Source organism: Pelobates fuscus, chromosome 6 (assembly GCF_036172605.1).
Source record: "Pelobates fuscus isolate aPelFus1 chromosome 6, aPelFus1.pri, whole genome shotgun sequence".
In the NCBI taxonomy this organism is placed as follows: domain Eukaryota; kingdom Metazoa; phylum Chordata; class Amphibia; order Anura; family Pelobatidae; genus Pelobates; species Pelobates fuscus.
Window position 1 is genome coordinate 277,804,661 of NC_086322.1, and position 71,813 is coordinate 277,876,473.

General features: G+C 40.1%; 5 protein-coding genes and 1 long non-coding RNA gene across 6 annotated transcripts; all 6 read right to left on the reverse strand.

Annotated features, from left to right (window-relative positions):
* Nucleotides 1–7,896: 7,896 nt before the first annotated feature.
* LOC134565845 (keratin, type I cytoskeletal 42-like) lies at nt 7,897–14,112 on the reverse strand. Its single transcript, XM_063425513.1, has 8 exons — nt 13,838–14,112; nt 13,022–13,104; nt 11,977–12,133; nt 11,378–11,539; nt 11,126–11,251; nt 10,111–10,331; nt 9,079–9,104; nt 7,897–8,533 (listed from the first exon to the last, which is right to left on the reverse strand). The coding sequence occupies exons 1-8, from the start codon at nt 14,006–14,008 to the stop codon at nt 8,508–8,510; spliced, it is 972 nt and encodes a 323-aa protein (XP_063281583.1). The 5' UTR covers nt 14,009–14,112; the 3' UTR covers nt 7,897–8,507.
* A 9,101-nt stretch (nt 14,113–23,213) lies between these two features.
* LOC134565846 (uncharacterized) lies at nt 23,214–26,873 on the reverse strand. The gene is made up of 3 exons (XR_010083976.1): nt 26,658–26,873; nt 23,886–23,911; nt 23,214–23,340 (listed from the first exon to the last, which is right to left on the reverse strand). It is a non-coding gene; the product is annotated as an uncharacterized LOC134565846 (long non-coding RNA).
* Nucleotides 26,874–29,238: 2,365 nt separating this feature from the next.
* On the reverse strand, nt 29,239–29,694 carry LOC134566174 (keratin, type I cytoskeletal 13-like). Its single transcript, XM_063425878.1, has 2 exons — nt 29,542–29,694; nt 29,239–29,415 (listed from the first exon to the last, which is right to left on the reverse strand). The coding sequence occupies exons 1-2, from the start codon at nt 29,653–29,655 to the stop codon at nt 29,239–29,241; spliced, it is 291 nt and encodes a 96-aa protein (XP_063281948.1). The 5' UTR covers nt 29,656–29,694.
* A 409-nt stretch (nt 29,695–30,103) lies between these two features.
* Nucleotides 30,104–32,495, reverse strand: LOC134566175 (keratin, type I cytoskeletal 42-like). The gene is made up of 3 exons (XM_063425879.1): nt 32,007–32,495; nt 31,182–31,264; nt 30,104–30,296 (listed from the first exon to the last, which is right to left on the reverse strand). Exons 1-3 carry the CDS (start codon nt 32,493–32,495, stop codon nt 30,104–30,106), a joined length of 765 nt encoding a protein of 254 aa, XP_063281949.1.
* Nucleotides 32,496–38,529: 6,034 nt separating this feature from the next.
* LOC134614938 (keratin, type I cytoskeletal 19-like) lies at nt 38,530–45,018 on the reverse strand. Its single transcript, XM_063459221.1, has 8 exons — nt 44,447–45,018; nt 43,628–43,710; nt 42,580–42,736; nt 41,998–42,159; nt 41,776–41,901; nt 40,242–40,462; nt 39,251–39,276; nt 38,530–38,697 (listed from the first exon to the last, which is right to left on the reverse strand). Exons 1-8 carry the CDS (start codon nt 44,933–44,935, stop codon nt 38,672–38,674), a joined length of 1,290 nt encoding a protein of 429 aa, XP_063315291.1. The 5' UTR covers nt 44,936–45,018; the 3' UTR covers nt 38,530–38,671.
* A 17,057-nt stretch (nt 45,019–62,075) lies between these two features.
* On the reverse strand, nt 62,076–68,595 carry LOC134566176 (keratin, type I cytoskeletal 19-like). The gene is made up of 8 exons (XM_063425880.1): nt 68,107–68,595; nt 67,667–67,749; nt 66,071–66,227; nt 65,526–65,687; nt 65,088–65,213; nt 64,081–64,301; nt 63,047–63,072; nt 62,076–62,554 (listed from the first exon to the last, which is right to left on the reverse strand). Exons 1-8 carry the CDS (start codon nt 68,593–68,595, stop codon nt 62,529–62,531), a joined length of 1,290 nt encoding a protein of 429 aa, XP_063281950.1. The 3' UTR covers nt 62,076–62,528.
* Nucleotides 68,596–71,813: the final 3,218 nt, after the last annotated feature.

A 71,813-nucleotide genomic window follows, 5' to 3' on the forward strand; every position in this document is an offset into this window, starting at 1 on the left:
TTAAGGACATGTTTGAGCGTAAGAAGCCAATGTCAGAATGTCACCCCCTTGCCCAGCGTCTGACAGCTGGCTTGTCCGAACTATTAGCCAGCCAGCTTTTACCTTACAAGCTGGTGGAGTCTAAAGCGTTCAAAAAATTTGTAGCTATTGGGACACCGCAGTGGAAGGTACCCGGACGAAATTTCTTTTCACAAAAGGCAATCCCCAACCTGTACTCGATTGTGCAAAAGGAAGTAATGGCATGTCTGGCACACAGTGTTGGGGCAAGGGTCCATCTGACCACTGATACCTGGTCTGCAAAGCATGGTCAGGGCAGGTATATCACCTACACTGCGCATTGGGTAAACCTGCTGACGGCTGCCAAGCATGGAATGCGTGGCTCTGCAGAGGAGTTGGTGACATCGCCACGACTTGCAGGCAGGCCTGCTGCCACCTCCTCTACTCCTCCTACTCCATCCTCTTCCATAACCTCCTTGGCTGAGTCCTCTTCTGCTGCTGCGTCTTGCTCCACATCAACGGCACCCCCCCAGCTCCCCAGGTACTATTCCACATCACGGATACGGCAGTGTCACGCCATCTTGGGTTTGACTTGCTTGAAAGCAGAGAGTCACACCGGACAAGCACTCCTGTCCGCCCTGAACGCACAAGTGGAAAAGTGGCTGACTCCGCAGCAACTGGATATCGGCAAAGTGGTTTGTGACAACGGAACAAATTTTTTGGCGGCATTGAAGTTGGGCAAGTTGACACATGTGCCGTGCATGGCACATGTGTGTTATCGGATCGTACAACGCTTTGTGCATAAGTACACAGGCTTACAGGACGTCCTGAAGCAGGCCAGGAAGGTGTGTGGCCATTTCAGGCGTTCCTACATGGCCATGGTGCACTTTGGAGATATCCAGCGGCAAAACAACATGCCAGTGAGGCGCTTGATTTGCGACAGCCCGACACGTTGGAATTCAATACTCCTAATGTTCGACCGCCTGCTCCAACAAGAAAAAGCCATTAAGGAATCTTTGTATGACCGGGGTGCTAGGACAGCCTCTGGGGAGCTGGGAATTTTTTTGCCACGTTACTGGATGCTCATGCGCAATGCCTGTAGGCTCATGAGTCCTTTTGAGGAGGTGACAAACCTAGTCAGTCGCACCAAAGGCACCATCAGCGACATCATACCATTTGTTTTCTTCCTGGAGCGTGCCCTGCGAAGAGTGCTGGATCAGCATCGCTTGCTGGACCTGCGGCAACGCTGGAAGAGGATTGTGAGGAAGAGGAGTCAGAGGAGGAATGTGGCTTTGAGGAGGAGGAGGAAAACCAACCACAACAGGCATCCCAGGGTGCTCGTTGTCACCTATCTGGTACCCGTGGTGTTGTACGTCGCTGGGGGGAAGAACATACCTTCATTGAGATCACTGAGGAGGAGGAACGGGAAATGAGTAGCTCGGCATCGAACCTTGTGCAAATGCTATCAGGCCTGTTGAGGGACCCTCGTATAAAAAGGCTGAAGGAGAACGACCTGTACTGGGTGTCCACGCTACTAGACCCCCGGTATAAGCAGAAAGTGGCGGAAATGTTACCGATTTACGACAGGTAGCAGACTACCTCGCCTTAACTGCAGATATCGACACTCTGAGGAGCGATGAACCCCTTGACTACTGGGTGTGCAGGCTTGACCTGTGGCCTGAGCTATCCCAATTTGCGATAGAACTTCTGGCCTGCCCCGCTTCAAGTGTCCTGTCAGAAAGGACCTTCAGTGCAGCAGGAGGTATTGTCACTGAGAAGAGAAGTCGCCTAGGTCAAAAAAGTCTAGATTACCTCACCTTTATTAAGATGAATGAGGGATGGATCCCAAACGGACTGACAGTGGCCGATACATTCAACTAAAAAAGGCCTGATGAGATGAGCTGCCTTGGGCTAAAAATGGTCCACACGCTGCTGTATTTTAGCTCTGAATGCTGGTTGACTTGCGTGTCTTATCTGCCACAAACTAGGGTTCAAGCCGCAATGTTTTAGGGCACTTTATGTCTGGGAAACAAACATCAATTTTTGTGGCCGCTGCTACAGCAGCGGCTGCAACAATACCTAATTTTTCAGGCATGTGTACATGCCTAATTTTTCGGCCCTCTGGTGCTGCACTGTGGCTTCAAAAACCAAACAAAAAAAAGGCACATAACAGGGATTAAACTGATAGGAATAGTACTACTTAACACACCACTCCTATCTGGTGGCACATTAGATTGCACGCGCAGTGCCCCAAATTTGAAGTAGGAGGACCGACCAAGCATCTTTTTCCATCTCCCGGTTCCTAAAATAGATGCTATATACACGTCCCCTGATAGGGCGCCAGCTCGTTATTCTCTTGGGCGCCGGCTCGTTATTCTCTTTTTCACTTCTCTTTTTCACTTCACTAGGGACACTTTACTGCACTATGGGCACTTAGACCCACTCTTTGTCTTGCACACTGTTATTCCTAGCCAGCATCTGTGATGGGAAATCAGGCAGTCATCTAAACGTTTAGATTGAGCTTTAGCTTAGAACACCCTTGAAGGTGTTTAAGGAGATTAGGGGTACTTTAGGGGATTCTTCTTAGACCTCTCTGGGTCTTTATAGCCCTTCTACCTATCCAGCATTTCTGGAAACTAGCTAAGAGAAAGGGTGTCTGTGTGTCTGTGATACATTTAACTTTATATCACCTAATTGACACTTTATCACTCCGGTCTCCATACTCTCTGCCTATACCCATCTATTTAGAGGGAATTTCCTTGCCCCTGCCAATATTATATAATAGGTAATAGTATTACCATTATTATACAATTAGGTCTCTGAGGACAGGTGTCAATCCATATCTGCCAAGTGAACCTATGTAGGGGGAACAGTCCCTATTCTGCTCTGTGTCAGTGTGTATCAGGGACCATAAGGATAGGTGTCAATCCATATCTGCCAAGTGACCATATGTAGGGGGAACAGTCTCTATTCTGCTCTGTGTCAGTGTGTATCATGGTCTCTGAGGACAGGTGTCAATCCATATCTGCCAAGTGACCCTATGTAGAGGGAACAGTCTCTATTCTGCTCTGTGCCAGTGTGTATCATGGTCTCTGAGGACAGGTGTCAATCCATATCTACCAAGTGACCTTATGTAAGGGGAACAGTCTCTATTCTGCTCTGTGTCAGTGTGTATCAGGGGCTCTGAGGACAGGTGTCAATCCATATCTGCAAAGTGACCCTATGTAGGGGGAACAGTCTCTATTCTGCTCCGTGTCAGTGTGTATCATGGTCTCTGAGGACAGGTGTCAATCCATATCTGCCAAGTGACCCTATGTGGGGGGAACAGTCTCTATTCTGCTCTGTGTCACTGTGTATCATGGTCTCTGAGGACAGGTGTCAATCCATATCTGCCAAGTGACCCTATGTAGGGGGAACAGTCTCTATTCTGCTCTGTGTCAGTGTGTATCAGGGATCCTTAGGAAAGGTGTCAATCCATATCCGCCAAGTGACCCTATGTAGGGGGAACAGTCCCTATTCTGCTCTGTGTCAGTGTGTATCAGGATCTCTGAGGACAGGTGTCAATCCATATCTGCCAAGTGACCCTATGTAGGGGGAACAGTCTCTATTCTGCTCTGTGTCAGTGTGTATCATGGTCTCTGAGGACAGGTGTCAATCATTATCTGCCAAGTGACCCTATGTAGGGGGAACAGTCTCTATTCTGCTCTGTGTCAGTGTGTATCATGGTCTCTGAGGACAGGTGTTAATCCATATCTGCCAAGTGACCCTATGTAGGGGGAACAGTCTCTATTCTGCTCTGTTTCAGTGTGTATCAGGGGCTCTGAGGACAGGTGTCAATCCATATCTGCCAAGTGACCCTATGTAGGGGGAACAGTCTCTATTCTGCTCTGTGTCAGTGGGTATCATGGTCTCTGAGGACAGGTGTCAATCATTATCTGCCAAGTGACCCTATGTAGGGGGAACAGTCTCTATTCTGCTCTGTGTCAGTGTGTATCATGGTCTCTGAGGACAGGTGTTAATCCATATCTGCCAAGTGACCCTATGTAGGGGGAACAGTCTCTATTCTGCTCTGTTTCAGTGTGTATCAGGGGCTCTGAGGACAGGTGTTAATCCATATCTGCCAAGTGACCCTATGTAGGGGGAACAGTCTATATTCTGCTCTGTTTCAGTGTGTATCAGGGGCTCTGAGGACAGGTGTCAATCCATATCTGCCAAGTGACCCTATGTAGGGGGAACAGTCTCTATTCTGCTCTGTGTCAGTGGGTATCATGGTCTCTGAGGACAGGTGTCAATCCATGTCTGCCAAGTGACCCTATGTAGGGGGAACAGTCTCTATTCTGCTCTGTGTCAGTGTGTATCAGGGGCTCTGAGGACAGGTGTCAATCCATATCTGCCAAGTGACCCTATGTAGGGGGAACAGTCTCTATTCTGCTCTGTGTCAGTGTGTATCAGGGGCTCTGAGGACAGGTGTCAATCAATATCTGCCAAGTGATCCTATGTAGGGGGAACAGTCCCTATTCTGCTCTGTGTCAGTGTGTATCAGGGGCTCTGAGGACAGGTGTCAATCCATATGTCAAGGTGTCAATATGTCATATGTCAGGTGTAAATCCATATCCATTGTGATTTAGGAATGTTAGGTGATTTCTGCCCTTTATGGATCAACTGTGTAATTTTCCATGGGAGTTTTGCCATGGATCCCCCTCCGGCATGCCACAGTCCAGGTGTTAGTCCCCTTGAAACAACTTTTCCATCACTTTTGTGGCCAGAAAGAGTCCCTGTGGGTTTTAAAATTCGCCTGCCAATTGAAGTCAATGGCGGTTCGCCCGGTTCGCCGGTTCGCCAATGTTTGCGGAAGTTCCCGTTCGCTGTTCGCGAACCGAAAATTTTGTGTTCACGACATAACTACACAGAATCAGTCCCTGTATTATATGAAGGGGGAGTAAGAAAACCCTTTATTTAATCGCTGTGGCGATAGGGTTTTTGACCTATAGATCCAGATCGCCTCTCTCTGACGAAGTTAAATTTACCAACCCCCTTTGATTGACAGGTGTCAATCATTATCTGCCAAGTGACCTTATGTAGGGGGAACAGTCTCTATTCTGCTCTGTGTCAGTGTGTATCATGGTCTCTGAGGACAGGTGTTAATCCATATCTGCCAAGTGACCCTATGTAGGGGGAACAGTCTCTATTCTGCTCTGTTTCAGTGTGTATCAGGGGCTCTGAGGACAGGTGTTAATCCATATCTGCCAAGTGAGCCTATGTAGGGGGAACAGTCTATATTCTGCTCTGTTTCAGTGTGTATCAGGGGCTCTGAGGACAGGTGTCAATCCATATCTGCCAAGTGACCCTATGTAGGGGGAACAGTCTCTATTCTGCTCTGTGTCAGTGGGTATCATGGTCTCTGAGGACAGGTGTCAATCCATGTCTGCCAAGTGACCCTATGTAGGGGGAACAGTCTCTATTCTGCTCTGTGTCAGTGTGTATCAGGGGCTCTGAGGACAGGTGTCAATCCATATCTGCCAAGTGACCCTATGTAGGGGGAACAGTCTCTATTCTGCTCTGTGTCAGTGGGTATCATGGTCTCTGAGGACAGGTGTCAATCCATATCTGCCAAGTGACCCTATGTAGGGGGAACAGTCTCTATTCTGCTCTGTGTCAGTGTGTATCAGGGGCTCTGAGGACAGGTGTCAATCAATATCTGCCAAGTGATCCTATGTAGGGGGAACAGTCCCTATTCTGCTCTGTGTCAGTGTGTATCAGGGGCTCTGAGGACAGGTGTCAATCCATTTGTCAAGGTGTCAATATGTCATATGTCAGGTGTAAATCCATATCCATTGTGATTTAGGAATGTTAGGTGATTTCTGCCCTTTATGGATCAACTGTGTAATTTTCCATGGGAGTTTTGCCATGGATCCCCCTCCGGCATGCCACAGTCCAGGTGTTAGTCCCCTTGAAACAACTTTTCCATCACTTTTGTGGCCAGAAAGAGTCCCTGTGGGTTTTAAAATTCGCCTGCCAATTGAAGTCAATGGCGGTTCGCCCGGTTCGCCGGTTCGCCAATGTTTGCGGAAGTTCCCGTTCGCTGTTCGCGAACCGAAAATTTTGTGTTCACGACATAACTACACAGAATCAGTCCCTGTATTATATGAAGGGGGAGTAAGAAAACCCTTTATTTAATCGCTGTGGCGATAGGGTTTTTGACCTATAGATCCAGATCGCCTCTCTCTGACGAAGTTAAATTTACCAACCCCCTTTACGTGTTCCTTGAGGTACCTGTTCCAGACCCATAAATCTTACCCCAGCTGAGGAGTGGTCATGATGGTGATGTAGATGCCTGGAGATTGGGGTTTCCAGATGTCTCCATATTGAATTAACGTGTTCCTGGATTCTGTATTTAAATAGGCGAAATATCTTACCCACATACATCAGGCCACAAGAACAGGTGAGTAGATAGACTATTCCAACGGTGCAACAATTAAAGAAAGAGTGTGAACTAAACATTTCCGTATTGGTTCTTTTGGAGTAGGTCTTAGAATGTCTCTTGATAAAGGGACATGCACTACAATGACCACATTGATAGGTGCCCACTGGTAAGTAGTTTTTAGGGTGACCTGAGGTGGCACTAGCGGGGAGATGACTGGGTAACAAAAGGTCTCTCAAATTTCTCCCTCTGAGTGCCGTAATAGATGGATGAGGTGTCACGACATCCTTAAGGTGTTTATCTGATGCTAGTATGGGCCAAAACGTTTTGAAGATACCCATCTTCGTTTCCCAACCTGCATCAAAGCTGCCAACGCACCATATGATGCTACCTTTGGATTTTTGTTGTTTTCATTGATTAGAAGTTGGCGATAATATTCTTTTTAGTTTCCATCATTCATGCAGTCCAATGTGTGACTGACTTATTTTCCACGTTGTCAGCACATATATTTGCTGTAAGCTGTTAGAGCAATTAGAGAGAGCCATGTGGCTTCTTCACACTGATAAAGACATTTGTCCCTTTATTCACAAAACATAATAAAGGAATAACAATTTTATGTGACCCTCAAATACTAAGTAGCGTAGGGATAGACATCCTTCGGCACTTCGTATGTTGCGGACAAAATCGCCCCTGATGCTTTGCCAGCATCATGGCTGTAGGAGCCTTTTGGAATATGTAGTGCACATCCTCAGGAATGCCGAAGGGTTCCTATCCCTGAAGTAGGGGCTTGATGATAGGTCTAACCTATTTCTATTAGGTGATCCACAGCAGAGACCAAAACAATGTGCTGCTCTCCCATGTGACACTAAAACACAAAAATAAAACTATACACGCCAAGTATGTTATTCTCAAATTATATATATTTTTTATATGTTTTTATATTTATCATCACAGATTAATTTTATATATGGAGGTGGACTTTAGCCTTAAATTCTAAATTCACTTTGAATTCTCACTTTTGTGAATGCCCATGCTAGCTGTTCTCAATAATATCAAACCAATAAACTATTTTTTACAATGTTTCCAAGACATTGTACAATTCATAGTCTACATTGCCTGTTGTGGAGGTACATTTCATATGTTTAGTTTTTTTGTTGTTGTTGGTTTTTTGTTTTGTACACTATAACTATTCTTAACATTTAAACTTGATCTATCTAAATTGTAATTATTATCACAGTAAATATATTTTCAGAAACTGCCTGAGGGTGTGGGTTTTAGTTTTTTTTTTTTATTCATTAAACTCCAAACAGTAGTGAAAACAAATATTACTAGCTAAATTTAGGAAATTCAATTCTAAAATATTTGAAAAGCTGAGAATCCAACATTAGCTTTCGTAATAAAAAATACAAATACACCACCGGGTTTGCAGAAGACAAAGAAAAATTATTTATTTTAAAAGAATTGTATATTCAGTTACAATAAAGTTGTAATTACAATACAGTCCAAAAGTTCCCACAAAACTTAAATCCAAACAATAAATATATCATTATTAATTCATTATTCTTTTTGGCATTTATATAGCGCCCACGTAATCCGCAGCGCTTTACAATATCAGTAAAATACTAGTTTACAAAAAATATGCAGCAGATCCACATTGTCTTATCATTATAATTTGATGAAACAGTTACAAAAATGCTTTCAGAACTTGGAAATTAAAATGTTCTTTCATATAATATTTGCTAGGCAAACCACTCAACACCATCCTTCGATAAAGCTGCATATAGTCATTGTAAATATTGTATTGATATACAAGCTGTAGATGAGTTCTAATTTTTTCAGGAACAATATGACACAAACAGTCTCCAATAATTCAGAACAATATCAGTTTTACTTGTACACATAGCTAATATATTTTGTGTTGGATTTTCACTTGCATTTAATCAGTATCAGTTTAGGAATGGAAAGGGAATTAAAGAAAGACAAAAAAAGGCAGATTGCTAATTCCAGAGAAGTTGATTTCATAATGATTCAATTCATGTTATTCTTTATCTAGAGAGGCATCAAGAGCTTATTGAGAAGCACATGGCCATTACTTGCACTTGTTGTCATGGGATGCTAGAACAGAGCAGACGTGGAAAAATTAGATTGGCACACGGACTTTATTACATCTTTTATTTTTGAGTTGATTAAATCTTAAGAAAGTAATAGAAACATAGAAACATAGAATGTGACGGCAGATAAGAACCATTCGGCCCATCTAGTCTGCCCAATTTTCTAAATACTTTCATTAGTCCCTGGCCTTATCTTATAGCTAGGATAGCCTTATGCCTATCCCACGCATGCTTAAACTCCTTCACTGTGTTAACCTCTACCACTTCAGCTGGAAGGCTATTCCATGCATCCACTACCCTCTCAGTAAAGTAATACTTCCGGATATTATTTTTAAACCTTTGCCCCTCTAATTTAAGACTATGTCATTTTGTTGTGGTAGTTTGTCTTCTTTTAAATATAGCCTCCTCCTTTACTGTGTTGATTCCCTTTATACTGTATAACAGTTGGATCAATAAGCAAGGTTGAGAAATATCAAATATCATTGCGATACATAGCTAAGCATTTTCGTTGCAAATGTAATTTTTTTTATTGTGATGTATATTACTCACCTCCAGAACTGGTATGATTGGAAATACTGCGAAAAGAATTAGAGATGTTTAGAAGAACTGATATGAAAGAGGTGTGTATTATATTTGTTATCAAAAATATGCAATTATCTTAGGTGAAATTAACTGTAATTGTATATAGAGCATCACATATTGTTTTGCCTTAACATCAACATTCTTCGGTACTTAGTACTTCATACTTCGTAATATGCGTTCAGGATTACTAATAAACTAATTAATAACGCTTTAACTAGTAAAAAAAAATCCCTCTAAAAAAGGTGCATCCAGAAACTGGATGCCCAGCTATGGCAGACACATAATCCCAATGACGCACTGTCAACCTTACAATTAGTAAAGCAACATGTGATCTGTGGTTATGTAACAGGTGGGGATCTCTGTTTTGGCCACTTCTGATTTAGTATGTTGCACTTCCCTACGTCTTCTTACTAATCTACTATGTAAACTACACTCATCATCTCTGCTTTATTTACATCCTTACCACCGACTTCCGGGATTCTTCCCAGTTGCACATCTTCTTCCTTCTAAACCCTTATATTAAAACAAACTATCTATTCAGCCACCTCATTTATAATTTTATATACCCCAAAACCCATCTATGCACATATACCTTGTGTGAAACCCCATTTTGTAATTTCTTTACGACCAATAATTATCTCCTCCTTAGTTTTCTCCCTCAGTCACCTATCTCATCCATTCAAATAATATATACATTTAACTGTCCACCTCAGTTACTAATATTATATTTTACGATATGTTCTATAAGCTAATTCATTTAAAATATTCTAGTGTTTATTATGCTCACTTGTGACTGTATACTCATTAATGTAGGTAAGTGCCCCATATATTGGTGTTAGACATGAATATTAAGAGATATCAATAGCCAGGTTTTGTCAACTTTTCCATCATAGACTGTAAAATGATGACTACACTCAAACCAGCATTATTTTGTTTTTCTTCTCCTTTTTTGATCTGAATACTTAACAACTAAATTTGACAAAAAATTGTAATACGCACTGAATGTCATGTCCATCCAGCAGATGTCTATAGGTGTTGATTTCCATCTCTAGATGGGTCTTCTGGTCCATGAGAACTTGGTATTCATGATTCTGTTGTTCTAGGTCAGATCGGATCTGTGTCAGCTGACCTTCAATGTTATCAATCATGCATTGTAACTGGGAAAGCTGGGAACCAAACGTTGCCTCCGTCTCTGATAAGGTGCCCTCCAGAGCTGATTTCTGCCAATGATGACATAGCAATATTACGTAACTAAGTAGGTATATGATCCCTTATTCAGGGATTTATTTTTTCCATCATATTATTGTACTATTGTTTAATATATTTAAAGGTTCGAAACATTCCCACATTCCATCATGATGATATTAGTTAAAATAGCTGGCTTTGCTTCTTTGTGTTGTGTGTCAATGGTTGGATGTATTGCAGTGAACGCAAAATACATTTTCAACAAATGTTGAAAGTAAAGGTTGACGAGTACCACCACTACACATTGATACATTTTTGCATAGTATAATAAAATGCTCGCCCAGAAAGATTGGGAGATCCAGTGCAAATACATTAAGTAACTCTTAACATTGAGAGTTAACATTCATATATATATATATATTTATTTATTTATTTATGTATTTATTTATTTTTTTATTTTTTTTCTACACAGCAATGGAAACATTTCTCGGGAAAGCATCCAGCATACACTAGAAGGTCATCATCAAAAACACAATCAAACCAAGCTGTATGAAGTCAACCTCCAAAAATAGCAACACATGTTAAATATCCTATTATAAAAGAATTCTCCAGAATTATTATTAATATAAGATGCACGTGATGAAAAAGACATAAATGCTATTAATGGCATCCAAAAATGGATGATGGTAAACTTTCTTAAACTAAAGACTGACACAATTGACTTTGTAGTCAATAAAGCATTATTAGAACCAATAAAACCAGCAAGTGTGGAATATAGTCATGGTTTTGCTTTAAATATGTTTACATATTTTAATGCATGCTGACATACCATACTCAGCTGGCTCTGCAACTCAATCTCCAGGGTCTGTAAAGACCGCTTTGAATCAATGATATCATTATTAACTGACTGCAATTGTACGGCTCCTAAAGACATCTCACGGTCCAGTTCTGCACTCTACAAGAAAAAAAATATTTCATGTAAAAATATAATACTGTTCTTACCAATCTGGTATGCGTCTATAGTTTTAGTGTTATAGTTTACTGTCAGCTAGTTGCTCCATGATATTATGGTTAGAATTACCCTTGCCAAGAACATGCCCTCGACTTCCCTGAGGTTCCTCTCCATCATGTTTTCATATTCTTCTCTGAGCTCAGATAGAGCTCTGTTCAGGTCGATGGATGGAGCAGCATTCATTTCTACGTTGACTCTGGTTCCAAGCTGAGCACGCAGACCATCCACTTCCTTTGAAAAAGACAAAGGACTAGGGTAAGACGTGAAAGGAAAATTTTAAAGTAATTTATAAAGAAAAGTTGTATATATGTATGCCCATAGTAACCTCTCAACATTTTCTCTTTTTTATTAACCCTTATGTTTGAATGTGTAAACAAGCATCCACGATGTATGTAAGAAAGAGATCCCCAAAACTGTTCACTTTTATTAATTAATGGAAAAAATGTAACTGGACATTTGTAGTAAAAATGTAGCCCTGTATCGTACAAAGTAACCACTGGTAAAAGTACCAAGGATTCTCTAGGCTGCAGTGGCAAGAAACATTTGAGGCCTGGCTAGTAGCTTACGACTTGACATTTAAAGTCCTGTAATTATTCCAAATGCATCTTTGTTCTCAGTAGTGTTTTAATAAATTATAATAATAAGCCATCTACATCTTTCCATTTTACCCCTGAATGGTTGTTCTTCATCTGGAAAAGTTCTTGCTGGAGACTTTGGACTCCTCCGGATAAGGTTTGCACTTCATTGTTAATTTGTTGTAAGACTCTTCTCAAGGAACCAGTATCTCCATCCACATTGTTCCTTGTGTTTATCTCCATCTCACACCTAAATTGATAATAATAATAAAAGAGCACATCATATTATATAATCAATTCTGAGAATAGGCATGGAAATTAACTCTTTATCACTTTTCAATTTAACGCTGGTTGAAAATATTTTTTGTGTATGGAATAACATGACAAAAACGCAGCTTGATGATAACTACGGCAATGCTATGTGCAGTTAGTAAAGGATTGTGTAAAGGTATTTACAATATATTTTATTATGATTACACGGAATGCAGCAATATACAGAAATAGTTATGGATAAATTATAATGCCTTGATAATCCTAAATTAGCCAATAGTCTACCATAAAGGTCAGCACTATCTTCTAACCTATGGTCGTAACTCGGTCTGTTTTACAAAGTGGATATTTATTAAAAACAAAGACACAGACATCAACATAAAATACACCAAAGAAGTTATGGCTTCTAACAGTTAAAACGATACTAGACAAAACTAATGCTTACAATCAAACATAATAGACACCTTAATAGAACACATAAGAAAGTTTACAGCTACTGCACTAACTTTCCTCAACCGAAAACTTGGTAAGAACATTACTAAAGCAGTTACTTCAGTGCTAGTAGACCTCATCGTTGACTCAAGAGAATTTTCATTAAACTGAAGTTATGTACAATTCTATGCTGAATGTTTTGCTGTAACAATATAAAAATAGGTTTATTTGTGAGAAATTAGAGCTTTTTAGATTTTTTTTTTTAATATTGTGTTTTTTAATTATTAATTTAATACCAACCACCATACTTGATGAATATATGTTTATATTAATATTTGGCCACACAAAGTCACCTTTACAAATATATATGCTGCTACAGTTGTATAAAGCAAAGTCTTCACTTGTCTCTTTAAATCTCATAACTTCATGGACTTACCTGTTTCTGAAGTCATCTGAAGCTTGTTGAGCGCTATCTATCTGTAGGACAATCCTTCCACTGTTAATTGTCGCCGAAGAAATCTGGTAAGCAAAGTCATTCTCAATTAATTTCTAAAAATAATTTATATTACTTATTTTGCTTAAACATTCTGGTCTCCGTGAACTATATTTGACTATAACTAAAGTTATGAGAAAATGCTCTGTTGATTATACACACTGATGTTTTATTTTCTATTTGAGAAAAGCTGAACCACATGCGATTTTTATAGCCCTGTGTTCAGTTTGAAATGCTGAATTCTTGAATGTAACAACATCATACTATTTATAAGTGTATAATAACATATTTTATTATATAAGTTATATAAAACAGTTTTAAACATCTCTGTATCTTTATTATACAGTCAGTTCTACACAAGCTTTTAGGACTAGAATTATTTTACGGAATGGTACGTTTATTAAGAAGGTAAGTCATTAAAACATACATTGCAAGTAGGATCACCCAACACATAACCACATTAGAAGAAATCTTTAATGGCATATATATTGGATTAGTTCAAGTCAGAATGAAATGTATGCAGTGTATAGAATATATTTTCTCATGTAATGTATATAAAATATTGTAGAATATTTAACAATTCAATATCTCTATTATACAGTCATGTCTACAGTGGTATTTTCAGGGTTTGCAGACACTTTGGTCTGGATATTTTATTGTAATGACAAGTTTACTTTAAGTCATTAAAACATGCATTGTAGGTAAGATCATTCTACAACTAACCACATTGGAGATAAACTCATACATGTCTTGTTTTACCTGGTTCTGTAGCTCCTGAATAGTCCTATAGTACTCACTGGAGTCAGGGAGTGAGCTTGGGGCATTGTTTGCATACCATTCACATATCTTCCTTTCCAGCTCAGCATTCTCCTGCTCCAGCGAATGGACCTTGTCTAAATAGGAGGCAAGACGCTCATTCAGAGCCCTCATTGTATCTTTCTCATTAATACGAAGTAGGTTATGAGTGTGGTTGTTAGAACTCTTGAGATGACTTATAAGGCCACCATGGCCACTTCCACCTCCATTTGCAAGACGAGAAGATGAACTGATAGATAGTTTTGAGTTTCCTCCAAGGTGGCTGGATGATTTATAGGAACCACCAGTATTAGAGCAGCTGAAGCTCTTATGGTGAAGTGTATTGGAGCTTCCATGATGAAGTGAAGAGATGCTACCAGAGGAACAATGGCCTCTAGAGCTGTGGCCTACCATGAGGGATCCAGAAGAAGAGTAGCTGCCTTGATGCTTCATGTTGATCTCTGATTGAGTTATACAAAGAATTGGAAATGTTTCTTCTTAAGAAAGTAAACTGCAAGTGTCTCTTTGACTTCAACCTTCTTATATATGAAGCAAGTTAGGTAGAATAAAGTTACTTTTATGGGTATTTTATAGGCATCACATTCCTTTATGCAATGTTTTGTATCTGCCTTAAATGTGATTCAGGTATAAATAATTTGTGGATTAATGAGAACGCTTACAGGTGGTGAATACAATTATTAATATACTAATTTATATTATAAATGTACATCAAAGGTATAGTACATCACACCTTGTAAAGGTCATACCGAGCTTTTGTAGCTTGGCTCTTGGAACAACATAGTTGATATCCGCTGCACGCAGACTATGCCAGACACAGACTTGAATTAACTGATCAAAGGGATTATATATTTGTTGAGATAGTGACAGATGGACAACAATAAAACAAATAAAAAGTGGCTGAATTAAATAGTTCTTCACTTGAAGCACAAGAATAAGGAACTTGAAAGTTGACAGCCAAATGAATACAAAAATACATATATATTTTTTTTTCATGAGGAACACATGGATATACTAGACTTGTCACAGAAAAGCAGTGATTCATGCAGCAAAATACACCATAAATGCAATTTGGACTGTTAAATGTTGGTCTCTTAGAGTGGTCCATGTACATGGTTCATAGAAAACATAGACAAACAACTAATAATGAAAACATATTGCCAGGTTTACACAAGGGTCATAAAGGGCTGAACAACAAAATAGACTTTTGGAAAACTATTTAAGAAGTATGGTCAAGGAAAGTAAGTAGTGGTGGTAAACACTTACGATGGTTGGAAAATAGTGACAATGTATCATTGACAATCTAACACATGACACGGAAATACATCTGTCTTAGGCTGTACAAACAAAGTGATTTAACTCGTAAATAATAGTGTACTGAGCAGTTAAACTGCAGGGTCATGATCTATAGATAAAAACAACGTCATTAAGCTAGAGCTGTTTTGGTGCATAGTGTATCCCTTTAACTTTTATTTTCCTATTTGGGAGTTTTAATGACTTTAAATTTATCTAAAACCAAAATGGACTGTACTCCTTTTTTTCCTTTCGCCATTCTTACTACTTACTAGGTCCCCGCAATCCTCTATGGTCGCGATCCTGGGGACTGCCTGCGAGCCCAGGCAGTCCCCCTCCGTCTGATCCAGCCTTCTTGGGCAATGTGATCGTGGGGTCCTTGCGATCACATGGCCGGAATGGCTGTACGCAGGTCTGCCTGCAGAGGGACTGCCTGAACTCTCAGGCAGTCCCCCTACTGCCTGAAAAAAGTTTTTTAAAGTTAACATATAGGAAGGCCATGGCATATTTAAACGCAAGGCTCCTACTCACCTATGTCGATCTCGCTGGTTGACCTGTTACCATAGCAACCAGCACTTCCGCCAAAACTTCAACTCCAGCGTCCCTCTGCTCCGACCTCTGGCCTAACACTCTGGCTCCCCTGTGGGCATCCACCCGCCTTCCAGACACGAGACCCAGCACGCACACGTAAGTTCATGTAGGGAATAATAATCGATTATTCCTACGTTCCAGCCTAAAAACGCAGGGATAGGCTCCCTTTTTGTGTTCACATCTTTATTTGTTTTCTCGTTCACGTAATCATCCGTTCAAATATTTTTTGGTGGCTTTCAGTAAGTTCGTACAAAGCTTCCAATACAATTTCGTATCAGCTATACCTATTCGTGCATACGAACGATCTGTTCTTCGAACATGTAGTCAGTTCACTCAATCAAATTTCCTTCACTTATTTCAGTTGTACATATTTTTGAACGGTTTTTGTTAGATATTGGTTCAATTTATCCATTAGTTTACAAGGCACTTTGTTTAAAAATCTATTCGCAAAAGTAACATGACAAGATTACATCAGCTAAACGCGATATTGCTTATTCAGCAACCAACAACATGTATTTCTGTAACCAGAGGTTAAAAGGTTATTTCTTTGATGGTCTGCAACAGGTTTTACTTTTAAGCTGACATTTAACAATTGTTATTTCTAATAATATAGTCTTGTCCATTTACAGTAGTCACGTACTTAATTTTTAACCCTTTCAAGTTTCTTATCCATGTCATTATTTGTTTCTGTCATGACTAACAGTTTTTTTATTTTGTAAGCAAGCTCTCGGCTAGGTTCTCAATACTCTGTCAGTTTAATAGGAGGCCTAACTAGGTCACATATCTGTTTAAATTATACTTGGCTACCTTTCATACATCCTATTCAGAGGGTTCATTTTCCCTTTACAGCATTCACACTCTATTAAACCTCATGCATCTTTTAATTCTCTCATATACGTTGTACTTAGCGCTTTCACTATGTCACGATTTTAGGCACATCGAATTACCACGTTTAAAAATATGGATTGTAGACCTTGTTCCTGACATACAGTATCAGGTACTGAAATCTTACTCATTACGATTACCTCAATTTCACAAGGCCTCACTCAGCCTTCTGTCATTACGTTCAGTCCCCCGTACAATTAGGGGCTTGTCTCTGTCTTTATATTGTATTCTCAATTATTTATATATTTTAAATAGAGGAACTCTTACAAACTATATAATATTATGGCTACGATATCTGTATGGTTAGCCCTGCTAAATTCTATGCTTCAAGACATTATAGTGGTAAATAGAGGAACCGGCTGTGGTTACCTATGTTTCTTTGCAATTTTGTGATTTGTGATTTTTTACAAGCTGCCCTCATGTGAAAGGATTACTAGACCAGTGGCTCCCAAGTAATTTGAATTTAGACCTAAAATAGTATAGTAGTAAAACCAAAATAAATTGAATTAAAAACCTTTATTAAGGCTATAACATAGAGCCACTATATCTAACTAGGTGTCCTAAATAGGAAAGACAGTGTCTGAATGCCAGGTAGAGGGTAGCCCTATAGGACAGATGAGAGGCACAAAAGTAACTCCACTCTGGTTAGATATCCTGCTAATATACAGTTACTGTCAAAGGGTACATGGGGACACAAGGGAATTGTCTGCATTTTACTCAGAAGCAATGAAATTGCTCATCCAGCTGTAATTGTAGATAAAAAGCTAAATATACGAAGAGCAAAATTACTCCAATACAAATATTGAAATAAAAGCAAAAAGAAAAAATGCTAGAAAATCAATAATAGGAACACATCATACCCTACAAAAATACTCTGTCCCTAATACTTCGGCACCGCACTAGGCTAGTGCCTACCTAAACCATAGACCCTGCAGAGATAACAAAAAGGTGAAGTGCTACCTAACGTGAAAACAAGTGCATAATTAAAAATAGTAAAAGGGGGGCGGGGCCTGACTGCCATGGAGGGAAGACGTGCCTAACTGATGCTCCTGACTAAACTGCGAAAAACAGCTAAAAAGGCACCTCCAAACCTCATGAACCGGCACACACTGACCCTGTTCTCAGTCCACACGGTGAACCGGTGATGCGGACCGTGAACGGACAACAGGCACCAGGATTGACCCGCGGAAGCATGCGGCCGGGAGCGCAATGGCGGGGAGCAGCGGCGAGTTCCCAGTCCGGAGCGGCCCGAGAGCTGAGCGCCATCCGCGAGTACCCCGCAACCCCCCTCTATGGACCGGCGGGGGTGATCCCGGTCCACTACTAGGAGTCCCCTCAGCCACGGTGGGCACAAAAACACCCATCGGAGGGCCAAGAGACTCGTCAAAGATGGCGGCGACCACGCGGCTTATCAGCAGCCAGGACGAACCTGGATGTGCGGCCAGACTGGAGAAGATCTTTAACGACTTCTGGCGAAAACTGATGGAAAAGATACAACATCCAACCCAGACCCACTCGACTGCTAAACTGCCACAGTAGCGACAGCCTGACCCACGCCACATGAACACTCGACCCGCGCAAAAACAAGCTCCGAAATGGCGGCTATACAATCCATACCCGACTACTGCAGCAAGAAAGAGGGATCAGAGGCGCTTTACTCCTGGCGCAGCAACCATCCCCACGCTAGCCATACAGGCACGTGGCCCGCCCGGGCTGAGGGTCATGGGGAGTTTGCCTCCGCGACAGCAACCACCCTGCAGGAAGAAAGCCCGCCACAGGCGGCGACAGAACACCAGCATTCTCCGCTGCACCAGTTATAGGAAAGCTTTGAACACACGGCGCCCTCCGGTCGGCGGTCCGAAGTTGCTGCCCTCTACACAGGTCTGGGGACAGAGGGGACCCCCGGCATGGGAGCAACGCTCCGATGTCTGCTGCCTTTCTACCCCTGGAGACAACTTGCCACGAACCGGCATGGGTTAAAAGGGACTGGTTTGTGGACTCATAACTAACTTTCTTTTTTTTTCCCCACTTTACTATTATTTGAATCTGTCTACACTGTTGGAACGTATGCTTTTAATTATCTCTAAGCAGCTCACACTAGCAACTGTCGATCACTATTGCCCCCACTGTATGTGAGACTTAAAGTTTGACTAGCTTGTATACCCATACCACTGCTACAAAGCTTAAACGCACCAGCCAGAACCTGTGCCTAGCATTATATACCTATATAACTCATGTTGACACTAGACTAACATAAGCACTGTCCCCTTGTAACCAGAATCGAGGTCTGCATGTTGAATTAGGATACTAGTGTTGCCAGGTGATTTTATTTACACTTTTAAAATCAGTTCTTTTACTTTAACCCCTTAAGGACACATGACATGTGTGACATGTCATGATTCCCTTTTATTCCAGAAGTCTGGTCCTTAAGGGGTTAAGGTTCACACAGTTACTAGCCAGAACCGTATTTACTTAGCGTGCACACCTATCTTAAAAAGCGCAGATTACACTTTTGAATCTCACCGTAACATTTGCCAAGCGCAGTCGAGCCAGGAAAATACAGCACATTGATACCAAACGTATGGGTTTCGCTTTTAAAGCTCTAGCACGTTGTTATAACTACTGATGCGTAGGAGTTAAGCGCAATTTTAGCCTAGCATTTTATACACTAATGCGACACTTATCAGCTTGTTATCTATGTAACATCTATGTCATATCAAAAAAAAAAAAGTGCATTGTCCATCTACTACCCAGTGTAACTTATGTTTCAAACTCAGCGTATGGAATGCCGTTGGGGTACCATATGTATGCCTGTAACCATCAAAAGCACTGCAAAAATAAAGAATAAAAAAACAAAATAGTAAAAGAGCCTGACGCGCGTTTTGGCGGGATACAACACCCTCGTCAGGGGCAAAGTAGTCTGTCTCATCCAGAAGTCTGTTTGAATACCATATAAACAATTAGCCATAACAGAATCAGCTGGTCAGGGGGCGGTGTACAAAGATGTCTCATCCAATCCCCTTATTTGGAGTGTAGTCAGACCTCGCAGGGAGGTGTATAATCATTGGGGTTGGGAAGACCGCCAATAGGCAGTCACCACCTGTGACTAGCATGGCTGTATGCCAATTAGGCGATATCTGTTCACATTACCCGTTATAGGAAAGCAGCATCCATACATCCATATCGAACTGCCTGCACAGGAGACGTCAGTATGCAGCGTCATAGGTCCGACCCAACATGGGACGTGGGCAGCATCCGTGATGTGCGCAGAGTGGGTGTGTTCAGTAGTACTGGGATGGGACATCCCATCCTCAAGCACCGCCCACACGCGATCGCTGCTAACCAACATACATAGCAGACAGTTACCATTAAATATCATACTCTTGTGTATACTACGACGAAAATTAAGTTATATTATGCCCTGGTTAGCTGTAAAGAAGGGTTAATACTATTATTTGAAAAGTCCTGCAGTAAATGGCCTTTCTGCCATGTCATAATTATAAGGCAGGCATAAGACGATGGGTGAATGCATTATGGATGAATAGTACCAACGTGGGTTGACCCATTCGAAGGTACCTCCCACATGTAATCATAAGTATAGCTGTAATTTGAGTATCTATAATAAATGGATATCTTCTTGCTATATTCCCTTGGTAGTTACAGGACAGGGGTAATGTTACATTGTATCATCAGTTGGTTACACAAGTAAATGCTTTGACTTAAATCATGCTACAATCAAGCTCACTACTGTGTGACCGTAATCCAAAGAATATCACATCAAAAAGAAAAGTTGCATATGGCTAATGAATCAAGAAATCAGTGATAACATTAAAAGTAATGAAATGATAAGGTCCCTTGGTAGTCAAGTGTCAGGTCTGCAGCAACAAGCACATAACTAATGCCCAGTGTGTCCGATCCAATGTTTATAATTCATATATTCAACCAGGCACGTGTCTCACAATTGGTTTACCATAAGTAGAAGTCTAAATTAAAGTGGTATAAAGAGCCATTGAAGAATACATGAACTACTATAATGGCACAAGTAGTCAGTCATCATTATACATATTTAGATGAGAGCAAAATTAGTGATTAAAGACACTAATTAAAAAGTGCAAGTAACTAAAAAGGTTAAACAAGGTTTAGACAACATTGTTGTACAGCATACTAGCTTACAATAAAAAGCCTCATAGTCACAGAATCAGTCCCTGTATTATATGAAGAGGGAGTAAGAAAACCCTTTATTTAATCGCTGTGGTGATAGGGTTTTTGACCTATAGATCCAAAACGCCTCTCTCTGACAAAGTTTAATGTACCAACCCCCTTTACGCGTTGGTTGAGGTACATGTTCCAGACCCATAAATCTTATCCCAGCTGAGGAGTGGTCATGATGGTGATGTAGATGCCTGGAGATTGGGGTTTCCAGACGTCTCCATATTGAATTAACGTGTTCCTGGATTCTGTAGTTAAATAGGTGAAATGTCTTACCCACATACATCAGGCCACAAGAACAGGTGAGTAGATAGACTATTCCAATGGTGCAACAATTAAAGTAAGAGTGTGATCTAAACATTTCCGTATTGGTTCTACTGGAGTAGGTCTTATAATGTTTGTTGATAAAGGGACGTGCACTACAAGGACCACATTGGTAGGTGCCTGCTGGTAAGTAGTTTTTAGGGTGACCTGAGGTGGCACTAGTGGGGAGATGACTGGGTAACAAAAGGTCTCTCAAATTTCTCCCTCTGCGTGCCGTAATAGATGGATGAAGTGTCACGACATCCTTAAGGTGTTTATCTGATGCTAGTATGGGCCAAAACGTTTTGAAGATACCCATCATCGTTTCCCAACCTGCATCAAAGGTGCCAATGCACCATATGATGCTACCTTTGGATTTTTGTTGTTTTCATCGATTAGAAGTTGGCGATAATATTCTTTTTAATTTCCATTATTCATGCAGTCCAATGTGTGACTGACTTATTTTCCACGTTGTCAGTACATATATTTATTGTAAGCTGTTAGAGCAATTAGAGAGAGCCATGTGGCTTCTTCACACTGACAAAGACATTTGTCCCTTTATTAACAAAACATAATAAAGGAATAAAATTTTTATGTGACCCTAAAATACTAAGTAGCGTAGGGATAGACATCCTTCGGCACTTCGTATGTTGCGGACGAAATCGCCCCTAATGCTTTGCCAGCATCATGGCTGTAGGAGCCTTTTGGGATATGTAGTGCACATCCTCTGGAATGCCGAAGGGTTCCTATCCCTGAAGTAGGGGCTTGATGATAGGTCTCAACCTATTTCTATTAGGTGATCCACAGCAGAGACCAAAACAATGTGCTGCTCTCCCATGTGACACTAAAACACAAAAATAAAACTATACACGCCAAGTATGTTATTCTCAAATTATATATATGTTTTATATATTTTTATATTTATCATCACAGATGAATTTTATATATTGGTAATATAAACAGACTGCTTTTCTCTTAGAATTAAATGTTTACAAAATTAAAATATGCTTTGTTTGTATATCTGCAATTCATGAATTCCCTACGTGTTATTTAGTTACTCTTACAGGGTTATTCCCAAATGTGAGAATTCAAAGTGAATGGATTCCAAATGTAAGGCCAAAGTAACCAAACTGGATTCACAGCTAGCGTCCACTTGGGGGACAATTCATAGTCTACATTGCCTGTTGTGGAGGTACATTTCATATGTTTTGTTTTTTTTGTTGTTGTTGGTTTGTTTGTTTTGTACACTATAACTATTCTTAACATTTAAAGTTGATCTATCTTAATTGTAATTATTATCATAGTAAATATATTTTCAGAAACTGCATGAGGGTGTGGGTTTTAGGGTTTTTTATTCATTAAACTCCAATCAGTAGTGAAAACAAATATTACTAGCTAAATTTAGGAAATTCAATTTGAAAAGCTGAGAATCCAACATTAGCTTTCGTAATACAAAATACAAATACACCACCGGGTTTGCAGAAGACAAAGAAAAATGATTTATTTTCAAAGAATTGTAGATTCAGTTACAATAAAGTTGTAATTACAATACAGTCCAAAAGTTCCCACAAAACTTAAATCCAAACAATAAATATATAATTATTAATTAATTATTCTTTTTGGCATTTATATAGCGCCCACGTAATCCACAGCGCTTTACAATATCAGTAAAATACTAGCTTACAAAAAATATGCAGCAGATCCACATTGTCTTATCATTATAATTTGATGAAACAGTTACAAAAATGCTTTCAATACTTGGAAATTAAAATGTTCTTTCATATAATATTTGCTAGGCAAACCACTCAACACCATCCTTCGATAAAGCTGCATATAGTCATTGTAAATATTGTATTGATATACAAGCTGTAGATGAGTTCTAATTTTTTTCAGGAACAATATGACACAAACAGTGTCCAATAATTCAGAACAATATCAGTTTTACTTGTACACATAGCTAATATATTTTGTGTTGGATTTTCACTTGCATTAGTCAGTATCAGTTTAGGAATGGAAAGGGAATTAAAGAAAGACAAAAAAAGGCAGGTTGCTAATTCCAGAGAAGTTGATTTCATAATGATTCAATTCATGTTATTCTTTATCTAGAGAGGCATCAAGAGCTTATTGAGAAGCACATGGCCATTACTTGCACTTGTTGTCATGGGATGCTAGAACAGAGCAGACGTGGAAAAATTAGATTGGCACACGGACTTTATTACATCTTTTATTTTTGAGTTGATTAAATCTTAAGAAAGTAATAGAAACATAGAAACATAGATTGTGACGGCAGATAAGAACCATTCAGACCATCTAGTCTGCCCAATTCTCTAAATACTTTCATTAGTCCCTGGCCTTATCTTATAGCTAGGATAGCCTTATGCCTATCCCACACATGCTTAAACTCCTTCACTGTGTTAACCTCTACCACTTCAGCTGGAAGGCTATTCCATGCATCCACTACCCTCTCAGCAAAGTAATACTTCCGGATATTATTTTTAAACCTTTGCCCCTCTAATTTAAGACTATGTCCTTTTGTTGTGGTAGTTTGTCTTCTTTTAAATATAGTCTCCTCCTTTACTGTGTTGATTCCCTTTATACTGTATAACAGTCGGATCAATAAGCAAGGTTTAGAAATATCAAATATCATTGCGATACGTAGCTAAGCATTTTCATTGCAAATGTAATTTTTTTTATTGTGATGTATATTACTCACCTCCAGAACTGGTATGATTGGAAATACTGCGAAAAGAATTAGAGATGTTTAGAAGAACTGATATGAAAGAGGTGTGTATTATATTTGTTATCAAAAATATGCAAATAGGGGGCGGGGCCGGATCTCGGAGCGAAGCAGTCGCACGTTACCGCTGCTCCTGCTCTGGGTGGCGGTTTCCTTACTTATTCTCGACTAAAACAAGCACTTACTGACCTGAAACCGGCACCGGACACCAGGGGACATTGCAAGCTACCCGTTAATGCCAAACAAAATGCTTTTCGGATCAGCCTCAAACGCGCGACATCTGCGGCCTGCAAGCCTGGCTAGAGTGGGAGAGACGGCCGCTCTCCCGCCGCGGCAACCAACAGGGACGCCCGAGAAATGTACCCGTTTCCCCCCCCACAGACCGGCGGGGGTTATCCCGGTCCACCATGTGACAAGCAAAACTCACCTAACGACAACAGACCCCACGAGGCTCAAGATGGCCGCTGAAAATCTCACTCTGAGTGGTGAGGGGTCGGCTACCCGTGACTGGGAAACCAAATTCCTAAAGGCATTTGATGAGATCTGTCAGCGGTTCTGGAGGAGAGTGGAGGCAAGGAGTCGACGTCTGACTACACCCGCTCCCAAGACGCAACCTCTGAACAGTAAGCTGGCTCGGCGACCCACTATCTGGCATAGATCTAAGAAGCTAAGTGCACCAACTCACAGACCCAACAGGAGGAGGTCCCACCGCCGCCCGAGATCCCGAAAATCACGTCTCACAGCGACACGACGGCGGGGAGACAGTCCAGGGGAGACAAAGGCCCCCGCTGCGACCCAGGCGGGAGACGGTGAGAGGGGCTGGAGCATTCAATGGCCTAACGGAAAAACCCCTTCCTACAGCCCCAACAACTTGCAGCACTCACCAGATTCGCGGGACTGTGCCCATCCCATGGAGGGCATCGGCTGAGCTGAGCCTGAGGGACACCCAGATCATACCCTGCACTCAGTGGGGAAAAGGGACATAGCATACAGGATCCACATTTCAGGGACGCTATCCTGCCTTCTATGCTTCAGTGATAGCTACTGTTATGCTTGCTTAACTAAAGCATATGGCTGCCCACGGTTTCATAAGGCCTAGACAGACCTGACATACAAGCACCCTACTCCCCATAAATTCTGGAATGTGTAGCCTGGGTGTCATGCCAGACTACTAGTGTATTAAGTAGTTTATTGCATTTTCGATCCACAACCTAGCCCACAATTCTTAATCTGACAAGCACTTTCCTAGAACCTTTTGGTCGCTGTTTATGTTGTTTTTGAGTTAACCTGAATCTAGCATGTCACACTAAACAGGCTTGCTGCAAACCTAATGTATAAAAATGCTACCTAGTAGTTATCTTACCTTATAATCACACATGACTGTGCAAAATGTCAGCCATCACCGGCTACTCGATATACCTTGCTCTTAGTGTGTCCCACTTTATTATTTACCAGGCTGTCTCCCTCCTGATGCCCACAGCAATGTTTAGCAAGCCTACTGTCTACAAATGCATAGTATCAGCTACTATATTGTACTTATCATTTAACGGAGCTCCACGTTAACATTTTATGTTGCTCACCCTTATTTTATGCCTAGCGGAACTCTCCAGTTGCAACTAAATGGTTCAAACCTGTTATATATATATATAAAAAATGTGCATGATCCTCAAAAGTCACTTTACGTTTTAAACATATTGTACTGAAGCTTGTTCATGATGCTGTGACTTATGGAAAGCTTGTTTGTAATTCTCATATATGCACGACCAAAATAAAGAATTAAAAAAAAAAAAAAATATGCAAATACCTTAGGTGAAATTAACTGTAATTGTATATAGAGCAGCACATATTGTATTGCCTTAACATCAACATTCTTCGGTACTTAGTACTTCATACTTCGTAATATGCGTTCAGGATTACTAATAAACTAATTAAGAACGCTTTAACTAGTAAAAAAAAAATCCCTCTAAAAAAGGTGCATCTAGAAAATGGATGCCCAGCTATGGCAGACATATAATCCCAATGACGCACTGTCAACCTTACAATTAGTAAAGCAACATGTGATCTGTGGTTATGTAACAGATGGGGATCTCTGTTTTGGCCACTTCTGATTTAGTATGTTGCACTTCCCTACGTCTTCTTACTAATCTACTATGTAAACTACACTCATCATCTCTGCTTTATTTACATCCTTACCACCGACTTCCGGGATTCTTCCCAGTTGCACATCTTCTTCCTTCTAAACCCTAATATTAAAACAAACTATCTAATCAACCACCTCATTTATAATTTTATGTACCCCAAAACCCATCTATGCACATATTCCTTGTGTGAAACCCCATTTTGTAATTTCTTTACGACCAATAATTATCTCCTCCTTAGTTTTCTCCCTCAGTCACCTATCTCATCCATTCAATTAATATATACATTTAACTGTCCACCTCAGTTACTAATATTATATTTTACAATATGTTCTATAAGCTAATTCATTTAAAATATTCTAGTGTTTATTATGCTCACTTGTGACTGTATACTCATTAATGTAGGTAAGTGCCCCATATATTGGTATAATGTAGGTAAGTGCCCCATATACATGAATATTAAGAGATATCAATAGCCAGGTTTTGTCAACTTTTCCATCATAGACTGTAAAATGATGACTACACTTAAACCAGCATTATTTTGTTTTTCTTCTCCTTTTTTGATCTGAATACTTAACAACTAAATTTGACAAAAAATTGTAATACGCACTGAATGTCATGTCCATCCAGCAGATGTCTATAGGTGTTGATTTCCATCTCTAGATGGGTCTTCTGGTCCATGAGAACTTGGTATTCATGATTCTGTTGTTCTAGGTCAGATCGGATCTGTGTCAGCTGACCTTCAATGTTATCAATCATGCATTGTAACTGGGAAAGCTGGGAACCAAACGTTGCCTCCGTCTCTGATAAGGTGCCCTCCAGAGCTGATTTCTGCCAATGATGACATAGCAATATTACTTAACTAAGTAGGTATATGATCCCTTATTCAGGGATTTATTTTTTCCATCATATTATTGTACTATTGTTTAATATATTTAAAGGTTCGAAACATTCCCATATTCCATCATGATGATATTAGTTAAAATAGCTGGCTTTGCTTCTTTGTGTTGTGTGTCAATGGTTGGATGTATTGCAGTGAACGCAAAATACATTTTCAACAAATGTTGAAAGTAAAGTTTGACGAGTACCACCACTACACATTGATACATTTTTGCATAGTCTAATAAAATACTCGCCCAGAAAGATTGGGAGATTCAGTGCAAATACATTAAGTATCTCTTAACATTGAGAGTTAACATTCATATATATATATTTATTTTATTTATTTATTTATTTATTTTTTCTACACAGCAATGGAAACATTTCTCGGGAAAGCATACACTAGAAGGTCATCATCAAAAACACAATCAAACCAAACTGTATGAAGTCAACCTCCAAAAATAGCAAGACATGCTAAATATCCTATTATAAAAGAATTCTCCAGAATTATTATTAATATAAGATGCACGCAGGGGCGTATTAGCCGCGAGGCAAACAAGGCATTTGCCTTGGGCGGCATTTTCCAGGGGGCGGCAAAAAAAGCCGCCCCCAAATGCCCAAGGCAAATGTCTTGTTAGCCTTGCGGCTAACAGACATGCCGGCGGGCTGCTGGGCTGGGTGGGCGGCATTGGCAGGTGGCTGGCGAGGGAGCACTTCCTCTGAGCTGTCTGCTCAGCTCCCTCGCGCGCCGCACAGTGAGGCTGGGAGCCGGAATATGACGTCATATTCCGGCTCCGCCTTCCAACCTCACTCTGCGGCGCCCCAGGGAGCTGAGCAGACAGCTCAGAGGAAGTAGTCCCTCGCCAGCCGCCTGCCAATGCCGCCCACCCAGCCCAGCAGCCACTGGACCCACTGGACCACCAGGGAGGAAGAGACCCCCCACTTCCACTTCACTGCATAAAAAGTAGATAAAATAATTTCTGAACAATTTTAAGGTTATTTTTGGTTTAAGACATTCTAATTCCTATACTGTGCATGGAATGTTGATACCTCTGTAACTTTATTTATTTATTATTTTTTGCAGACTTCTGTTTTCTCGAAAAAAAACATTTTCACCCTATGTGCCATTTTGTCTCAAATGTGGCTATTATTTTACAAATTTAAATTTGACTTACTGATCCTCATAGATAATGCTGTATAACCAACCATGGTGTTCTACTTACTGTTATTTGATGTCCTACCCCTATATTTATATAAGTATTTCACTAAAATTTTTATTGGGTTGGTAATCTACAAGAAATGAGTAGGGCGTTTTCTTCACTTCATTGTAGGTCCAGTGGATGCTGGGCTGGGTGGGCGGCATTGGCAGGCGGCTGGCGAGGGAGCACTTCCTCTGAGCTGTCTGCTCAGCTCCCTCGCCAGCCGCCTGCCAATGCCGCCCACCCAGCCCAGCAGCCACTGGACCAATGGACCACCAGGGAGGAAGAGACCCCCCCCACCCCAGCATTCCCAAAGGCTGGGGGGTGTTTATATAAATGTTAAAAACATTGTTAATGTGTGTGTGTTAGTGTGTTCGTGTGTGTGTGTGTGTGTGTGTTAGTGTGTGTGTGTGTGTGTGTGTGTTAGTTAGTGTGTGTTAGTTAGTGTGTGTGTGTGTGTGTGTGTCTGTTAGTGTGTGTCTGTTAGTGTGTGTCTGTGAGTGTGTGTGTCTGACTGTGTGTGTCTGTTAGTGTGTGTATGTTAGTGTGTTTGCCTGTGAGTGTGTGTGTCTGTTAGTGTGTTTGCCTGTGAGTGTGTGTGTCTGACTGTGTGTGTCTGTGAGTGTGTGTGTCTGACTGTGAGTGAGTGTGTGTGTATGTTAGTGAGTGTGTGTCTGCTAGTTTGTGTCTGCTAGTGAGTGAGTGTGTGTCTGTTAGTGTGTGTCTGTTAGTGAGTGTGTTTGTCTGTTACTGAGTGTGAGTGTGTCTGTTAGTGTGTGTGTGTTTCTGTTAGCGAGTGTGTGTTTCTGTTAGCTAGTGTATGCGTATCTGTCAGTGAATGTGTGTGTATTTAGAATGCGGAGCGGGGGGAAGGGTTGGGTGGGGGTGGCGGGGGGGGGGGGGCTGAGTTTTGTCCTGCCTCGGGCAGCACAAAAGCAGGATACACCACTGGATGCACGTCATGAAAAAGACATAAATGCTATTAATGGCACGTCTTGAAGACATCCAAAAATGGATGATGGTAAACTTTCTTGAACTAAAGACTGACACAATTGACTTTGTAGTCAATAAAGCATTATTAGAACCAATAAAAACAACAAGTGCAGAATATAGTCATGGTTTTGCTTTAAAAATGTTTAAATATTTTAATTCATGCTGACATACCATACTCAGCTGGCTCTGCAACTCAATCTCCAGGGTCTGTAAAGACCGCTTTGAATCAATGATATCATTATTAACTGACTGCAATTGTACGGCTCCTAAAGACATCTCACGGTCCAGTTCTGCACTCTACAAGAAAAAAAATATTTCATGTAAAAATATAATACTGTTCTTACCAATCTGGTATGGGTCTATAGTTTTAGTGTTATAGTTTACTGTCAGCTAGTTGCTCCATGATATCATGGTTAGAATTACCCTTGCCAAGAACATGCCCTCGACTTCCCTGAGGTTCCTCTCCATCATGTTTTCATATTCTTCTCTGAGCTCAGATAGAGCTCTGTTCAGGTCGATGGATGGAGCAGCATTCATTTCTACGTTGACTCTGGTTCCAAGCTGAGCATGCAGACCATCCACTTCCTTTGAAAAAGACAAAGGACTAGGGTAAGACGTGAAAGGAAAATTTTAAAGTAATTTATAAAGAAAAGTTGTATATATGTATGCCCATAGTAACCTCTCAACATTTTCTCTTTTTAAATAACCCTTAGGTTTGAATGTGTAAAAAGCATCCACGATGTATGTAAGAAAGAGATCCCCCAAACTGTTCACGTTTATTAATTAATGGAAATAATGTAACTGGACATTTGTAGTAAAAATGTAGCCCTGTATCGTACAAACTAACCACTGGTAAAAGTGCCAAGGATTCTCTAGGCTGCAGTGGCAAAAAACTTTCGAGGCCTGGCTAGTAGCTTACGACTTGACATTTAAAGTCCTGTAATTATTCCAAATGCATCTTTGTTCTCAGTAGTGTTTTAATAAATTATAATAATAAGCCATCTACATCTTTCCATTTTACCCCTGAATGGTTGTTCTTCATCTGGAAAAGTTCTTGCTGGAGACTTTGGACTCCTCCGGATAAGGTTTGCACTTCATTGTTAATTTGTTGTAAGACTCTTCTCAAGGAACCAGTATCTCCATCCACATTGTTCCTTGTGTTTATCTCCATCTCACACCTAAATTGATAATAATAATAAAAGAGCACATCATAATATATAATCAATTCTGAGAATAGGCATGGAAATTAACTCTTTATCACTTTTCAATTTAACGCTGGTTGAAAGTATTTTCTCTGTATGGAATAACATGACAAAAACGCAGCTTGATGATAACTACGGCAATGCTATGTGCAGTTAGTAAAGGATTGTGTAAAGGTATTTACAATATATTTTATTATGATTACACGGAATGCAGCAATATACAGAAATAGTTATGGATACATTATAATGCCTTGATAATCCTAAATTAGCCAATAGTCTACCATAAAGGTCAGCACTATCTTCTAACCTATGGTCGTAACTCGGTCTGTTTTACAAAGTGGACATTTAATAAAAACAAAGACACAGACATCAACAGAAAATCCACCAAATAAGTTATGGCTTCTAACAGTTAAAACCATACTAGACGAAACTAATGCTTACAATCAAACATAATAGACACCTTAATAGAACACATAAGAAAGTTTACAGCTACTGCACTAACTTTCCTTAACCGAAAACTTAGTAAGAACATTACTAAAGCAGTTACTTCAGTGCTGGTAGACCTCATCGTTGACTCGAGAGAATTTTCATTAAACTGAAGTTATGTACAATTCTATGCTGAATGTTTTGCTGTAACAATATAAAAATAGGTTTCTTTGTGAGAAATTAGAGCTTTTTAGATTTTTTTTAATATTGTGTTTTTTAATTATTAATTTAATACCAACCACCATACTTGATGAATATATGTTTATATTAATATTTGGCCACAAAAACTCATCTTTACAAATATATATGCTGCTACAGTTGTATAAAGCAAAGTCTTCACTTGTCTCTTTAAATCTCATAACTTCATGGACTTACCTGTTTCTGAAGTCATCTGAAGCTTGTTGAGCGCTATCTATCTGTAGGACAATCCTTCCACTGTTAATTGTCGCCAAAGAAATCTGGTAAGCAAAGTCATTCTCAATTAATCTCTAAAAATAATATATATTACTTATTTTGCTTAAACATTCTGGTCTCCGTGAACTATATTTGACTATAACTAAAGTTATGAGAAAATGTTCTGTTGTTTATACACACTGATGTTGTATTTTCTATTTGAGAAAAGCTGAACCACATGCGATTTTTATAGCCCTGTGTTCAGAGTTTGAAATGCTGAATTCTTGAATGTAACAACATCATACTATTTATATAGTGTATATAACAGTTTTTATTATATAAGTTATATAAAACAGTTTTAAACATCTCTGTATCTCTATTATCCAGTCAGTTCTACACAAACTTTTAGGACTAGAATTATTTTACGGAATGGTACGTTTATTAAGAAGGTAAGTCATTAAAACATACATTGCAAGTAGGATCACCCAACAAATAACCACATTAGAAGAAATCTTTAATGGCATATATATTGGTTTAGTTCAATTCAGAATGAAATGTCTGCAGTGTATATAATATATTTTCTCATGTAATGTATATAACATATTATATTATATTATAATATTTAACATTTCTATATCTCTATTATACAGTCATGTCTACAGTTGAATTTTCAGGGTTGGCAGACACTTTGGTCTGGATATTTTATTGAATGACAAGTTTACTTTAAGTCATTAAAACATGCATTGTAGGTAAGATCATTCTACAACTAACCACATTGAAAATAAACTCATACATGGCTTGTTTTACCTGGTTCTGTAGCTCCTGAATAGTCCTATAGTACTCACTGGAGTCAGGGAGTGAGCTTGGGGCATTGTTTGCATACCATTCACATATCTTCCTTTCCAGCTCAGCATTCTCCTGCTCCAGCGAATGGACCTTGTCTAAATAGGAGGCAAGACGCTCATTTAGAGCCCTCATTGTATCTTTCTCATTAATACGAAGTAGGCTATGAGCGTGGTTGTTAGAACTCTTGAGATGACTTGTAAGGCCACCATGGCCACTTCCACCTCCAAGTGCAAGACCGGCAGATGAACTGATAGATAGTTTTGAGTTTCCTCCAAGGTGGCTGGAAGATTTATAGGAACCACCAGTATTAGAGCAGCTGAAGCTCTTATGGTGAAGTGTATTGGAGCTTCCATGATGAAGTGAAGAGATGTTACCAGAGGAACAATGGCCTCTAGAGCTGTGGCCTACCATGAGGGATCCAGAAGAAGAGTAGCTGCCTTGATGCTTCATGTTGATCTCTGATTGAGTTATACGAAGAATTGGAAACTGCAAGTGTCTCTTTGACTTCAACCTTCTTATATATGAAGCAAGTTAAGTAGAATAAGTTTACTTTTATAGGTATTTTATAGGCATCACATTCCTTTATGCAATGTTTTGTATCTGCCTTAAATGTGATTCAGATATAAATAATTTGTGGATTAATGAGAACGCTTGCAGCTGGTGTATACAATTATTAATACACAGACACAGACTTGAATTAACTGTTCAAAGGGATTATATATTTGTTGAGATAGTGAGTGATGAACAACAACAATAAAACAAATAAAAAGTGGCTGAATTAAATAGTTCTTCGCTTGAAGCACAAGAATAAGGAACTTAAAAGTTGACAGCCAAATAAATGTAAAAAATATATATATTTTTTTTTTCACGATGAACACATGGATATACTAGACTTGTCACAGAGAAGCAGTGATTCATGCAGCAAAATACACCATAAATGCAATTTGAACTGTTAAATGTTGGTCTCTTAGAGTAGTCCATGTATATGGTTCATAGAAAACATAGACAAACAACTAATAATGAAAACATATTGCCAGGTCTACACAAGGGTCATAAAGGGCTGAACAAAAAAATTGACTTATTTTGGCAAACTATTCAAGAAGTATGGGCAAGGAAAGTAAGTAGTGTTGGTAAACAGCAGATAGGTGGGTTTAAGGATAGCGTAGAGTTTCACTATTTTTGATTCTGATATACTGTGTAATTTGCACATTCCTGTGGGTAGACTCAAGAGGAAAAACCCAAGCCTGCTTGATAAACTCATCGTTAAATGACCACCCTGTGGCGGAACCAGCCTCGCCACTGGGCATTGGAGAAGCCTGTTTGCCCGCCTCCTGCCTGCTGACTATGGCCCCTGGGAGATTTGAGCCTTAAATACAGGATTTGGGCATGTTGTATTGTATTATGCTGCTACTGGCCCTTTAAGAACCATCTGGGGACATACTGTGGAGTTACTGGGTGGCCACCATTACATGTATCAGAGGCACATGGTGAGAACAATGGATGGAGGCCATTTTAACTCACAGACACTGTTGTGACTTTTCTACACGGTGCCATCTCGCTGGTATTTGGTGCACAAAGACATTGTGCAGTAGTTTTAAACTATACAGCAGGGTACACATTATACAGTAATTATTTTTTATATAATCTGTATATGTTCTGCGGAATCTGCATTAAACTGTATCTTCCAAACTACTGGGTGATCTGGATCTGGGTGAATTTTGGATATGTGGTTCACCCAGATCCCCCGGTTCTGAGGATATACTTTATATGGGGTTATTGCATATTTTGGGGTCCCTGTGATATGTTTTATAAAACTGTATTTCTCTGTCTGTGATAATTATATTTCCCATTGTGTTCAGTAATCATATCACAGGCAGAGGGGAGGATTTTGTGTGGGAGTGTCTGAGTGTATTATAAGTATTGATTGGTTGTTCTGTAAAACCCTGTGGGCAGTACTATGTTTGTGGATTGGGAATAAAAGTGGCTGTATGTGCCAGTACAGTTAGTACTGCTTTGACCTCAAAACGAAGTGTTGTCTCGTTATTGGGGGAATTGGATTGTATGCTGATTGCCAGGAGTGTAAGCTGATTGAATGATTTTCCTGTTCAGCTGTTTACAGCATTCATATGCTTGAGAGCATTCGTATGCTTTTACGGTTCGGTGGTTGTGGTGTCTGCTGCAGTGCTTGGAGTCCTCAGGAAGTGCTAGGAGCATCCTTCAATGGAGGTATCCAGCCGGGGTGCCCGTCAATCCGTTACACACTCTTTCATTTATTTTGCATTACATGCAGGCACTAGCTATCGTTTACTCATCCACTCCCAACAGAGGGGCTGCATGAGAAAGAGTACAACCTAAAATAGTATAGCAGCAAAAACAAAATAAATTGAATTAAAAACCTTTATTAAGACTATAACATAGAGCCACTATATCTAACTAGGGGTCCTAAATAGGAAAGACAGTGTCTGAATGCCAGGTAGAGGGTAGCCCTATAGGACAGATGAGAGGCACAAAAGTAACTCCACTCTGGTTAGATATCCTGCTAATATACAGGTACTGACAAAGGGTAGATGGGGACACAAGGGAATTGTCTGCATTTCACTCAGAAATAATGAAATTGCTCATCCAGCGGTAATTGTAGATAAAGAGCTGAGTATACGAAGAGCAGAATTACTCCAATACAAATATTGAAATAAAAGCAAAAAGAAAAAATGCTAGAAAATCAATAATACCCCACAAAAATACTCTGTCCCTAATACCTCAGCACCGTACTAGGCTAGTGCCTACCTAAACCATGGACCCTGCAGAGATAACTCAAAGAAAAGGTGAAGTGCTACCTAACGTAAAAATAAGTGCATAATTAGAAATAGTAAAAGAGCCTGACGTTCGTTTCGGTATGATACAACGCCGTCGTCGTGGGCAAAGTAGTCTGTCTAATCCAGAAGTCTGTTTGAATACCATATAAACAATTAGCCATAACAGAATCAGCTGGTCAGGAGGTGGTGCACAAAGATGTCTCATTCAATCCCCTTACTTGGAGTGTAGTCAGACCTCACAGGGAGGTGTATAATCAATGAGGTGGGGAAGACCGCCAATAGGCAATCACCACCTGTGGCTAGCATGGCTGTAGGCCAATTCGGCGATATTTGTTCACTTACCCATTACAGGAAAGCAGCATCCATTCACCCATATCGAACTGGCTGCACAGGAGACGTCAGTATGCAGCGTCATAGGTCTGACCCAACGTGGGACGTGGGCAGCATCCGTGACGTGCGCAGAGTGGGTGTGTTCAATAGTACTGGGATGGGACATCCCATCCTCAAGCACCGCCCACATGCGATCGCTGCAAACCAACATACATAGCGAGCAGTTACCATAATATTTTATACCCTTGTTTATACCACAATGAAAAGAAAGTTATATTATGTCCTAGTTAGCTGTAAAGAATGTTTAATACCATTACTTGAAAAGTCCTGCAGTAAATGGCATTTCTGCCATGTCATAATTATAAGGCAGGCATAAGACGAATACATGATGGGTGAATGCATTATGGATGAATAGTACCAACGTGGGTTGACCCATTAGAAGGTACCTCCCACATGTAATCATAAGCATAGCTATAAGTTGAGTATCTATAATAAATGTTACATTGTATCATCAGTTGGTTACACAAGTAAATGCTGTGACTTAAATCATGCTACAATCAAGCTCACTTCTGTGTGACCGTAATCCAAAGAATATCACATCAAAAAGAAAAGTTGCGTATGGCTAATGAATCGATACATCAGTGATAACATTAAAAGTAATGAAATGATAAGGTCCCTTGGTAGTCAAGTGACAGGTCTGCAGCAACAAGCACATAACTAATGCCCAGTGTGTCTGATCCATGGTTTATAATTCATATATTCAACCAGGCATGTGTCTCACAATTGGTTTACCATAAGTAGAAGTCTAAATTAAAGTGGTATAAAGAGCCACTGAAGAATACATGAACTACTATGTCACAAGTAGTCAGTCATCATTAAACATATTTAGATGAGAGCAAAATTAGTGATTAAAGACACTAATTAAAAAGTGCAAGTAACTAAAAAGGTTAAACAAGGTTTAGACAACATTGTTGTATAGCATACTAGCTTACAATAAAAAGCCACATAGTCACAGAATCAGTCCCTGTATCATATGAAGAGGGAGTAAGAAAACCCTTTATTTAATCGCTGTGGCGATAGTGTTTTTGACCTATAGATCCAAAACGCCTCTCTCTGAGAAAGTTTAATGTACCAACCCCCTTTACGCGTTGGTTGAGGTACATGTTCCAGACCCATAAATCTTATACCAGCTTAGGAGTGGTCATGATGTTGATGTAGATGCCTGGAGATTGGGGTTTCCAGACGTCTCCATATTGAATTAACGTGTTCCTGGATTCTGTATTTAAATAGGTTAAATGTCTTACCCACATACATCAGGCCACAAGAACAGGTGAGTAGATAGACTATTCCAACGGTGCAACAATTAAAGTAAGAGTGTGATCTAAACATTTCCGTATTGGTGCTACTGGAGTAGGTCTTATAATGTTTGTTGATAAATGGACATGCACTACAATGACCACATTGGTAGGTGCCCGCTGGTAAGTAGTTTTTAGGGTGACCTGAGGTGGCACTAGTGGGGAGATGACTGGGTAACAAAAGGTCTCTCAAATTTCTCCCTCTGCGTGCCGTAATAGATGGATGAAGTGTCACGACATCCTTAAGGTGTCAATCTCATGCTAGTATGGGCCAAAACGTTTTGAAGATACCCATCATCGTTTCCCAACCTGCATCAAAGGTGCCAATGCACCATATGATGCTACCTTTGGATTTTTTGTTGTTTTCATCGATTAGATGTTGGCGATAATATTATTTTTAGTTTCCATCATTCATGCAGTCCAATGTGTGACTGACTTATTTTCCACGTTGTCAGTACATATATTTGCTGTAAGCTGTTAAAGCAATTAGAGAGAGCCATGTGGCTTCTTCACACTGACAAAGACATTTGTCCCTTTATTAACAAAACATAATAAAGGAATAAAAATGTTATGTGACCCTAAAATACTAAGTAGCGTATGGATAGACATCCTTCGGCACTTCAGATGTTGCGGACTAAATCCCCACTAATGCTTTGCCAGCATCATGGCTGTAGGAGCCTTATGGGAGATTTAGTGCACATCCTCTGGAATGCCGAAGGGATCCTATCCCTGAAGTAAGGGCTTGATGATAGGTCTCAACCTATTTCTATTAGGTGATCCACAGCAGAGACCAAAACAATGTGCTGCTCTCCCATGTGACACTAAAACACAAAAATAAAACTATACACGCCAAGTATGTTATTCTCAAATTATATATATTTTTAATATGTTTTTATATTTATCACCACAGAGGAATTTTATATATTGGTAATATAAACAGACTGCTTTTCTCTTAGAATTAAATGTTTACAAAATTAAAATATGCTTTGTTTGTATATCTGCAATTCATGAATTCCCTACATGTTATTTAGTTACTCTTACAGGGTTATTCCCAAATGTGAGAATTCAAAGTGAATGGATTTCAAATGTAAGGCCAAAGTAACCAATCTGGATTCACAGCTAGCGTCCACTTGGGGGACAATTCATAGTCTACATTGCCTGTTGTGGAGGTACATTTCATATGTTTTGTTTTTTTGTTGTTGTTGGTTTGTTTGTTTTGTACACTATAACTATTCTTAACATTTAAAGTTGATCTATCTTAATTGTAATTATTATCATAGTAAATATATTTTCAGAAACTGCCTGAGGGTGTGGGTTTTAGGTTTTTTTTTATTCATTAAACTCCAAACAGTAGTGAAAACAAATATTACTAGCTAAATTTAGGAAATTCAATTCTAAAATATTTGAAAAGCTGAGAATCCAACATTTACTTTCGTAATACAAAATACAAATACACCACCGGGTTTGCAGAAGACAAAGAAAAATGATTTATTTTAAAAGAATTGTAGATTCAGTTACAATAAAGTTGTAATTTCAATACAGTCCAAAAGTTCCCACAAAACTTAAATCCAAACAATAAATATATCATTATTAATTCATTATTCTTTTTGGCATTTATATAGCGCCCACGTAATCCGCAGCGCTTTACAATATCAGTAAAATACTAGTTTACAAAAAATATGCAGCAGATCCACATTGTCTTATCATTATAATTTGATGAAACAGTTACACAAATGCTTTCAGTAGTTGGAAATTAAAATGTTCTTTCCTTTAATATTTGCTAGGCAAACCACTCAACACCATCCTTCGATAAAGCTGCATATAGTCATTGTAAATATTGTATTGATATACAAGCTGTAGATGAGTTCTATTTTTTTCAGGAACAATATGACACAAACAGTCTCCAATAATTCAGAACAATATCAGTTTTACTTGTACACATAGCTAATATATTTTGTGTTGGATTTTCACTTGCATTAGTCAGTATCAGTTTAGGAATGGAAAGGGAATTAAAGAAAGACAAAAAAGGCAGATTGCTAATTCCAGAGAAGTGGATTTCATAATGATTCAATTCATGTTATTCTTTATCTAGAGAGGCATCAAGAGCTTATTGAGAAGCACATGGCCATTACTTGCACTTGTTGTCATGGGATGCTAGAACAGAGCAGACATGGAAAAATTAGATTGGCACATGGACTTTATTACATCTTTTATTTTTGAGTTGATTAAATCTTAAGAAAGTAATAGAAACATAGAAACATAGAAACATAGAATGTGACGGCAGATAAGAACCATTCGGCCCATCTAGTCTGCCCAATTTTCTAAATACTTTCATTAGTCCCTGGCCTTATCTTATAGCTAGGATAGCCTTATGCCTATCCCACGCATGCTTAAACTCCTTCACTGTGTTAACCTCTACCTTTTCAACTGGAAGGCTATTCCATGCATCCATTACGCTCTCAGTAAAGTAATACTTCCGGATATTATTTTTAAACCTTTGCCCCTCTAATTTAAGACTAGTTCCTCTTGTTGTGGTAGTTTGTCTTCTTTTAAATATAGTCTCCTCCTTTACTGTGTTGATTCCCTTTATACTGTATAACAGTTGGTTCAATAAGCAAGGTTTAGAAATATCAAATATCATTGCGATACATAGCTAAGCATTTTCGTTGCAAATGTAATTTTTTTTATTGTGATGTATATTACTCACCTCCAGAACTGGTATGATTGGAAATACTGCGAAAAGAATTAGAGATGCTTAGAAGAACTGATATGAAAGAGGTGTGTATTATATTTGTTATCAAAAATACGCAATTACCTTAGGTGAAATTAACTGTAATTGTATGTAGAGCAGCACATATTGTTTTGCCTTAACATCAACATTCTTCGGTACTTAGTACTTCATACTTCGTAATATGCATTCAGGATTACTAATAAACTAATTAATAACGCTTTAACTAGTAAAAAAAATCCCTCTAAAAAAAGGTGCATCCAGAAACTGGATGCCCAGCTATGGCAGACATATAATCCCAATGACACACTGTCAACCTTACAATTAGTAAAGCAACATGTGATCTGTGGTTATGTAACAGGTGGGGATCTCTGTTTTGGCCACTTCTGATTTAGTATGTTGCACTTCCCTTCGTCTTCTTACTAATCTACTATGTAAACTACACTCATCATCTCTGCTTTATTTACATCCTTACCACCGACTTCCGGGATTCTTCCCAGTTGCACATCTTCTTCCTTCTAAACCCTAATATTAAAACAAACTATCTAATCAGCCACCTCATTTATAATTTTATGTACCCCAAAACCCATCTATGCACAGATACCCTCTGTGAAACCCCATTTTGTAATTTATTTATGACCAATAATTATCTCCTCCTTAGTTGTCTCCCTCAGTCAATCTCATCCATTCAATTAATATATACATTTAACGTTCTATTAGATAATTCATTGCAAATAGTCTAGTGTTTATTGTTCTCACTCATGACTGTATACTCATTAATGTAGGTAAGTGCCCCATATATTGGTGTTAGACATGAATATTAAGATATATCAATAGCCAGGTTTTGTCAACCTTTCCATCATAGATGTAAAATGATGACTACACTTAAACCAGCATTATTTTGTTTTTCTTCTCCTTTTTTGATCTGAATACTTAACAACTAAATTTGACAAAAACTTGCAATACGCACTGAATGTCATGTCCATCCAGCAGATGTCTATAGGTGTTGATTTCCATCTCTAGATGGGTCTTCTGGTCCATGAGAACTTGGTATTCATGATTCTGTTGTTCTAGGTCAGATCGGATCTGTGTCAGCTGACCTTCAATGTTATCAATCATGCATTGTAACTGGGAAAGCTGGGAACCAAACGTTGCCTCCGTCTCTGATAAGGTGCCCTCCAGAGCTGATTTCTGCCAATGATGACATAGCAATATTACTTAACTAAATAGGTATATGATCCTTTATTCAGGGATTTCTTTATTACATCATATTATTGTACTATTGTTTAATATAGTTAAAGGTTCGAAACATTCCCAGAAAGATTGAGAGATTCAGTGCAAAGACATTAAAGGGACACTATAGTCACCTGAACAACTTCAGCTTAATGAGGTTGTTCATGTGAGAACTATAGCTCCCTGCAGCCTTTCTCAGGGAGAAAATACAGTGTTTACATTGAAAGCTAGGAACACCTCCAGTTGCAGTCACTCAGAGTGAACCAGAGGGACTTCGGAGTTGATGGAGGCATAATATGCCTCCATCCACTCAGATCTGCGGTCAGCAGAGCACAGAGCAGCACTGTGCACAGCATCCTGTGATTCAGTATCTCATCACTCTGCATGCAGACACTGGACTTTCCTCATAGAGATTAATTGAGTCAATTCATCTCTATGAGGAGATGCTGATTGGCCAGGGCTGTTTGAATCATGCTGGCTCTGCCCCTGATCTGCCTCTTTGTCAGTCTCAGCCAATCCTACGGGGAAGCACTGTGATTGGATCAGGCTACCACATGTCAGCAGACTGCTTGTTTATCTGAGTCTAACAACATGCAGATTTACAGCTTCAGGCTTGAATACAGTAAGATTTTTACTATATTTATGGAGGCATAAGGGGCTCAGGGGGGCTAGATGGTGGTGTTAACACTATAGGATCAGGAATACTTGTTTGTGTTCCTGACCCTATAGTGATCCTTTAAATAACTCTTAAAATTGAGAGTTAACATTCAACATGCCTTTAATATTTTATATATGTATGAGATATAATTTCCTATACAGCAATGGAAACATTTCTCGGGAAAGCATCCAGCATACACTAGAAGGTCGTCATCGAAAACACAATCAAACCACACTGTATGTAGTCAACCTCCAAAAATAGCAGGACTTATTAATTATCCTATTATAATAGGATTCTCCAGAATTATTACTAATATAAAATGCACATCATGTAAAAGACATAAGCGCAGTCACTATTAGTGGCACAACATGAGGACATCCAAAAATGGATGATGGTAATCTTTCTTAAGCTAATTACTGACACAATTGACTTTGTAGTCAATAAAGCATTATTAGAACAAATAAAAACAGCAAGTGCGGAATATAGTCATGGTTTTGCTTTAACCCCTTAAGGACACATGACATGTGTGACATGTCATGATTCCCTTTTATTCCAGAAGTTTGGTCCTTAAGGGGTTAAATATGTTTACATATTTTAATTCATGCTGACATACCATACTTAGTTGGCTCTGCAACTCAATCTCCAGGGTCTGTAAAGACCGCTTTGAATCAATGATATCATTATTAACTGACTGCAATTGTACGGCTCCTAGAGACATCTCACGGTCCAGTTCTGCACTCTGCAAGAAAAAAAATATTTCATGTAAAAACAGTAATACTGTTCTTACCAATCTGTAATGGGTCTATAGTCTCCATGATATTTTGGTTAGAATTACCCTTGCCAAGAACATGCCCTCGACTTCCCTGAGGTTCCTCTCCATCATGTTTTCATATTCTTCTCTGAGCTCAGATAGAGCTCTGTTCAGGTCGATGGATGGAGCAGCATTCATTTCTACGTTGACTCTGGTTCCAAGCTGAGCACGCAGACCATCCACTTCCTTTGAAAAAGACAAAGGACTAGGGTAAGACGTGAAAGGAAAATTTTAAAGTAATTTATAAAGAAAAGTTGTATTGGAGCCCTTAGTAACCTTTCAACATTTTACCCTTAGGTTTGAATGTGTAAACAAACACCCACGATGTATGAAAGAAAGAGATCCCCAAAACTGTTCACATTTATTAATTAATGGAAAAAATGTAACTGGACATTTGTAATAAAAATGTAGCCCTGTATCGTACAAAGTAACCACTGGTAAAAGTACCAAGGATTCTCTAGGCTGCAGTGGCAAGAAACTTTTGAGGCCTGGCTAGTAGCTTACGACTTGACATTTAAAGTCCTGTAATTATTCCAAATGCATCTTTGTTCTCAGTAGTGTTTTAATAAATTATAATAATAAGCCATCTACATCTTTCCATTTTACCCCTGAATGGTTGTTCCTCATCTGGAAAAGTTCTTGCTGGAGACTTTGGACTCCTCCGGATAAGGTTTGCACTTCATTGTTAATTTGTTGTAAGACTCTTCTCAAGGAACCAGTATCTCCATCCACATTGTTCCTTGTGTTTATCTCCATCTCACACCTAAATTGATAATAATAATAAAACAGCACACCATATTATATAATCAATTCTGAGAATAGGCATGGAAATCAACTCTTTATCACTTTTCAATTTAACGCTGGTTGAAAGTATTTTTTTCTGTATGGAATAACATGACAAAAACGCAGCTTGATGATAACTACGGCAATGCCATGTGCAGTTAGTAAAGGATTGTGTAAAGGTATTTACAATATATTTTATTATGATTACACGGAATGCAGCAATATACAGAAATAGTTATGGATAAATTATAATGCCTTGATAATCCTAAATTAGACAATAGTCTACCATAAAGGTCAGCACTATCTTCTAACCTATGGTCGTAACTCGGTCTGTTTTACAAAGTGAATATTTAATAAAAACAAAGACACAGACATCAACAGAAAATCCACCCATGAAGTTATGGCTTCTAACAGTTAAAACCGTACTAGACAAAACTAATGCTTACAATCAAACATAATAGACACCTTAATAGAACACATAAGAAAGTTTACAGCTACTGCACTAACTTTCCTCAACCGAAAATTTTAGTAAGAACATTACTAAAGCAGTTACTTCAGTGCTAGTAGACCTCATCGTTGACTCGAGAGAATTTTCATTAAACTGAAGTTATGTATAATTCTATGCTGAATGTTTTGCTGTAACAATATAAAAACTGGTTTGTTTGTGAGAAATTAAAGCTTTTTAGATTTTTGTTTTTTTAATATTGTGTTTTTTAATTATTAATTTAATACCAACCACCATACTTGATGAATTTATGTTTATATTTATATTTGGCCACACAAAGCCACCTTTACAATATATATGCTGCAACAGTTGTATAAAGCAAAGTCTTCACTTGTCTCTTTAAATCTCATAACTTCATGGACTTACCTGTTTCTGAAGTCATCTGAAGCTTGTTGAGCGCTATCTATCTGTAGGACAATCCTTCCACTGTTAATTGTCGCCGAAGAAATCTGGTAAGCAAAGTCATTCTCAATTAATCTCTAAAAATAATTTATATAACTTATTTTGTTTAAACATTTTAGTCTCTGTGAACTATATTTGACTATAACTAAAGTTAGGAGAAAATGTTCTGTTGATTATACACACTGATGTTATATTTTCTATTTGAGAAAAGCTGAACCACATGTGATATTTATAGCTCTGTGTTCAGAGTTTGAAATGCTGTATTCTTGAATGTAACAACATCATACTATTTATATAGTGTATATAAATTTTTTTATTATAAAGGTTATATACAACAATTTTGAACATCTCTGTATCTCTATTATACAGTCAGTTCTACATGAGCTTTTAGGACTAGAATTATTTTACGGAATGGTACGTTTATTAAGAAGGTAAGTCATTAAAACATACATTGTAAGTAGGATCACCCAACAAATATCCACAGTAGAAGAAATCTTTAATGGCATATATATATTGGTTTAGTTCAAGTCAGAATGAAATGTATGCAGTGTATATAATATATTTTTTCATGTAATGTATATAAAATATTGTAGAATATTTAACATTTCTATATCTCTATTATACAGTCATGTCTACAGTCGTATTTTCAGGGTTTGCAGACACTTTGGTCTGGATATTTTATTGAATGACAAGTTTACTTTAACTCATTAAAACATGCATTGTAGGTAAGATCATCCTACAACTGACCACATTGGAGATAAACGTATACATGTCTTGTTTTACCTGGTTCTGTAGCTCCTGAATAGTCCTATAGTACTCACTGGAGTCAGGGAGTGAGCTTGGGGCATTGTTTGCATACCATTCACATATCTTCCTTTCCAGCTCAGCATTCTCCTGCTCCAGCGAATGGACCTTGTCTAAATAGGAGGCAAGACGCTCATTCAGAGCCTTCATTGTATCTTTCTCATTAATACGAAGTAGGTTATGAGCGTGGTTGTTAGAACTCTTGAGATGACTTGTAAGGCCACCATGGCCACTTCCACCTCCATGTGCAAGACCAGCAGATGAACTGATAGATAGTTTTGTGTTTCCTCCAAGGTGGCTGGATGATTTATAGGAACCACCAGTATTAGAGCAGCTGAAGCTCTTATGGTGAAGTGTATTGGAGCTTCCATGATGAAATGAAGAGATACTACCAGAGGAACAATGGCCTCTAGAGCTGTGGCCTACCATGAGGGATCCAGAAGAAGAGTAGCTGCCTTGATGCTTCATGTTGATCTCTGATTGAGTTATACGAAGAATTGGAAATGTTTCTTCTTAAGAAAGTAAACTGCAAGTGTCTCTTTGACTTCAACCTTCTTATATATGAAGCAAGTTAAGTAGAATAAGGTTACTTTTATAGGTATGTTATAGGCATCACATTCCTTTATGCAATGTTTTGCATCTGCCTTAAATGTGATTCAGGTATAAATAATGTGTGGATTAATGAGAACGCTTACAGGTGGTGAATACAATTATTAATATACAAATTTATATTATAAATGTACATCAAAGGTATAGATCATCACACCTTGTAAAGGTAATACCGAACTTTTGTAGTTTGGCTCTCGGAGCAACATAGTTGATATCCGATGCACGCAGACTACGCCAGACATAGACTTGAATTAACCGATCAAAGGGATTATATATTTGTTGAGATAGTGACAGATGGACAACATTAAAACAAATAAAAAGTGGCTGAATTAAATAGTTCTTCTCTTGAAGCACAAGATGAAGGAACTTGAAAGTTGACAGCCAAATGAATAAAAAAATATATAAATTTTTTTTCTCACGAGGAACACATGGATATACTAGACTTGTCACAGAGAAGCAGTGATTTATGTAGCCCCATGGAGCAAAAGCGCAGCTTAGCGGAAAAGGGCCTTGACAGGGGTTAGGAGGCGGGCTTAGGAGGAAGGAAGATAGGATTGGAGTTATGGGTAAGTGGGCTGGCTATTTAAATAGGCAGCCATTTTAGAGCAATCCCTTTTAATTCCTACCTGACTGAGTTTGTGTGCACTTCTGTGCTCATAGATTTGGCCTGGTGGGGTTTTCTTTTTTGTCTTTGCTGCAGGGCCATGGATGAAGTGGAGAGGCTGCTTGCAGGGATCCGATCGGCGGCCCAGAGCCAAGGAGTGGACTGGCTGCGGGCCCAACTTGGACCGGCCCTGGCGTTGGTGGCGGATCCAGAAAGAGGACGTCCTGTGAGGGCCAGGAGTCCGCCGAGGAGGCTGACGCCGGCCGCTGGGCCCGGTGAAGACATCCCTGGGGTCAGCGGAGCGGCTGAAGCGGGCCACAGCAGGCCCGGCGGCCGCGTAGTTGAGGCACCGCCTCCCAGGGTGCCGCCAGGGCCTGGTAGGACCATTGCCCCGGATCGGGGCTCCGGAGCTGGCTGCAGCAGGTCCGGCAGCCGCATGGTCGAGGCCCGGCCTCCCTGCGTGCTGCCGGGACCTCGGACACCTACCACGCGCCGGGCGGCCGCCCGGACTGGTGACGACGCGGCTCCCAAGTAGGGTGAGGCCGCGCCAGAAGCGGGGACTGCTGCGGAGGTCGGGCGGTCCCCCGGAGTACCCGGAGGCGTGGGATCCCGGCCCAGGAGGGTGCCCCCTCCAATGGAGGCCATGGATGTCGGGACCGGAGCGGGGCTGTCGCACACCAGGCCCCTGGAAAAGCAGGCGAGTACGGGGGGCTCCAGCAGGGGCCCTCTGGGCAAGCAGGACATAAGGGGTGCCCAGAAGGGGAGCCATAGGCGGGGGAGGGAAGAGAGAGCAGATGGGCACCTACTGGGGCTTTAGCAGAAGGGGGGTGGGAAACGGTCTCGGGGCTCGGTCGAGTTTAAGGGGCCAGGTGTCTGGGCAGGCTAATAATGAGTCCGTGGGGGGGGTTAAGTGGGAGGTTTCCGGGTAGGGGGCGTCCTCTTGGGGGGTGGAGGATGGGTCTGCACGTCCGGGGCAGTTAGGCTCGCATAGGGTGGGGAGGTCAGCCGAAAAGGCAGTGGCCGGGCGGGAGGCGCTGGTTCGGGGTGGGTCCGTTGGCCGCGGGAGGAGTTCATCCCGTAGCAGTGGGCAGTTGGGGGGGCACAGTCTGGGGGGGGATTCTGGGTCTAGCAGTAGCAGTATCTCACCCGTGAGGACCAGGGGGGCTGAGGGGGCGGGGGGTAGGTCACGATGCAACCGGTCCACTTCCGATAGCTCTGGGGGGGGCAGGGGCAGAGCCCCCAGGCCTGGCAGACGGGGGCAGTCCTCGGGTAGGAATGGTAGGAGTCGTAGTCCCCAGGGCGGGGTAGCCCGGGCCCATACGGCGCGCGGCAAACGGACTAAGCGGCGGGAGGCTTTAGTGGCCGGCAGGCGCTCCCTGGGGCGAGACGGGAGGGTGGCACAGGGACGGTTCACCCTTCCCAGGACTTCTTCTCCTCGTTGCAGGTCTCGGAGCCGCTCCTCTTCAGTGTTGGCAAGGCACCGGGTTGGCTTCCCGGTCGGCGGGGAAACGGCGGATGTCGCCCGGACCAATGTGGACACTGCAGCCCCAAACACTCCCAGGACGAGGGGCTTGGCCGGTGAGTCCTGTGATTCGTTACACTCCAGCACGTTAGTTACCACACTACAGACACTTCTCCACTCATTGGGAGCGGGGGGTGGTACGGGTGGGAGCTGTAACGAGAATATACCCCTACACGCAGGATCCAGCTAAACAGAAGACAGCACGGAGGAGAGATACGTCTACCGGACCTTAGAGTGGCCGGACTCGACGTATATAGGAGAAGTACAGAGTCAGGAACGATCCGAGGTCAAGGGCACAAAGAGACAGCGTAAACGAGAACTAGCCGGGGTCTGGTACAAACAGAACAGACAAAGATAAAGCGAAAACGAAGTCAGAATACAAAGCCAAGGTCAAATACGGAGGAACACAACTGAACACAACAAGCACTAAAGGGAACTGTAGCAGAAACCACGATAGGGCAAGGAACTAAGGGAAAAGGGTAAGTATAAGTAGCCTTCAAACTAATGTGATTTGCTCCTGTCACTTCCACACCCCCAAAAGGTAAGTGTATGGGGTGATTGGCATGACAGGGGCCAATGGGAGCCTTTTTGCAATTTAGGCTCCCACTGTCTCTTTAAGAGCGCGCCCGAGACTAGCGCGGCTTGAAGAGAGGACCGCGGCCGGCCCCCGGATAAGGTAAGTAACGCTTCAGGAGCATAGGACAGGTGTGGGCGCAAGGGGCTGCGGTCACGGGTTCAGGCGACGGGGTGACTGCTGGGACCGGTTCGGGTGCGGGCGTGGGGGAGGTGGCTGGTTCAACGGACGCGGTGAGCGAGCGGGCTGAGCTGATCGGAGGGGGAGTCCCCGAGGCGGCCCGGCAACACACGTACATGTCGTTTGCGGGTCCGCTGGGGGTACACCTCAAATTGGAGGCGAAGGGAAAGATCTGGAAGGGTGAATTCTGTGAGATCTTTTCCCTTCTCCCTTTGGAGGAATTTATCGACCTCAAAGAGGAAGATAAAAAAGATGAAAAGAAGGAGGAGGAGGAAAAAAGGAAGCAATATCGGAAGATACCGAAATCCTTTGGGAACTGTTTACGGGCGTTTTGCGTGCTGGCCAGTGTGTTGGGCGAGAAATCCCCCGGTTTATGCTCCTCCCTGTTCTGCTTCTTGGATGGAATCTGGGAAGCGTACCGCACCAATGGCGGATTGGCATGGTGGCGGTACGATGAGCAGTTTCGGCAGCGGCTTGCGGCCAATCCGGGTATGAGGTGGGACCAAATGGACCTGCCTCTTTGGATGAAACTCATGATGGCGCAGAAAGCGCAGCCCTTTCAGCACACGGCCGGTGCAAAGGGGCAGTCCGCCTCATCGGCCGCCTTGCAAAAGGGCTTCTGCTGGCTCTTCAACGAGGTCCAGTGCAAATGGGGAGCCACCTGCCACTTTAAACATGAGTGTTCGGGCTGTGGCGGCTCCCACGGGCTCAACCGATGTTTTAAGAAGGGGAAGTTGGGGAACGCCGGAGTCCCTACCGCAGCCGGGGTTGGTGGGGCTTCCCCTGCCTCGGGGCTTCACTCCGGTGAGGCTCGACGCGATGGGGCCGTGGCTAAGCCGCTACAGTAACAGGGCGGATGCCGCGGTGCTCAAGGAGGGCTTCGAGCACGGGTTCTTTATCCCATTCCGGGACAGGGTTGAGACGGGGGGACTGCGCAACCTAAGGTCGGTGACGGAGTTCCCGGGGGTAGTGCGGGACAAACTGGAAAAGGAGGTGCGGCTGGGTAGGATGGCAGGACCGTTCCCGGTACCGCTGTTGGAGGGTCTCAGGGTTTCCCCTCTGGGGGTGGTGCCCAAGAAGGAGCCGGGGAAGTTTAGCCTCATTCACCACCTCTCCTATCCAAAAGGAGCGTCGGTGAATGACGATATCGACAGGGAACTGTGCTCGGTCTCTTATGCATCATTCGACCGGGCGGTCGAGCTGGTAAGGAGAGACGGGCGTGGGGCGCTAATGGCTAAGGTGGACATTGAGGCCGCATTTCGGCTGCTCCCGGTCCAACCGGTTTGTCATCACCTGTTGGGGTGCTTCTTTGAAAGGGGTTATTACGTGGATTTATGCCTCCCGATGGGGTGTTCCATCTCCTGTGCTTACTTCGAGAAATTCAGTTCCTTTCTCGAATGGGTGGTGCGGGTTGAATCGGGTAGCGGTGCGTTGGTGCACTACCTGGATGACTTTCTCTGCGTGGGGCCGGTGGAATCCCCGGCGTGCCTGCACATGCTCAGAACTGTCGAATGGGTGGCGAGCCACTTCGGTGTACAGCTGGCAAAGGAGAAAACGGAGGGCCCGGCGGCATGCCTTAGTTTCCTGGGACTGGAGATAGATTCGAGGCTCGGGGAATGTCGGTTGCCGGCTGCGAAACTGGAGGGTTTGCGGGGTGCGGTGGCAGCGGTGGCGCGGGCTCGCAAGGTGACCCTGCGGCAGCTGCAATCTCTAGTGGGGATGCTCAACTTTGCATGCCGGGTGATCCCGATGGGTCGGGTATTTAGCCGCAGCCTATCGGCTGCGACGGCGGGGATGCGCCCCCCACACCATTTCATCCGGGTGTCGATGTCCATGCGGGCCGACCTGGCGGTGTGGGATGCCTTCCTGCGGGACTTTAACGGGACGGTGTTTTTTCAGCAGGAGGGTGTATCGGCGGCGGAGTTGGAATTGTTCACGGACGCATCGGGTAGCATTGGTTTTGGGGCCTACTTTGCGGGACGATGGTGTGCGGAGAGATGGCCAGAGGCATGGAGGCCGAGCCCCCTCATGCCTAACCTGGCTTTCTTGGAACTGTTCCCGCAGGTCGTTGCGATGGCGCTGTGGGGAGATGGGCTGAGGGATCGGAAGGTGGTCTTTTTCTCGGACAACATGTCCGTAGTGCACGGAGTCAATAACCAGTCCGCAGCGTCGAAACCGGTGGTTCGGCTGCTGCGGCGTCTTGTTTTGATGTGCATGTCACTTAACGTGGTCTTTCGCGCGCGCCATGTGCCAGGGTATTTGAATGAAGTGGCTGACGCTTTATCTCGTTTTCAGTGGTCCCGATTCCGGAAGGCGGCCCCGGAGGCACTGGAAGTGGGCCAGACGTGCCCAGATGAGATATGGCAACTAGGAGCGTCTTGCTTGGGGGATTAGTGAAGGCTTCCCTGGCGCCGGCCACTTGGGCCGCCTACGATAAGGTTTGGAAATCTTGGGAACAGTCACTACGAGGGCTGGATCAAGTGTTAGTGAGGGAATCGCTCTTGGACGCCTTTTTGTGGTTTGCCTTTCGGCTGCTAGCGGGGGAGGCGTCCCCCACGTTGGTGGACAGGTCCATGGCGGCGATGGCGTTCTGGTTTAAGCTCCGAGGGGAGGAGGATCTGACCAAGACCTTCGTCATTAGGCAAGCGCTCAAAGGGTACCGGAAGGGCCGGAGATCTCCCGACACTAGGCGCCCGGTGTCAGTGCGGGTGCTGGGGGACCTGATACGGGTCCTGCCGGAGATTTGTTTCAACGGGTTTGAGGTGTCACTGTTCCGGGCCGCTTTCCTCCTGGCCTTTTTCAGGGCCTTCCGGATTGGGGAGTTGGTGAGTGCCAATCGAGCGGTTTCCGGGGGGTTGCAGTTTTCGGGCGTTCGGGTGTTGGAGAGTAAGTTGGTGGTGCACCTGGCCAGGTCCAAGACAGACGTCAAGGGAGTGGGCTGGTACGTAACACTGGGGGCCCTGCTGGGCTCCGCGCTGTGCCCATTGGCCGCGGTGGCGGGGTACTTGGCCAGGAGGCCGGCGGGTGGGGGCTCGTTATTGGTACATGAGGACGGGTCTTCCCTGTCCCGGTTCCAATTTACCAAAGTCTTTCGGTCGGGCCTGGGTAAACTGGGTTTGCGGGCGGATAGGTTTGGGACACATTCCTTCCGTATCAGGGCGGCCACGGAGGCCACACGCCTGGGATTGGGGGATGATTTAGTGAAACGGATTGGGAGATGGGAGTCGGTGAGGTTCCGTTCCTATGTTCGCTTGGGCTTATTGGATTGATATGTGGGGCCGGTGGGGAACCCAACGTGGACGGGGGTGTCTTACAGTTTTCTTATTTCTTCCCCAGGCTGGGTCGCATGGATCGTGGGACACTCTTTTGTCGTTGGGGCTGAGAGGAGGGCCGCAGCTCGAGCTCAAGGCCAGCAGCTGGGCTTTCCGAGGGAACACCTGGTAGTGCGATGGTTTGGGTACAGGGGAGGTTGCTGGGGGGATGTCTGCGGGGCCGTGTTCAGGATGGTGGCCAGTGGGCAGAGGCCTGATCTGCTGGTCATCCATGCCGGGGGCAACGACTTGGGTCTGACACCGCAGCGTCGATTGGTAAAATGGATGAAGCAGGACCTCAACAAGTTGAGGGACCTGCTTCCGGAAGTGATGCTGGTCTGGTCGGAGATGGTCCCGAGGCAGCGTTGGCGCCACGCTCGGGACCCGGGGGCCATAGACAGGTGCAGGAAAAAAGTGAACAGCTTGATGGCAAGCTTTGTTAGGAAATTGGGGGGGTAGTAGTGCGGCACAGTGAGTTGGAGGATGGGCTGCAGGGGTACTACCACCCAGACGGTGTTCATCTCTCGGCAGTGGGCTGGGATCTGCTGAACTTGGGTTGGCAGGAAGGGATGCAGAAGGTACTTTTTCTCCGGGGTGGCGAAGCTCAGGCGGTTTAAGGGGTCAAGGTCTGAGCTAGTGGCGGGATGGGGAGCTGAAGGAGAAGAAATAGGCTCCCCAGGAGGAACCGCATGGAATTGGAAAATTGTGGACATTGGTGGTTGGTAGGTTTCGAGTCCTGTCGGTGGCTCAGAACCTGGTGGGGTAGGGGTATCCGGGTATACCCCTGCCGTGGTTAATTGATGTTTGGGCACTTTAAATTGGTTCATGTTGGAATAATGTGATATGTTTTGTATATGTATATACGTGTTATTTATATTGGGGTCATTGCCTTTTCTATTGACAGAAGGATATGGGTGCAAGGGCAGAGTATGGGGGGCAATGACCCATGTTTACGTTAAGCTATTTGGTTATGTTATATTATGATATTATTCTAATGGTTATTAGTTGAAATTGTTTAACCCCTTAAGGACCGGCCTGTTTTTGCGATGTTTGTACGTTAAGGACCAGAGCAGTTTTAACACTTTTGTGGTGTTTATGTTTAGCTGAAATTTTCCACTCTCTCATTTACGGTTCCCATACAAGTTACATATTGTTTTTTTCAGGACAAAAAGGGCTTTCTTTACATACCATTATTTGTATTATGTCATATATTGTATTTAAAAAAAAAATAAAATATGGTGAAAAATTTAAAAAAAAAACATGTTTTTGGACTTTTACTTGAAAAATCTTTTACTTATCTACAAAAGCTAATGAAAAAAACTGCTAAATAGATTCAAAATTTTGTCCCGAGTTTAAAAACACCCAGTGTTTACATGCTTTATTGCTTTTTTTTGCAAGTTATAGGCCTATAAATACAAGTAGGAAATTGCTGTTTCAATATATATATATTTTAAATGTATCAATAGTGACCTTGTAACACCGTTATCTGTCATAAATCCCCGAAACACACCTAACATGTACATATTTTTTTAAAGTAGACAACCCAGGGAATTCAAAATTGGGTATGTCCAGTTTTTTTTAGTAGCCACCTAGTCACAAACACTGGCCAAAGTTAGCATTTATATTTGTTTGTGTGTTAAAAATGCAAGAAACGCTAACTTTGGCCGGTGTTTGTGACTAAGTGGCTACTAAAAAAGGCTGAACATACCCCATTTGCAATACCTTGGGTTGTCTTCTTTTGCAAATGGTATGCCATCATGGGGCTAATTCTCATTCCTTGGCTACCATACGCTCTCAAAGGCACCCTAACCAATCCAACAAATTTCAATAAAAAAAAAAGTAAAATCAAGCCTTATATTTGACCCTGTAACTTTCACAAACACTAAAAAACCTCTACATGTGGGGTACTGTTATACTCAGGAGGCTTCGCTGAACACAAATATTAGTGTATCAGAACAGTAAAATGTATCACAGCAATAATATCCTCAGTGAAAGTGCTGTTTGTGTGTGAAAAATGCAAAAAACTTCAGTTTCACTGACAATATCATCACTGTGATATGTTTTACTGTTTTGAAACACTAATATTTGTGTTCAGCGAAGTCTCCCAAGTAAAACAGTACCCCCATGTACAGGTTTTAGGGTGTCATAGAAAGTTACAGGGTTAAACACAGTGCTAGCAAATTAAATTATTTGGACTTTCGGCCTGGGTTGGCAGGCAGGTCCCTCAAATTGCAATCATTAAAATTACTTAATTAGGTAAAAATATTACATAAATACACATGTAGAATTTTAATATATATACATATTTATATATTTGACGTCTACGTGTATATTTATGAAATTATTTATGTAATTATGTATATGGACATATGTATATTTCGTATTGTTTTTATTTATTTATTTATACATAGATATATATCATTACATTCTAAGTGTATTTTGATATATATATATATATATATATATATATATCAAAATACTGTTAGAATAAAATTGCATATATAAATATTTTTTTTATAATTATTAAAAATTATTTTTATTTTTTGTTATTTATTTTTATTAACATATTATTTGTATTTTATAATAATATATATATACCATATATATAGCAATTATATATAGTATATATTCGTGTGTAATTTAAATATAAGTGTATTTTTATATTAATATTCGTATATATAAATATAAAAATACACTTAATATGACATTATATATATGATACATATACATATATTATATATAGATATAATACATGTATATATATCATATATATATATATATACACATATTATTATTTTTTTTACACTGATTTTACACTGTTTTTCTTTTACTTTATTTATTTTTATTTTTCACTAGCAGGGAGACTGCCTGTCAGCACAGACAGTCCCCCTGCAGGCAGATACACAGACACCTATTGCGGTCATGTGATCGAGTGATCACATGGCCGTGGGGTCCTGATCTGCCGAGGGGGGACTGTCCGGGCAGACAGGCAACCCCCCTGGACCGGGTGGAGCACTGATTGCCGCCGTGGGACCGACGGCGATCAGGTAAGTAGCCCCAAACCGTTATGACAAACGCACGTTTTACCGCTGACGGTCCTGAACCGTCAGCGGTCCTGAAGGGGTTAATAAAGCTGTGGACAATTTTTCCCATATATCTCTAGTGTCAGTGCATTATTGGGTAGGTATGTGGGGTGGTTGACCTGGATTCCGACTGCCCATATGGCGACTATACACCGGTCATGCAGCAAAATACACCATAAATGCAATTTGGACTGTTAAATGTTGGTCTCTTAGAGTAGTCCATGTACATGGTTCATAGAAAACATAGACAAACAACTAATAATGAAAACATATTGCCAGGTTTACACAAGGGTCATAAAGGGCTGAACAACAAAATGGACTTATTTTGGCAAACTATTCAAGAAGTATGAGCAAGGAAAGTAAGTAGTGGTGGTAAAGACTTACGATGTTTGGAAAATAGTGACAATGTATCATTGACAATCTAACACATGACACAAAAATACATCTGTCTTAGACTGTACAAACAAAGTGATTTAACTCCTAAATAATAGTTTACTGAGCAGTTAGACTGCAGGGGCATGATCTATAGATAAAAACCATGTCATTAAGCTAGAGCTGTTTTGGTGCGTAGGGTATCTCTTTAACTTTTATTTTCCTATTTGGGAGTTTTAATGAGTTTAAATTTATCCAAAACAAAAATGGACTGTACTCCTTTTTTTCCTTTCGCTATTCTTACTACTTACTAGGTCCCCACAATCCTCTGGCCATCACTACATTAAGAGTATTGCTTTCACTATGTCACTCTAGTTAATTTCACAACTACATTAAAAAACTTCCGGAGTTTCTTTATCCATGTCACTATCTGTTTCTGTCATGACTAACAGTTCTTTTATTTTGTAAGCAAGGTTCTCAATACTCTGTCAGTGTAATAGGCCACCTAACTAGGTCACATATCTGTATAAATTATACTTGGCTACCTTTGATACATGCTTTTCAGAGGGTTAATTTTCCCTTTCCAGCATTCGCACTCTATTAAACCTCATGCATCTTTTAATTCTCTCATATACGTTGAACTTAGCTCTCCCACTATGTCACGATTTTAGGCACATTGAATTACCACGTTTACAAATACGGATTGTCGACCTTGTTCCTGACATACAGTATCAGGTACTGAAATCTTACTCGTTACAATTACCTCAATTTCACAAGGCCTCACTCAGCCTTCTGTCGTTACGTTCAGTCCCCCGTACAATTAGGGTCTTGTCTCTAGCACGGACCAACGTTCAGGACCTTCATCACGCACGTATTCATACGTATATCTCCACTAAGTGTATGTCCATTCGAAGCACTTTCTGTCATTTCCACATTCACAGCCCTCAACCTAACTATTGGCACTCTCATTCCCACTCGTATCCATCTCACCCGTAGGATACTCCAGATTCGGACCAGGCCTATAACTAGTTCCCACTTTGTCACCTACGAACATATTACCTATCTACCCACCCTGCAGTTCATTTTTCAAGGTATCCGCATGCTTACATTACTCAGTCAGAGACAAGCCCCACCAGGACTAGAGAAATGGCTCATAGGGTTAGGGGCTGCCCCTAATACCAAGAAACTATATTGGTCCCGCGAGGCCAACCACCCACCTCACCACAGAGGTTCGCTCAACGGCCCAAATCATAGTTAGTCCCCTCGCATTCCCTACTACAGGGCTTCAGGCAGGGCCTCACAAATCATGACTTTTCTACTGTCACCGAGAGGCCAACACCCCGCCACAACGTCTAGCAGGGCCTCACCTGTCACATAAGCTAATTCCTTCGCCTTTCGGCACTAGTCAGCAAGCCACTTCTATGAAGGTCTTGTTTTTCTGTGGCCGGTATTTTACTAATTGATGTTCTTTTCGCAGGATGTCACAATAACTAATCCCAGTAATGACCTGCCCCTTCAAGATACGCCCATTACCCTTGCCAGGCCAGGGTCCCCCGAAGTATCCCTAGCAACCTCCACCCCCAGGTCCCTGAGATCATAGTCCATACCAAAACTATCGGCAGAGCTACGGCATAGAGGTATCCCTTTCCCTGCTACTGCTAGGAAGGCAGAACTCTGCAAACTGCTTACAGCTCAGTCCAGTGATCCCATGCCCAGCACAATCTCTCAAGGGCTACACACCGGCACCACAGGCGCCATGCAAGAAACCTTATCAGCTATTCTGTCAAACCTACAGTCACTAAACCAATGGCTATCCAAAGTAGAAACAGCTATCGCTACTCCAGGTGACCTACCCGGCCCTTCAGTTCCCCCTCTAGTACTCCCAAACACGCTAGGTAGTGCAACTCCCCCCCACCCACCACAACTACCCCACACATTTCCCCTGCCCAATCAGTCCCAGCCCCCATTAAAAAAGACATACTTGACAGTAAAGATGTCAACCTAGTTTCCCTCCTTATTGCCTCGCAGGACATTCTTGAGAATAGAGCTTACAACTATGGCGATTTCTCAGTAGTATTGAAAACCAGATACCCACGTCTCAACAAAAAACGTTCTATTCCTCAATTTGTCATTGCCTTCGGTATGTATAGAGACATCATCTGCTCTGTGTACCCACATAGGAGGGAAGAACTAGATCTATACATGCATAAGGTGATGGATTTGGGGTTCAAATACGGGGACTCCTCGTTTTACGACAAAAACAAGTCAGTGTTGGCCAAGGCAACAGCTCATCTGGCCCAGTATAATAGCCACATAGACTGGAGCCAGATGGACACAGTTGTTCTGCCGACATTTTGCTGGCTTGAGGCCCCCGTCTTGTGCAGCATGCAATTCCACTTCACATTCCACCGACTTGTGCACCTGCAAAGCAGATCTCTCCTCTTCCCATCCCACCTTAATCTCAAACACTAGGCAAGAAAGTGGTCAAAGGGATAAGCTTGGCAGACACATAGTGTACCTCGGTAAGGCACAAGTGTGAAACAATTTTAATGCTGGCGCCTCTAGTTACAGCGCATGCAGTCTGTTGCATATTTGCTACATTTGTTTTAGAGCACACACCAAAACCATGTGACCACCAGGCTTTCCCCCAAAAAATGACTAACAGAGGTTAATATTGAGATTTTGGCATATCACCTACGCACTTACCCCTCCATTCACTTAGTGGAATTTTTGGTGTCAGGGTTATCCCAGGGCTTCCACACAGGTTTAATTGCTATCCCCGCAGGCACCTTAGAATGCCCTAACCTTTTGTTCACCTCCAATGATCCTCCCACAGTGGACAAACTGTTAACTATAGAAACCCAGGCAGTTTTCATGATAGGTCCATTCTCCGAACCCCCGTTCTCTCCCTGGTATACAAATCGGGGTAGATGTAAATAAATCTTACAATAAAAAATGTTTAATCATAGATCTCTCAGCTCCTCATTCATCGCACAACCCCAGCATAAATTAACTGATTGAAGAGTTTTCCCTCCAATACGCCACGCTAGACAATGCCATGCAAGCCATCCTACTCGCAGGCAGTTGAGCATGGCTGAGTAAAACAGACATTTCAAATGCATTCAAACTCCTGCCTATCCATCCGCCACTTTGGCATATATATAAATATATATGATCTAAGTACTTTTATATACATACACATACACTATCATTCATAGTGTATTTTAATATATATATATTAATATTAAAATATACTTTAATTGATGTTAATAATTTACATATGATTATAATTATATATATATCTGTAAAAAAAAATACATTTAAAAAAATAAACATTTTTAAATTAAATACCTGTGTAACTTAATTCAAACTGTATTTTTATATTAATATACATATATATTTATATCAAAATACATTTAGAATGTTATAAATATATATGTATATCTATATATATATAGCTATATAGAAATAAAAATAATAAAACATTATATATATATATATATATAAAATACTAGTATTCGGATCTCCCGCACTCAATTTGCCGGTCTTGTACCTGCCTCGGTGCTGCCTCAGCCGTATTATATATACAAAGAAAAAGAGTGCACTCAGGAGGGCTTCTGTGAAAAATAAGTTTAATTTATTCACATACAAGTGATCATTTCAAAAAACGATCAAGTCGACGTTTCAGTACGCGAAGGACTTTTATCAAGACCTTGATAAAAGTCCTTCGCGGACTGAAACGTCGACTTGATCGTTTTTTGAAATTATCACTTGTATGTGAATAAATGAAACGTATTTTTCAAAGAAGCCCTCCTGAGTGCACTCTTGTTCTATGTATATATATATATAATACTACATATAAATGTATGTATTATTTTTACATAATTAAGTCATTTTATTAATTACAATGTGAGGGACCTGTCTTACTACCAAGACAGAAGGTCCAGAGAATTTGGTTCACACGCACTATATTTAACCCTGTAACTTTCTAAGACACCATAAAACCTGTACATGAGGGGTACTGTTTTACTCGGTAGACTTTGCTGAACACAAATATTAGTGTTTCAAAACAGTAAAACATATCACAATGATATCGTCAGTGAAAGTGCTGTTTTCTTGCATTTTTCACATACAAATGGCACTTCCACTGACAATATAATTGTTATGATACATTTTACTATAATGAAACACTAAAATTTGTGTTCAGCGAAGTCTCCTGAATTTAAAATGTACAGATTTTATGATGTTTTCAAGAGTTACTGAGTCAAATATAAGGCTTGTATTTTAGTTTTTTCACATTTAAATTTGCCAGGTTGGTTATGTTGCCTTTGAGGCCGTATGGTAGCAAAGGAATGAAAATTACCCCCATGATGGCATACCATTTGCAAAAGTAGACAACCCAAGGTATTGCAAGTGGGGTATGCACAGTCTTTATATACATTTAAATTTATTTTTTTGCATTTTTTTACACACAAACAAATATGGATACTAACTTTGGATAGTGTTTATGACTAAGTGGCTACTAAAAAAATAACATTTCTTCATTTCTCACATTTTTTTATATTGTATTCATATTAAATAGTGTTTATAGCTAAATATATGATGTTAAATGAAAGCCCTGTTTTTCCTCAATAGGTGTGGGTTAATATGGAAGAGGTGAATTACGGTTGAACAGACAGATGGCGCAAATTCCAGGTTTTGTTTACATTTTGCTTTGCTCAAAACTTGTACAATTGGCTCAGTCCTTAAGGGGTTAAACCAAGCTAATGAAACTTGAGTACTGTAGAGGTTCAATGAATATCACACCTGAAATTTCCTCTTTAATGTTTTTTTTTTTTTTCTGCCTTGCAACAAATACTAAAGTTAAACCCTAGCTGATCTTTAAGCCAAGCTAGTGATGTAGAATTATTAAAAATCTTTATTGTACTTGTATTGAATTATTGTACTAACTCCATTTTAATTTCATACCGTGACAAATCCTCCATTTTGTCCTCCTAACCTGACTCCTTCAATCCTCCATTTTGTCCTCCTAACCTGACTCCTTCATTCCTCCATTTTGTCCTCATAACCTAACTTCTTCATTTTAAAACTACATTACATGACAGAATTTCTCAGCACATCTAACAATGGACAAAGACTGTATTTTCTATAAAGATATGACTAACTCAGGAACTGCTGACTTTCCCCTAACTCGCAACATAGTATAATTTGAAGGCCATGAGAACACAGTAGTAATGAAATGTTCTATTCATAAGAGACCTTGCACCTGGCCACGAGATCTGAGATCACTGACCGTGTAAAATGACGCTCCAGACCCCCTTGTCCCCACCCGTGTCCAAAATAATACCACCTCTTGGTGGGTGGGCACGGGACTAACCACTTAGTTTTTGAGCCAATTAATTATACTGATAGGTGGACACTAATTCAGACACTTAACAATTAACCCAATTAATGATGTTTATTCACTAATATATTGATAATCAATGATGACGTAAAATGTCTCTTAAAAGGGCCTGCGCGCCCGCTTTTCTTCACTTGCCAATAAATTTTCTCGAAGTTATTTTAACCTGAACTCCGTGTGTCAGACTTAATTACTTCAGCGTATATACGCAATTCAATTTTCTTAATTTGGACAGGAACAGATAGACATTTAAACATTTTGGTTTACTGCTAAAAAGTACCATAACACTAGTGCCAACTGAGTCCTGTAGTAGGGTTGCTGACAATAGTGAATGACCACTCATTGAGAGAGAAAGGGGGCTAAAACTATAGAAAAAAAATAGACTAATATAGACAAGGCATTGCCTTAGTGTGTTGCATAAGAATAAAAAAACAAGCCTCTTTAAAGGGTTACATGTTTTGTAGGACCCATCTTTCTTTATTGAAATCTGCCTGGGAAAGCTATCTTGAGAGCAATTAGACATGTCATAAATGGATGTTTTTGAAATGTGTCCTTTTCAGTAGATTTTGCATACTGCTAGTCTCCTTTAAGAAATAATTATTGTGGAGGCTGAACATGCTGCCCATGAATGAAGGCATGCTTTTGTCCTCTCTAATCAAGTGCTATCATTTGGCATAGCACCAATGGTGGTTATACAGTACCCCTGCAACAGGCAATATGTTCAAGCTGCAGTGGTAGTAATGAACCAGGAATAGCAGACATTTTTAATAGCAGCAACATTTATAATTAGATAGAGAGAGTTGAAGATGTATGCAGAGACTTTTATTGTATGGGTATCTCTTTATTATACCGAGCTATATATTCATCGCGGTGACACTTGCTGTGAGAAATCATATGAGTATGTCCAACGGGGGCTCAGCTCTGTGTATTGTATCTTTGTATTATACTCAACTCTGTCTATAGTATAGGTATCTTTGTAATGTGTCCTGGTTTGTGTATTTCTGAGTATCTCTTTATTAAATGCAGCTCTGTTTATTATATGGTGACTACCATTAGAGCTTGGCTACATCAAGTTAAGCTGTTTGAGCCTAGCAGGACATGATGTGGTGGTTACAAAGTGTGGAGGCAGTTTTCGAGGGTTGAATCTAGACTCTTCTATCCTAAAGCTTCAGGATCTGCCACTGATTTAACCACTGAAGAAAGTAGATTTCATAATACAAAATGCAAATATACCAACAGTTTGCAGAAGATTGAGAAAAGTATTTATTTAGCAAGAATGGATACAGTTACAATAAAGTTATAATGACAATACAGTCCAAAGGTTCCAACAACAATTAAATCCCAACAATGAATAGGGTTTACTAAAAATATGCAGCAGGTATAATGTGTTAGAATTTAAAGGGACACTATAGTCACCTGAATAAATTTAGCTTAATGAAGCAGTTTTGGTGTATAGAACATGCCCCTACAGCCTCACTGCTCAATCCTCTGCCATTTAGAAGTTAAATCCCTTTTGTTTATAAACCATAGTCACACCTCCCTGCATGTGACTTGCACAGCCTTCCATAAACACTTCCTGTAAAGAGAGCCCTATTTAGGCTTTCTTTATTGCAAGTTCTGTTTAATTAAGATTTTCTTATCCTCTGCTATGCTAATAGCTTGCTAGACCCTGCAAAAGCCTCCTGTATGTGATTAAAGTTCAATTTAGAGATTGAGATACAATTATTTAAGGTAAATTACATCTGTTTGAAAGTGAAACCAGTTTTTTTTTTCATGCAGGCTCTGTCAATCATAGCCAGGGGAGGTGTGGCTAGGGCTGCATAAACAGAAACAAAGTGATTTAACTCCTAAATGACAGTGAATTGAGCAGTGAAATTGCAGGGGAATGATCTATACGCTAAAACTGCTTTATTTAGCTAGAGTAATTTAGGTGACTATAGTGTTCCTTTAATCAAATAGCTATAAAACATTTTCAGCATTGAGAAACAGTTATGATTCTCCATATGATCCTCCAAATTTTTGGTGACTACTGTACTATATACGGCAAAACTATAAAACCATAATTTGGTAAGAAACACCTCTACTTGATTAAACTGCACAAGGTTAAAGTAAACAATGTATTGATGTACAAGACGCAGATGAGTTCTGTTTTTATGAAAAATATGACACAAATAGTGTCCAATAATTGAGAACAATATCAGATTTGCTTGTACACACAGCTAATGTATCTTGTATTGGATTTTCACTTCCATTAAGCGTTTTATAAAACAAAATAAAATTAGGAAAAGACAATACAGAAAACAACAGTAACATAGCAGATGGCGTTATAACATTCCACTTCATTTTATTTCTTCTAGAGAGGTATCACAAGCTTTGTACATTGATGGTTTTGAGAAGGACACAGTCTATTTCTTGCACTTGTGATCGGATGCTAGAACAAAGTAGACACAAAGGGACAAATTAATATATTTTTTTTATAATAATTTCCATTCACATCCAACAAACATCATATTACGTTGATTTCATAACAACTCTGATTAGTTAAAAAAAATTTAAAAAATGCCCTGAATTTCTCATGATTTTATGGGTCTATATGAAATCATCATGGGTTTTTGACAAATGTTAAGCTTCTAATGGATATGTGTTATCCAACTAATTAAGTTAATGTTATACAAATATATGCAATAGTTTCTATTTTGATTGAATTGTTTTGAAATATTGCATATATGATAAGTGCAGATGAAATGCTTACAGTTCATGCAACTCTTAAGTGAATACTAGTTCGTTATTATTAAGTTAATTAGAAATTACAAATACAAGCGCAATTTATTTTCTGACTTTGACAGATTCATAGCTAGGCATTTTACTTGCAATTGTATTCTTTTTGGCCTACTAGAGACCATTCATAATGAATGTTACTCACCTCCTGAATTTCTATGATCTGCAATGCTGCAAATAAAATTAAATATATTTAAAAGAAATGTAAAAACAATCTACCAAAAACAAACATTGACGTGAATTGGACATAATTAAATTTAATAGCAACTCGCAAATAATCTTCTTCAGTGCATCCTACTCCTCTTATTTTTTGGGACTACCAATTAAATAGTTATTGAGTAAACATTACTACCTAATATATTCTCAATAATAATACATTAGGTAGTAACCAAATCTTTATAGAAAAGGGGTTTCCAGGAAGTAGATCCAATGTTATTCCAGAAGTACCACTCCGGCGATTCGTTGACGACATTGCAGCTAGTAAAGCAATATAGAGCTTGTGGTCCTGCAATAGCTGTGGGCCTACCTTTTGGCCACCCCTGCTCTTGTACCTTAAACCCTCATAGCTCTCCTTACTCATCTGTTTTGTAACCCATAACCCATTATCTCTGCTTCCTTTACAACTTTACCACCTCCTTCCTGGACTTTTCCCAGTCCCACTTCTTCTTAGCCCCCAATATAAGAAAACCTCTATCATTTTAGCCAAAAAAGGCACCTCATTAATAATTGTGTCTATCCCAAAAGTCAACCTATGCACAAGTGCCTCTGAAACTCTATTTTAAAATGTATTTCTGACACCAAATGATCTCCCCCCCCATTGTCAGTTAATCTCATCTAACCTCATTTATATCACCCTTTTATTACCTGTTCCACACCAGTGAACATATTGTTATGATAGTTAATGGTACTAATAATATTCTGTTATATATCTTATTCTATAAGCTATTCCATTTCAACCCAGTTCTGCTTACTGGAAACTCTATAGACAACATGTAAAGTACCATGGAAATTCTTGCTATGCATGAAAATGAAGATATATATTAATAGTCAAGCTTTGTTTATCTTTTTTAGGATGTTTATGAGGCTTTTTAATCATGATTGCACTTACACCAGGAGTGTCCATTTTTGTCTTGACTGAACACTGAATAATGAAATATGGTAAAAAGGTGTAATACGCACTGAATGTTATGTCCATCCAGCAGATGTCTGTAGGTGTTGATTTCCATCTCTAGATGAGTCTTCTGGTCCATGAGAACTTGGTATTCGCGGTTCTGTTGTTCTAGGTCAGATCGGATCTGTGCCAACTGAGCCTCAATGTTATCAATCATGCATTGTAACTGGGAAAGCTGTGAACCAAATGTTGCCTCCGTCTCTGATAAGGTGCCCTCCAGAGCAGATTTCTGCCAATAATGGAACAGCAATATTGAATAACTAAATTAGTAATTTTCTTTTCATATCATGTGGGAATTAGTGAAGGACCCTCCGATATTGGGTCCTACTTTAACACAATGTGGCCTTATAAAATGTACAAATATATTTTAATGTGTGCGCTGTTCCTTAATCTGTGTTATGTATATATTTTGGTCACTACGGAAGCACCATTCCTGTAAAATGCATTTTTCGGGTGTGCCCCCAATTCCCTTTTGTCTTTACTATGTAAGTTTGGAATCCAGACCAGATTCCTTTTGGGTTGAGAACCTCATCCTGCCCTCCAGTTTCAGTGTTCCCTTCGGAGGTGATCACAGAAATTTATAAATTTGAAGAGGTTTTGGATAGTAATGTCACGTCAATTATAATTTTCCTAGAACAGATATATGATATGCATTGTGAATATGTACATCAAAGCACTATCACTTTAATTCTTTAGTTTTAAAACTGCATTTTTTTTATTGCATTTATCCCACTTTTTTATATTGTATAGATTCACAATGCTCTTACAACAGATAATTAAAATACACTTTAGCTTATTTAGCACTAGCACAATGTAAATTGTCTACCATGTTGGAATTAGTGTAGGGCCCACTAATATTGGGTTACTGTGAAATAGTGGTGGGCTTAACACAATATGACCATACTGTGGAACTGAATCCCCATATTTGTTTGCTAACTTGGTGATTTTAAGTAGCCTTGTAAAATATAAAAATGTATTTTAATGTCTGTTCTGTTCCCCTATCTGTAGGACATACCATACTTAGCTGGCTCTGCAATTCGATCTCCAGAGTCTGTAAAGATCGCTTTGAATCAATGATATCATTATTAACTGACTGTAACTGCACGGCTCCTAAAGACATCTCACGGTCCAGTTCTGCGCTCTGCAGGGGGAATAATGCAGGCAACATACATATACATTATTCATGTTAATGTGAACATATAATACCATTCTTATTTATATCTAATCTGGTATAAGATCAACAGATGCAGGTATCATTAAATCCGTTTAAGAGAATTTTCTACAGTGGTGAAATATGGTAAACATTTACACATTTTTAGGATCAATAAGTGGAATAATCTCTACATTATTGGAATTAAAAATATATATATATATATGGATGTATGTTGACAATTTGATATGGGTCTATATTTGCTGTCAGCTAGTGGTCCCATGATTTTATGGTTAGACTTACCCTTTCCAAGAAAATGCCCTCGACTTCCCTGAGGTTCCTCTCCATCATGTTTTCATATTCTTCTCTGAGCTCAGATAAAGCTCTGTTTAGGTCAACAGATGGAGCAGCATTCATTTCTACATTGACTCTGGTTCCAAGCTGAGCACGCAGCCCATTCACTTCCTTCGAGAAAAACAAAGGATTAGGGTCAGAAGTGAAAAAAGAAGGAAAATCTGAAAGTCATTCATAAAGAACATTTGTGAAACAAAATTTAAAATATGGGTCAATCACCAGAACATTAGTTTGAATAACATGGTAATTTCTCAACGTTTAGATAATAATACGTAATAAAGCACATTTGTGTAAAACAACCTTGATTAAAAGTCACTTTTCAAAGTATTTTCTATAACAACAATGTTAGAGCTGTACAAGGTGGCATCTCAGTATATGCCTTCAGTTGTCTTATTGAACTAAAGTGTGTATATTCTAAATATATCTTTGTTCTGAATTTAGTATTTTGATAAATTATATGTAAAAGAAAAAAAATCCACATTTCTCCATTTTACCCCTGAATGGTTGTTCCTCATCTGGAAAAGTTCTTGCTGGAGACATTGGACTTCTCCGGATAAGGTTTGCACTTCATTGTTAATTTGTTGTAAGACTCTTCTCAATGAACCAGTATCTCCATCCACATTGTTCCTTGTGTTTATCTCCATCTCACACCTAAATTGATAATAATAATAAATGAGCACACTATATTATATAATTTAGTCTGTATAACATTTCACTGTAACATTGGTTAAAACTAGTTTTTCCTGTATGGATTACCATGCCAAAAATGCAGCTTTCTGATAATTATGGCAATGACGTGAGCAGTTAGTAAAGGGTTGTGTAAGGGTATTTACAACATATTGTACTATGATTACACGGCATGCAACAACGAGCACTCCATATCATATTATTAAAAAATTAATGAAATATACATAACAATTAGCGTTGCACCACTGTTCACTCTAACCATGATCGAAAGTAAATTTTTTGAAAGGAAGATCAGAAAAAAAACAACTGGTGGCAACTATGGTAATGCCGGTAGACAAGGATTGTTTGAGTTAAAGATATTTATCTCTTAGTGTTCTTTACTATAATTACACGGTATGCCACAATATAGATTGATTTATAAATATTATACATAGTCAGTACTATCTTCCATAATATGGGCAATATTTTCAATACTGGACATTTAATAAAAACAAAAAGATGCGACAATCACAAAAGCAAATTCTCCAACAAAGTTATGGATTGTAACAATTAAAACTACACCAGGTAAACCACTGTATGGTATTCAAACAAATACCACAAAAACCTTAAAGGATGACTATAGTGCCAGGAAAACAAACTCGTTTTCCTGGCACTATAGTGTTAATAGGTTCCCCCCCCCCCCCCCACCCTCATGGCCCCCCTCTCGCCGGGCTGAAGTGGGAGGAAGGGGTTAAAATCGTACCTTTCTCCAGTGCCGCGCTCCCTCGGCGCTGGGGACTCTCCTTCTCCTTACGACGTCATTGGCCGTGCGCATTCAGTCAGTCCATAGGAAAGGATTACTCAATGCTTTCCTATGGACTCTGGCATCTTCTCACTGTGAAAATCACAGTGAGAAGCGCGGAAGCGCCTCTAGCGGCTGTCAATGAGGCTGGATTAACCCATCTGTAAACATAGCAGTTTCTCTGAAACTGCTATGTTTACAGCAGGCAGGGTTAACCCTAGATGGACCTGGTACCCAGACCACGTCATTAAGCTGAAATGGTCTGGGTGCCTATAGTGGTCCTTTAAGATTTACAACAACAGAGCTCATATGAAAATTTACAGTTACAGCACTAACTTTGTTTAATTACTTTGCTAAAGCAATTACTTGGTGCTGGTAGACCTCTATTGACTCAAGAGGTACTGAGAAACAGTGTATAATCATCCTTAAACCATCGCAGTTAGAGAAGTCTTACAGAAATTAAGTTATGTATAATTGTAGGCAAAGTCTTCTACTGTAATTTGTTTGTAAGATATGTGGATAAAAACACAAAGCCACCAATAGAATATATACAAAGCTACAGATGAAGGAACTGAAGTCTTCATATATGTTATTTTCTAACCTTCAAAGTTCATAGACTAACCTGCTTCTGAAGTCATCTGCCTCTTGTTGAGCACTATCTATCTGTAGGACAATCCTTGCACTGTTGATTGTGGATGAAGCAATCTGGTTAAAAAAGAAGACATTGTTATATTTTCCATTCTACAGATCTTCAGAGTCTGAAATGCTAAAAACTTAATTATAAACAGATAACACTACGTATATAATGTATATACAGACATGTAATAAGTTGTCTGCAATAATTTATTGAAATTGTTTTAGTTTTTTCAGAACCTTTTGACTAGATTCTCTTAGAAGTCTAAGGGTCTGCTTGCAGAATGGCAATTCCTCAACTAAAGACTTTTGGCAGTAAGCAGAGTGAACCCTTTTTGGTTCATGCTTGTTAAATTAAACTAATTATTAAAATTAAATTCATATACATATATTGGATTAGGTAAACATGTCATACATGTCTTGTTTTACCTGGTTCTGGAGCTCCTGGATAGTCCTGAGGTACTCACTGGAGTCAGGAAGTGAGCTTGGGGCATTGTTTGCATACCATTCACATATCTTTCTTTCCAGCTCGGCATTCTCCTGCTCCAGCGAATGGACCTTGTCTAAATAGGAGGCAAGACGCTCATTCAGAGCCCTCATTGTATCTTTCTCATTAATACGAAGTAGGTTATGAGAGTGGCTGCTAGAACTCTTGTGATGACTTGTACGTTTACCATGACCACTTCCACCTCCATGTGCAAAACCGGCAGATGAACTGATAGATAGTTTTGAGTTTCCTCCAAGGTGGCTGGATGATTTATAGGAACCACCAGTATTAGAGCAGCTGAAGCTCTTATGGTGAAGTGTATTGGAGCTTCCATGATGAAGTGAAGAGATGCTACCAGAGGAACAATGGCCTCTAGAGCTGTGACCTACCATGAGGGATCCAGAAGAAGAGTAGCTGCCTTGGTCCTTCATGCCGATCTTTGAACTTTGTTTAGTTATAAGAAGAATGGAAAATGTTTCTTCTTAAGCAAGTAAACTGCAAGTGTCTGTTAGACTGTGACTTTCTTATATATGAAGCAAGTTAAATAGAAGAAGGTTAATTTTATGGACATTTTATAGGCATCATATTGCTTTATATAATGTTTTGTGTCTGACTTAAATGTGCTTCAAAAATAATTAATTTGTGGAGTAATGAGAATGCTTAAAGGTGGTGAATACAGTTATTAATGTTATAATTTATATTAAAAATGTAGATCAAAGGTATAAATCACCACACCCTTGGGAGTTCAATCTGATCCCATAGAGTTTGGCTGCCGATAGCTGATGTACGATGCAGTCAGAGAATATTTTATATACAGACTTGAATTAAGTGGAAAAAAGGAAAGATGTAGCAGTGTAAATGGATAAAATTACCACTGACATATATCGTGAGTTTAGCCTAAATATAAGGTGTATAATATATGGTCCAAGGAGTGCCAGGGCCACCGCGTAAAGTAGACCTGAAGAGGGCCAACCAGCATAAGTAATTTATAGAATGATTAATTGGAGGGAATGGGTGGCGATCATATCACTGGAGTGCGACTGATCTATGAACCCACACTCTGTTTAAGAAGACCATGATCCCGCCCACAAATACAGGTCTTACATTTGACCATCCACTATGGTTCTCTTGATAGACATCATCATGATGCCATCCATTGCATTTCTTTGTTCACTATGTTGAAATGCAATAACTGCTTTTTCTGTAGCAGCATATGGTGGAGCCAACATCAAAGTAAAAATATTTAAATACTAGTAGAACTACTAAATATGGCATCTTTGGCTGTCAACCCACTCCTACCCTTCTGCAAAAATATAAAAAAAAAATACATTTCATGAAACACAAAAGTAATTATTATTTTGATTTTATATTTTTATATATATATATATATATATGTACACACATATATATATATATATACATAAAATAAAAAAATATCAAAAAATCACGTTAGATCCCATGCATATTTGACTTATTATGCTTTTCTTTATTGATATGTGTTTATTGTAAGAAGAAAGTCCATTCAGTGTAAAACTAATTTAATCTTTGAACAAGAGTTCACAGCAGTCCATCTTCTCTGTGCTGCTTCGATTAATGAGGAAGCATTAGCATGAGCGGTAATGGGTTACTGTGATTGTGTGATTGGCTAAGAATGTCAACTGACACCTTTCTGCCTCTCACAGTATCCATTGCTGGTAGGAATGGGTATGACAATAAGAAAATGTGGCATTCGCGCCTTAGCCATACCTCTGTTAAGGTAAGGGCTGTGGGAGGCCATTGATCCTCATTCTCTGTTAAATTGCTTGAAAATGTTAGGGAGAGTGACAGAATCCAGACAGTATAACCAATTTAATGAGATGTTATGGTTATTTTGCAGACAGTGTCCCTTTCATATAACTAGCCAAGTAAGAAGGCTGAACAATCCTCAGCTTTATTATGAGAGGTCTAAAAAGATTCCTTAAATGCACCATAATCAATTTATCTTAAATGAAGTGGTTATGGTGGCCACAGTTGTCAGATTCTTACATTCCAATTTTGTCACTAAATACGTGTCCCCAGGCATTGGTCTGCTCCTACTGGTCCTGTACTGATTTTCACTTGCATTAATCTATATCAGTTTATAAAGGGAAAGGATTTTTTTAGAAAGACAAGACAGATGGAATACTGCTTCTAGAGATAGCGTCTTTATAATTTTAATTTATTATAAAGAAGCATCATTGGCTTTATATGCTGATGGTTTTGAGAAGTGCACAGTCTATTTCTTGCCCTTGTGATGGGATGCTGAAAAAGTAGACATGGGTGGATAGATTAATACATTTTTTTTATTGTTACTATACCAATTTACATTAAACATTTGATAATTACAGTAAATATGCTTCATCAGTTATAAATGCTTGATACCTCTCATTTAAATATCTAAAGTGTTATGATATTGTACTATCCTCTTATCTTGTTTTGACTATTGTTATCGATGTATTGTTCATTGTTTAGTTTTTGTTTATGAAGAAGTCTTGAACAAGTAAAGAACAAATAAAGATTGTCAAGAAAAGAAGTACGGATTTCTCATTTTAACTTCATTTTTCACACCCGCCCAAATACTTAGTTGTTAAATATAAATTAAGTAATGCTTTCCTTAAAATGAGATGGAAGAAACATTCAGTTTCCCCCTAACGTACTTCATGAAAATGAAGTATTTTTAGATGACTAGTGTCTCGCTTTAACCTTTTGTGACTAGATTATGTTTTGTTAAGTAATATATTCACTAAACTGTACATTGTGTTGAGTTGACAGACAACTTTTTAAAATATAGGATAAAAATGCCAATTTGGGTAAATCTCGACTTATCAATATGTAGGAGATGAATGGGTGATTAATGATGTGGCTGACAAAATTATCTGTTTTCATTTTTTAAGTCCCAAATATAGAAGTGTTTGCGCAATAGAGTGATGTTGTTCTGGTTGTTTGTCTCCTAGAGTGCAAGAAATGCTTCAAGAACCTCATTATATACTGCAAAAATGTGTATTTTACTGTGAAGGTTAGGTTTGTTGCTCATTAATGAACAAAGCAATCTACAGTTTCAATCTATTGAGTCATTTAATAAAGCAATATAAATCATAAATTGTCTTGTATTAAAATACTAGGCAGAGTTTGGAGAGATGAACAAAATTGACTCAAAGAGATTCAGGGAAGACCTTTTACAGGATTTTCCTAGTCTGAGAAGACTCTAAAGCTCAATTGGGTTTATCATCAGGGATGCAGGAGATCCAGGTCTTTGTTGGCACATTTGTATAATCCCTGCAAATCATTTTCTGCCTTAACACGTTGATAGAAAAAATGACTGTGAATAAGCCTTTTTGAGAAGACTTGTATGATAAAATACAAGCACTTCGGTGGGCATGAAGGCCTTAGGTTGAAGGGACAGAGATTCGGCGTGGAAGAACCGAAATCTCAGACCTTAGTGTGCAAAGGCTAATTAATTAGTTCAAATGAGCATATACTGAAGGTGTACAGAAAGATGCTCTCAAGCACTAAGGAGAAATGGGTGTGGGTAGTAGGCACCTATACCAAAATGCTTGGATTCCTAATGGTTCATGGGCCTTCACTGGATGAGGGGTAACAGGTAGTCATTAAACAAAGTTCTATGTATTTT

Bases quoted from the DNA above. Each gene is read 5' to 3' on its own strand.
- LOC134565845 (XM_063425513.1), bottom strand. From the start codon at position 14,008: ATGAGGGCTCTGAATGAGCGTCTTGCCTCCTATTTAGACAAGGTCCAT. The intron at 9,105-10,110 runs GTGCGTATTACA...TTCTTTTCGCAG, and splicing joins CTGGATGGACATGACATTCA to TATTTCCAATCATACCAGTT. The intron at 8,534-9,078 runs GTGAGTAATATA...GCTCTGTTCTAG, and splicing joins CAATCATACCAGTTCTGGAG to CATCCCATGACAACAAGTGC.
- LOC134614938 (XM_063459221.1), bottom strand. From the start codon at position 44,935: ATGAAGCATCAAGGCAGCTACTCTTCTTCTGGATCCCTCATGGTAGGC. The intron at 41,902-41,997 runs GTAATTCTAACC...TTTTTCTTGCAG, and splicing joins AGGGCATGTTCTTGGCAAGG to AGTGCAGAACTGGACCGTGA. The intron at 40,463-41,775 runs GTATGTCAGCAT...CATCATTGGCAG, and splicing joins TGCAGAGCCAACTAAGTATG to AAATCAGCTCTGGAGGGCAC.
- LOC134566176 (XM_063425880.1), bottom strand. From the start codon at position 68,595: ATGAAGGACCAAGGCAGCTACTCTTCTTCTGGATCCCTCATGGTAGGT. The intron at 65,214-65,525 runs GTAAGTCTAACC...TTCCCCCTGCAG, and splicing joins AGGGCATTTTCTTGGAAAGG to AGCGCAGAACTGGACCGTGA. The intron at 63,073-64,080 runs GTGCGTATTACA...TTTTATTTGCAG, and splicing joins CTGGATGGACATAACATTCA to CATTGCAGATCATAGAAATT.
- LOC134566174 (XM_063425878.1), bottom strand. From the start codon at position 29,655: ATGAATGCTGCTCCATCCATCGACCTGAACAGAGCTCTATCTGAGCTC. The intron at 29,416-29,541 runs GTAATTCTAACC...TTTTTCTTGTAG, and splicing joins AGGGCATGTTCTTGGCAAGG to AGTGCAGAACTGGACCGTGA.
- LOC134566175 (XM_063425879.1), bottom strand. From the start codon at position 32,495: ATGAAGCATCAAGGCAGCTACTCTTCTTCTGGATCCCTCATGGTAGGC. The intron at 31,265-32,006 runs GTAAAACAAGCC...TTTGCTTACCAG, and splicing joins TTCAGGAGCTACAGAACCAG to ATTTCTTTGGCGACAATTAA. The intron at 30,297-31,181 runs GTAAGTCCATGA...TTATCAATTTAG, and splicing joins TCAGATGACTTCAGAAACAG to GTGTGAGATGGAGATAAACA.